Source organism: Schistocerca americana, chromosome 1 (assembly GCF_021461395.2).
Source record: "Schistocerca americana isolate TAMUIC-IGC-003095 chromosome 1, iqSchAmer2.1, whole genome shotgun sequence".
In the NCBI taxonomy this organism is placed as follows: domain Eukaryota; kingdom Metazoa; phylum Arthropoda; class Insecta; order Orthoptera; family Acrididae; genus Schistocerca; species Schistocerca americana.
The window spans coordinates 78,335,074-78,407,162 of record NC_060119.1 but is presented as its reverse complement, the minus strand read 5'-3'; the positions used below and the strand labels follow the sequence as shown (position 1 = coordinate 78,407,162).

Genomic DNA, 72,089 nt, shown 5'->3' with positions numbered 1-72,089 from the left:
TTCTATGATTAAACGACCGGACGAAACATCGCGCCATAAAGTGTATAGAAAGGCCACACATACTCATCCTTATCTGCATAAAGATTAGAACCACCACCCGAGACAAAAAAAAGAGGTTTAATGAAAACCTTGGTAGACAGGGCGTACAAAATTTGTGAAGCTGTTTATTTAAAAGATGAGACTGAACATCTACGGTCAACTATTCTAGCAAGGCTATAGATCGAGCACGCCGCTTTAGTCAGAGAACCAGGAGCAACGGCGAACAACAGTGGCCCAAAGTCAAGGATTTTCTTCCGTTCATTAGTAAGGTCACAGATCGCATTGGGAAAGTTTTAAGCAACTACGGGGTGGTAACTCTTTTCAGACCCACCAGTAAAATAAAAGAATGTTTAAGATCGACAAAAGATGCACGACACCCTTTGGCTACAACGGGGGTATATACAATTCCTTGTAGTTATGGACAGGTTTATATCAGTACCACAAAGAGAAGTGTGAATACCCGTCTTGTTGAACATAAGAGGATTTGCCGCCTGGATCACACCGATAAACGGCCATAACGGAACATGTTTACCAGGAAGGTGTTCATGAAATAAAATTCAGCGAGACGATCGTCATATCTAAAACCTCGCTTTATTATGCGCGCATGTGTAGAGAGGCTATCGAGACTGATAAACACTGTAGTAATTTTAACAAGAAAGACAAAGGTGTTAAACTGGATAAAGATTGGATGTCACCGTTGCACCGCAAGCGTGACGATCGATTACTTTCAATCGAGAATGTTGGCATTATCAGCCGACGCCACGTGATGGACAGTGGTGCCCTCTGTACTGCGTATATAATGAGCGCTTCCTCGAGTTCTCTTCGCAGATCCCTATCAGCCAGCAGTGAAAGCCTACATTGTATGAATTAGCGTCTGGCTGTGAAGGGCGAATGGATCGAAAGTTCCAAGAAAAAAAACAAAAGTTTAAGCATCAGTTAGACGACTGGGTAGTGGATAATGAACAGCAGGTGATACTGTCTGTTAATAAAGGTATCAAGGAAGCGGTACAGAATATAGAGAGTGAAGGCCTTCCATTACCTCGCCAAATAGACCAAGAGTTGAAGGAAGTTCGCGAGCGGATAGGAACCAAGTTCCAAAGATGGAAAGGAGAAGTTACACAGAATTTGCAAATATGCACTCTAAGGATGTAAGAACGGCGGGGGGCGGCTACGGAAGAAAGAAAGGAAATCAACCCAAAGTGGATATCTAAAGGCAGAAATCAGGGCTCTATGTATAATTACGAGGGTGATAAGCTGTACCGAGATACAAGCCCAGACGAACAGATGTATGAAAATATATCACCTATGAGTGATTATACCAGAACTATCAAGGAAGAGAAAATGTTAAAACATAGGCAATTACAAATATTTTTTCCGGAAAAGAAGTCAGTAAATTTTGTCGTATTTATCAGACGATTTAGAGGAATGTTGCCACGAGCTTGATCTGATCGATGGTAATTTGTGGGTGACTGACGTAGTAGAGAAGTGTCACACCTACGAAGAAGTTGAAAGGCATTCCTCAATAGATGTTGGTCAAGAGGCATTCAGCAACCCTTCTCTTACCGAAACGGGAACTTTAGGAGATACCTCGAAAAATATTTGAACAGAGCAAGATATTGGGATCAACCAATAGCTCACAAAAGTGTGATAATTATAATCAAAGCTCAGCTTCCGATGGAGATCAGGGAAAAACTGCTGCTTGTTTCAGAAGATAATCGGCAAGGATTCATGTTTGCAGTAGATTCAGCCGATTTCGTACTGGAGGAACAAAGAAATAATTACAATAAATCCTGTCAAATAGAAAATGGCAGATAGGTTATGACAGTAATAACGGAATAATAAATGGAAGACAAATGGATAATTTTCATCGAACCAATATGGTCAATGGTTACAACAATGGAGCAAACTGTATGGAACAGCAGAATAACGGAAGAAATTATTTGCAGAGCAGAAACAAAGAGGAGCTATTTCATAGGGGGTACAACCCTGTATATAATGAGCGTAGAAATCGAGGTCATAGTAATCGAACCATATACGAGGCGAGGCCAAGTCCTACAAATAATCAAGCCTGCCGAGAACAACCACCGGTCATAGTCGAAGCAACCGATGACAGCAACGGACCGACTATACCGGGCAATTTAAACTGAATCCCACCGGATGAGATGAGGGGCAAGCAGTCACCTGTAAACTGTTTTAGATACAATGATGGAATGAGGATCATTCAGGAGTTAACGGAAGACGTAAATCCTAAGGAATAGGTTTTTAATAAAGTTCCAATATCAGCGATCCGTGCTGAAGTATTAGACATCAGAGTAATCTTGGATACCGGAGCTTCGATAAATGAGATCTCCAACAATTTATTTAAACGGCTATCCCTGGAGCCAGAGTTACTGAAGTTGCCGAATCGAAACTGTAAGATCACTGGAGGCCTAGGTACCCACTCGCAACCAGTCTGGACAGAAACTTTACTAGATGTAAGAACAGGAAATACAGCGATAAGATGCGTGTTCCAAATAACTCAAAAATTTATAGATGATTGTATCATCGGATTAGAGACTATGGGGGATAAGGACTAAAAAACCTCATCTGGTATAGTCAGTTTTCGTGATAATGGGGAAATGGCACAAGTTGATCTGATCAGGAAAGAAAGGAGCATTGGAAATTACTGTCCTGGGCATGGTGTTAAGCTCATTAGAAAGGAGATGTAAGCGTACAAACGAGGTAAAGGAAAGCAAAATACTTGAGATAACATAACAAGTGGAAGAAAAGGCAAAGGAAGCTGATGGATTGGTAAATGAACAAAATGGTCAGTTGGTAGATCTTTTGGAGGAATATATGCAGGTTTTGAAGAGAGGCCATAAATTATTAAGGGATTTACGTGTCATTTGGAGGTGTTCCCTCATGATACGTATTGTAATACATCATATAAAATTCTCAGTCAGTCCATATTTTAGTCCGTGATTAGTTGTACCTACACCAGAGGAACTGATGTTTCAAAAGGAAGAAAAGAATGAGTGTGTGAACAGTCTACCAAAGGTGCCACAAGATAAGCCCACTTGGGAAGAAAAGATTAAGTTGGCTTTTGTGAACATGGCTGAGAAGACCAGAAAGAGAACGGTAAACTATGACAATAGGTTAAAGAAAGTACAAAGGTTTGCTGTAGGGGATAGTGTGTTGTTGTGCACTCATCCACAGGTCTCTTTATTGAAGAAGAGGAACAACCAAATGGCAATTGTTATTTGTTAGATCGTTTGAAATAATAAGGATTCCACATGCTGGTATATATCTATTGGCTTACACAGTGACAGGAAACGTAAAGGGACTCTATCCTCAACATTATGTTAAAAAGTACTAAGCGAAGTGAAAATTAGAATTAGTCCAGTCTCTAGTAAAGATTGCGTATATTAAGGAGATTTAATTTCATCATGTTTTTAGGTGTGGGTAGGTTTAATTAGATCAGTAAGTGTATTGATGTTTGTTTTTAGCAGTACCACACAAGAAGAGCTGATGCTGATTGTGTACTGTTATGTGTATATCATTAACTTTTGTGTTTATTTCCAGAATTAATTTTAATTTCTGTGTATTAATTTTCTCAATTAAGCATAAAGGGTAATGTTGTTTATGAGTGATAGCTGGAAGCAAATATTTTGACAGGAAATGATTGCAAGTAGCTCTGGACAGTGAACTTCACGCACTTGTCTGAGAAGTATGCTAGGGTAAAATAATACTTTTGGGGGATACAAAAAGCAGGGGTGTGCATGTCATCTTGTGGTTGGCTTTACTACAGTTAGTTGGACCTTTCGTATTTAAACACATTTTCAGTGTCATGTAAAAGTAAACTAACAGTGGCTGAGCTGAGTTATGTTAGAATCGGGTGCTAGCGAGAAATTGCCGTTTTATTAGTGGTTAAATGTTTGTATACTTGAGCAAAATGAAATTCCAGCGAAACATGTTAGCATGCCAATTTACTAACAATCTCAGGGCCAAGAATGTGTTTACAGTAGGGGGTCAGAAGGCTTAGACTTTTCATTCTGTTTCATGTCCACCACATCCCATTCCTGATCCTGATACGAGCCTTTAAGTACCTGGTCCACCACGAGAGACAATCGGATCCCAATCCATCGACAATACATCCCGGTAGCAGTCGTGGGGGAGAGAGTCATCATTCGAGACCAGGCCGCCCTGCAGCGCTAAGCTTCACTGCGAGATCGACTTGACGTCACCCAGCTTCTCTGCAATTACTAATTGTGAAAAAAACTGAACGAGAAGATTGTGATTTAAATTTGTGAATTTGAATAACAAGTACCAAAATGCGTAAATGGGATTGGGAAGTCAGGTTGGCTGGCCTCCCTGACGGTTTTCCATGGTTTCCCGTGAATGCTTTGCCCAGATTGGGGGGAGGGGGGGGCGGGGGTGGGGGCGGTTTGATCCCTCCTGGAATAGGGATGGTTGCATGCGGCTGGTGCTAGCTGCTGTAAGCGAGTTGATTGCTTCAACGTCCTACCTATCTAATCGTTATTGGTTTAAAGTTTCTACATATCGTGAAGTGGTGCGTTTCGCCTGCGCGAGCGAAATATTAACTCCGTTGCTCCATGGCGAGCGAAGGAAAGAGAGAAAATTGGAATGTGATTGGACTTTGTTACGAGACAGGATAACGAGAGGACGTGTCTGAAGTATGCGCAATGAAACAGTCATTGTTCGTCGCCATATTGTATAATTTGCGTTTTTTGAGAATAACAAGCGATATGTAATGTTAATGTGGAGTTTAGTAACGGCCCGAATACAGTCTGTTGCATTTCAAGGTAATTGCCCGTATTTAATTTTGATCAAAGGATTCTGTGGTGAACTATTATGTACTACAAGCTTGTGTAAGACTTCGAACATTTGGTGGTCGATGTTTGCTGTAGAACCTGCTTCAATAACGCTGCCAAAAGCATAGAGAAAGTTTTCTCTGCTAAAAGGAACTCATTGCACTCGCAGACAATCTTCAAGTGACCAAATGCGAATGGCAGTGTTCCAATCAGAGAATATGCTATAGACGTTTTCTTACTCTCATATATCAGGAATTTTACATACAACCGTCGGAGTCGGTAGCCGCTTCAACACCACGAGAGTAACGTGTCTACGTGAACGAAATAACGTACGCTGTTGGGAAAGTCTACACCGTTCGGGATATTGTCCTTCACGTAGATGCAAACAGAGACATTACACACACTAGTCCAATAACAATGAGTTTAATATTACCAGCTTGAAAAACATTAATTCTTCTTTCGAGCTGTAATTTTATAAGCTACAACTCGTTAGCATGACATTTTATGTGTTAAAAATGTTATTAAAATACGCAGTTTAGTACAAAAGAGTAACTATACAGTAGAAAGACATTCTTTATTACCATGGACATCTTATCTCCTTAAGTTTTTAAAAGGCTAGGATCAAAGACCGAATACCACTTTTGTCTCTGGTGTGGAAGAATGAGGTCACTTAGCTGTTCTAATGCAGTAAGTATTTTATGTACGTATTTTATGTTGCAATATTTGGTAAAAAGTGAATTTCTCGTGTTCTTATCAAGAACCTCTCCCTCTCTGTGGAAATATTTAAGTGAAAACAATTATTTAAAGTGAGTTGAGTAGAAGTTTGCCAATTTGGTTTTCTTTAGTCGTAACGGCGTAACAGGTGGCCATTACGAGGAATCTTATGAAAATATTAAATGTTGGACTTCACCTTCAGGTTAACATAATACATACTTTGAATAATGATGATAATTTTCAAGCATTAATGTCTGTAAAGTTCATTTCATCAGAATTTTTTCGGAATCGAATCGATAGATTTAACTGCGGTAGGCAACAAGTCTTAGATATGCTTCACGATATCATTGAGTTTTCAACTTAACTTTTTTCTGTCAAAGAAACAGTTAAGCTAAAATAAAGCCAGTATGATATCAATGGAATTGTTTATCGCTAGTACAAATCTTTGCGCTGCACAGGTGGTTATACCGGCTCTCTCTTCGCAACGCATAATTTAACGGGCTATAACAGTAAACGTTTCACGATACTTCTCATTATCTTTGAGCTGGCCGCCAGTTTGGATATCGTAATAAAACAATTACAAGCAATCTATACCAATTTTTTCTTATTTTTGTGCCTGTGTAGCAACCTTAATTATAGTCGGCGTGTATGTGAGCCGGATTTACGTGCGTGCAGAATATAGGCGCGTCGCCAGTGCGTTAATTATCCTTTACCTTTTCCTCAGCGGCCCCGACCACATTTACATTAAAATCGAAACACTTTAATACCGAAGCAGAGAGAGGAACGATATAATCACTTAAAGTTACGAATTATGACAACAGATTTTGGCTTCTCGATAGGAACTATTAAAAGTACGGCGAGTGTTCGTCAGTGACAGGGTTATCGTCAGGATTTTCTGTATTCATAAACGTCCTGACGGACAGGGTGTGAGCAATCTGTGATTGTTTGCTGATGACGCTGTAGTGTACGAGGAAGCGTCGTTGGCGAGTGAATGTAGGGGGATATACGATGACTTACACAACGTTTCTATTACGCGCGATTAACGGCAGCTTATTCTAAAAGCAGAGATATTTATTTAAGTAAATTCAAATAAGAGAGAAATAAAAACCTCTGATGTTCAGTTACAGTACTAATGGTGTGCTGCTTCAAACAGTCACGTCGATTAAATATCTAGGATTAATGTTTGAAAGCGATATGAGATGAAATGAGCAGGTAAGTTTGGTAGTGGGGTACGTGAATGGTCGACGTCGATAAATAGCAAGAATTCGAGGGAAATCATCTATAAAGCATACCCTGTACAGAATCCTGTTGCGGTTCATTCTTAATTACTGGTTGAGTGTTTCGGAAACCCACCAAGTCACATGAAAGAAACATGTAGAAGTAATTCGGAGGCGAGCTGCTGGGTTGGTAACCAGTGGCTCGAACCGACATGAGAATGCTACAGACATTCTGTGTGAATACAAATTGAAGTCCCTGAAGGGATGACAACGTAATTTTCGCGAAACACTATTGAGAAAATTTAGAGACCCAGCAATTTGAAGCGGTCAGTAGAACGATTCTACTGCAGCCAACTTATATTTCGCATAAGAACCGGGAAGACAAGATAAGAGGAACTGGACCTTATACACTTGCCTACATACAGCTCTTTTTCCCGCTCTCCACTTGCGTGTCGAATAGGAAATATAGTTTCTATTAGACGTAGAAGGTACTCCTCCCCCATCCACGCACCATATGGCGCCTTGCGCAGTATGTATGTAGATGTGGACGTAGAAAGTTTCGTAAACGGTTGTTTGCCAAATTCTGTCGCCGTGTGAGTCACATTTATTGGAATTCATCTGTGGGCAAGTGCATTGCTTTCAACCGCAATGTTAGTGTTATGTTTATTGATGGCACGGCATGGAATGAAGCATAGAATAATTTAGTTTTGCGGCTGTAGCTGTACAGGAATGGAAAGTGATTCATCATTTCAATTGAATACTATCAGGCACCTGGATATATCATGCAAAACTAACATGAACACAGAATAATCTAACGTAGAACATACACTGATGCGTCAAAGAAACTGGTATAGACATGCGTATTCAAATTGAAACAGGCAGAATACGACGCTGCGGTTCGAATACGACGCGACGGTTCGCAACGCCTATATAAGACAACAAGTGTTCAAATGGCTCTGAGCACTTTGGGACTTAACGTCTGAGATCATCAGTCCCCTAGAACTTAAAACTACTTCAACCTTACTAACCTAAGGACATCACACACACGCATGCCTGAGGCAGGATTCGAACCTGGGACCGTAGCAGCAGCGTGGTTCCGGACTGAAGCGCCTAGAACCGCTCGGCCACACCGACCGGCACAACATGTGTCTGGCGCAGTTGTCAGACCACTTACTGCTGCTGCAATGGCTGGTTGCCAAAATTTAAGTGAATCTGAAGTTGGTGTTATAGTCAGCGCACGAGCGATGGAACTCGATTAAGATTTCTTGTTGGAGGCGTTCAGCCGTGAAAGGTTATTAAATTACAATAAATGACAATTTGAAGTAGAAACTGACCTCAACCCTTGGTCCTGTCCACGAGCCTGTTACCTGTTATGCCCAGCACGTTTAGGGGGCGTTTCAATAACGTTGCTGTGTACAACTGTGTCTGCTACAAATGAACTAAAAGTTGTTATTACCTGTAGCGACCAATAACTGCCTTAAAAAACTTCCTTCCTAAACAGTACCGCATGTTAGTCCCGGCGAAATCTCTCCGTAAGTACTTTGTACTCGGTTGAGTTAGCTAGAAATTCTACACTCAAAATGCGTATCTTTTGCTAGACGACATAGGCAGTTACTTTGTTTCCTAGGCGTATCGCTCAAATGTGTCGGAATCCATTCAGAAGGCGAGAAAAACTGCAGCTACGAGGCGTGACACTCCTGGTTTAATTATTACGAAGACTCTAGTGTTACGGCGTTGACTCAGAGAGCAACATGACCGTAGCGAGAGGCTGGATACAGCTAGATCAGCATGTACGTCACTACATATGGTGCTTGGAGGCAGTCGATTGTGTGACGACATGAGAAGTCTTCATGAGAAGTCCTACAAGATAACATATGCGTCGGCGAAGACCTGGGGGATCGGCGCCAAAGAGTAGTAACGTTACGTATGAGTATTGTTAAATCCATCCTCGTCGTCAATTATTACGTTTCCCCGCTAGTCGTCAAAAATGGGGCGTCTAGGAAACCTACTTATTCGTACCGCTAAACAACATTCAAACAAATCGTAGTAATGGGTGTTATTACGAAATGGAAAAAGACTATTCTTAACTTTACAATCACATAAGTGAGTCGCAAGCAAAGGGCGACATACAGAATAATGAATCTTCTTTAGTATAATCACAAGTATAATCAGCCACTGTTGCTGGCGTGATTACCTTTTCATTATTCCTTATAATGGCCCCTATATAGTCAGCATAGGCTCTTATAACTGTTTTATTTCCCGCTAATGTTAAGCCTTTTAATCTAGCACGGATGTTGGAGAAAAGGTTCCAGCGAAATGGCGAAGAGCGACATGGACAGAGGACTTCCTTGAGGAACACCTCATTTTATTTGTGTCGGCCTGTATTGTTGACAATTCACCGCTATTTTTGCATTTATCCCAGTTGCTATGTTCTTTATCAACTGTATGACCCTATCGTTCAAACGTCTGGAGAAGATATTCATGATTTACTGTATCGTAAGCTTCATAAAAATCTAAAAAACAATAAAGCGAATTTTTGTTTGTTACAGAAATTATTGCAATGATATCCCTGAATTCTGTTCACTTTGAAAAATAGTTCTGCCTTGCGTGCAGTTCTGATGTTTACTAATAATTTTATCTGTAAGGAATGAAATTTTATTGTTTACTATTCTAGCTACTAATTTATAAACGGAACTGAGCAGTGAAATTGGACGATAATTATTTTAATATTTGTTTCCATTATTTTTTGGCACAAAAATATTTTTACTCTCCTTAAACTCAGCCGGAATGATTATTCCCTGAATAATCTCATTTACAGTGTCCATTACTTTCGCTCCCACTATTGGCCAGCAGCGCATGTAATACTGTGCTGGAAGACCATCCGGTCCTGGGGATTTATTTGGTGGTGAGTCGCACAGGGTCTCATACACATCCTCTTCACTGACTACCTCGAGAAAATTTTCGTTGTCAGCTTCTGTCAAGAAATTCTTCCAAGGATGCATCACTACTTTGATTTGCAGAACATAGCTCGCGATAATAGCGATAAATCTCGCCCATGATATCCTTCTGGGTTCTGAGAATCGAAGGTTTTTTTGTTCGAATCTCATCAATAAAAGTCCTCCCTTCTTCCGTTTTTCGTATACTTCACTAAATGATACAGGGAAGTAGTTTCGTCTTCTGACACCAAATTTGCCTTCGATTTTATTTTCAACCCATTCATTTCATTTCTCTTAATATTAAGTAACTTGGCCTTGACTTTTTTTGAAGTCTGTTATCCGAGGTGAGGAACCTGCTGAGACCCTGATCATATAGATCTTTCAAAACGGAATAATAATATTCTATAGTGCATTTCATTTCTCTTGCGCTCTGGGCACTGTGTCGAATAAGAAACTTCCTCAGCTTTGGCTGCGCCATTTTAACCCACCAGTCGATAGCAGTGGCGTATCTAGAACGAGCACGCAGGCATATTGCCCATGCTTCTTTTATCAGGTGTTCTAAATCGTGATTTACTAACAAGGAAATGTTCAAATTCCATTGATTCTTGATTCGACGTACTGGCTGTCTTATTAGACTGATGCACGCTAAGACACTTGAATGGTCTGAAAAGTACGTGGGAATGGTTTCTACTTTTGTCACAGATGTTTCAAGATTTTTAGAAACATATAATCTATCAATCCTGCTACAAGAGGCTGCCGTTACATAAGTGAACTCAACAATGGGGGTATTTGATTTCCCACATATCCTTTAATTCTAAACCAGTAAATACTTGTTTTCGTTCACCTGAGAAATTAAAATTAGGTAACTGACCTTTTCGATTTAAAACACAATTAAAATGACCTCCGAGTAATAACTGTCTTGGATTTTTCCTTAACAAGTACATCATTTCATTTTTGAAGAAACGTGCCCTGTCAGCTCGGTGAGAACTTTTTGAAGGGGCATACAAGTCGATGACAGTCACATTATAGATATTTAGACATATTCCCCTTTCGGATTACAGTCGTTTCACCTCACTTACTGGAATCGATTCCCTAACCAAAACAGCTGTTCCAACACTTGTTCCGTGAGACACGTTTATGTAATTGACATAACCGGGAATTACTAAATCCGACATTAGAACTTCTTGTAACAAGGCAGTATCAGTCGCAGATTCGTACAGAAATTCCTTAAGTGCCGATAATTTCAAATCGGACGTAATTATATTTATGATTGTAGTGGTGACTGTTGCGCCATTGCGCTGTCACTATGTAGTAGTTTTGGGTTGAGTTAAACTATTAAAAGTTTTCTCAGAAGGCTGAACATGGAATAACACTTCAATTGGTTTATTAGTTGCTGTCCCTGAGGTTTTCTCTTGTTCCGCTAGCAGATTAATTTCCTTGTAAACTTTCTGATTTTTCCTCCAGTGATTCGAGTAGGACCGTTTCGTACCGATCATTCTTTGGGCTTGGGTCGCCCTTTCCGGATTTTCCCTTCCCTTGGTTACGAGCTACATTTACATTTGGTTGCGTTTTTATTTTGCTTCGCGGCTCATCTGGAGTAGCAGCAGACGCTTTCGCAATTTCTGTTGCTAGCGCCTGACCTGCGGTGTTGACAGTGATTTCATTTTGGTCACCACTTCCTTGTTCTTAATAAATACCACTTACATTCTGATCGAGGAAAACAAATGGAGACGGAAGTTTTGCAGCCACTTCCTAAATTTGTAGATAGCTGCTGATCTTTGCAATCAGCTACTTCACCTGTTGCTTCTTGTAAATTAATACTGACTACAACCCCTTCATTTTCTGATACCGTATGTTTATTACCTTTCTGTGCATCAGTTTCGATTCGCATTCTGCCTTCCGGTTCTTCTGCCTCCTTCAGACTGTTTGTGCTTACGAACTGAGGAAGTTGTACAGGACAGCTCATCCTCTGAATAACTATCAGTTGTCTCCAAAGGTCGTTTTTTCGGTTGCATTTCAGTTTCACGAGTATTAGCAGGATTTTCCTCTGTTGTTGACGGGGGAAATTGACTGTCATCGTGAAGGGGGACATCAGCTTGGCCCGCTGCGTTAACATCCTCAACCAGTTGATCCCGGCTATTCTTTGGTAACAGATCATTTAAGATAAGTTTCTGGCGTTGTACCAAATTACTTTCAAGAACAACAATTCGCCGCAGACATTCCTGTCCGAGGTGGCCGGTTTCGTTACAGATATGACATGTAGCTACCTGATCCTTATAAACAATTTGTGCCTTATATCCACAAATAGTTATGTGGTAATGGAGATGACTTGAAGCTGAAGACGCATGCTGGAGACCATATTGGCATATCTGCAGATGAGTGCCAAAAGGTTGAGACCACTGACTGCGATTGGGAACAGTTCAGGACATGATTTCAGTACAGTCCTGAAGAGGAAATATTATATGTCTAAAAAAAGGGTCGAGTCGGTCTGGAGTAATCCCTGGAAATTTACGAAGTGAAATGTTGAGGCAAGCTTATGATCCTGTCATGTCAGGAGGCTGATGAGCTGGAGTTCGACGCATTACGGAAAATTATTGGTGGATATGAGCTCTGGTCCGTGGCTGCAAATCTTGTAACCCCACAGCAACCTCTCTAAACCAACACTTAAGATCACTTGGAGAATGTTGTCAACCAGTTAACCTTCGCGCAGCTCCTTCAAAAGATCGCCGAGATTATCACTGACGCGCGCATTGAGACCTCAGAACAGGAAGTGCTTGTCCATATTAGCCATAATCACCTGACCCTGATACTCTTACCCCACAGCAAGTTCCCTGAAGGCTTGCAGACTGTTGTCCAAGACCTACTGGCACCCCTAAAATTCTTAACACCTGTAGCGGATGAACGACTGTATTACCATATGGACACCGTCACTGACACCCAGAGGGGAGCCAGACTGCAGGTGGTGTAGGGACCAATGAGGTACTTTTGGTAGCAGCAGACAGCATGTACAAAGCAGTGCTGACCCGTCTGGAGCTGTTGCAAACCTGGACTGAGTGGATTATCATCGGCCCCACAAAACTAATACACACATAAAAATTTTTTTTTTGCATCACCTCGATTACGAGAGTTCCGGAACCTGTACAGAAAAGTGGAATAGATATCGACATAAACATATTTTCTATCCTTTTTACTGCTCATGAAAACGACACATTGCATGTTGTACCACCATACAACGAGACCTTCAGAGGTGGAGATCCAGATCGCTGTACACACTGGTACGTCCAATACCCTGTAGGACGTCCTATTGCATTGATGCATGTCTGTATTCGTCGTGGCATGTTATCCTCAAGTTCATCAAGCTCTAGATTGTCCTACCCCTCAATGGCGATTCGGCGTAGATCCCTCGGAGTGGTTGGTAGGTCACTTTCATAAACACCACTTCTCAATCCATCCCAGGCATGTTCGATAGGGTTCATGTTGGCCACTTCTAGTCGAGCGATGTCGTTGTGCTGAAGAAAGTCATTGACAAGGTGTGCACGATGGGGGCGTCCATGAAGAATGCCTCAACAATATGCTGCCGACATCGTTGCTCTGCCGGTTGGAGGATGGCATTCACGTATTTTACAGCCGTTACGGCGGCTTCCATGACCACCAGCGGCGTACGTCGGCCCCACATAATTCCACCCCAAAACAGCAGGGAATCTCCACCTTAATACACTCGCTGGATAGTGTGTCCAGGGCGTTCAGCCCTACCGGGCTGCCTGCAAACGCGTCTGCGACGATTGTCTGGTTGAAGGCATATGCGACACTCATCAGTGAAGAGAACGTGATGCCAATCCTGAGCGGTCCATTCGGAATGTTGTTGTGCCCATCTGTACTGCGCTGCATGGTGTCGTGGTTGCAAAGATGGATCTCGGCATGGATGAAGGGAGTGAGGTTGTGCATCATGCAGCCCATTGCGCACAGTTTGAGTCGTAAAAAAGACAAAAAACATTATTCATCATGGTGGTGTTACTGTCTGGGTTCCTCAGAGCCATAATACATAGGTAGTGGTCATCCACTGCACTAGAAGCACTCGAGAGGCCTGAGCGAGGCATGTAATCGACAGCTCCTGTCCCTCTGTACCTCCTCCATGTCCGAACATCGCTTTGGTTCACTCCGAGACGCTTGGGCACTTCCTTTTTGAGAACCCTTCCTGGCACAAAGTAGCATTTGGACGTGATTGAACCGCGATATTGACCGTCTGGCTCGAGCTGTGTACCTCCTTCCTGGTGGGATGACTGGAAATGATCGGCTTTCGAACACCGTCCGTCTAATAGGCGTTGCTCATCCATGGTTGTTTACATCTTTGGCCGGGTTTAGTGACATCTGTAAACAGTCATAGGGACTGTGTCTGTGACAGTCAACGTCAATCTTCAGTAATTCTGGGAACTGTGGTGATGCAAAATTTTTTTTGATGTGCTTGTATATAGTACCACATTCATGCGAGTTCAACCCGTTACCCGCCGAGAAATCTGTGATGTCCTACGAAGGTATTGGCAAGTAAAACATGCGTTCTTCCCGAAAGGCGGGTCACATTGGCCCATTCCAGTAGCAGATCCATAGTCATCATCTGCACTTCTTACGCCCTCGGTAGTACACAGCGTTTAGAACTGAATCAGCAAGGGATTTAGATCAATGGCACTAATTGCGACTTTTATGGACCTACCTTCGGGTTACTGAACACCATCTGTGAAGCCACAACTCTGAAAGTCACATCCTTGCCGCTACTTTGCTTGCTGACACTTCAGTTCGGATGCTATCTGAAGTTGACGTTGCGGCGAGTGGGTCTGCTCCTGTGATCTGCAAAATAGGCCGAATGAAGGAAGCGAGTACAAGTTGGTGAGGTAAAGCACTTCGGTACTGTCTGTAAAATTAAAGAGGTTTACTAAAGGCAAAAACAAGTTAGTAAATAGTTAGATAACTTTGATATGATGAGCACGTGGGTGCGAAGCCGTATTCTTCTAGGCAGTCGAAGCGATGTTTCGAGACCGTTTGTTCTTGATGAAATGGGCGAAAGTAGAGATGCGCTAGTTGAGCTCTACAGCGTCGGCCAGGGGGCGCTGTGGTCGGCGTAGCTCGTCCGCTCTCGTTGTGCCAACCTTAGAGCGTGCACCTACTCTGTGGCATCGGAACTATCGATAACACAGACTTTTATAGCCTGCCTGAACTACATGCTGACATTCCAGAATGAACATGTATTTTGCAGTATTTGCTTGGACACGTGAAGGATAACGATACCAAAGAGCAGCACAGGATCATTGTGGTAAGAAACCACCACATCTGTCACTATCAACATTTTGATGAGAGCAGGCATAGTTTATTGCCACCACAAGTGCAGAGGTGCCCTGGTCCCATCTTACCACTCTCGAGCCTGCAGGTTCACGCTAACAGTATCAGCACGAGATAAGAAATTATCCTGTCTTTCGGAAACGAACTGAGGCAGTGCAAACCAAGAATCAACAACACAGTGACTGATCCTCAAGAATGTGGAATGCTCTAAAAAGTGTAAATATAAAGCATGCAATAAAGAGTATACACATATGGCAGGTAACTAGAGTTTGTGTTCCACACTTGTGTTTTGATCAGTTGCAAAGTGGAAATTGTAAAGGTAGTAGCACCTGAGTTTCACGTATAATTTATACAGACAGGAATTCAGTGGGTCTAATTACTCCAAGAAGTGAGGAGTTCAGTCATGTAGGTATGAGTCAGTCATCGATGGCAAATTCTGGACGCTTGTCAACACTCGCTATGTCAGCACTTATGCTGTGCCACGGTTTCAGCAACTACAGGCCGGGCACTGGGGGAATAATCAAAGTTTTGGGACGTTTCAGCAGTGTCCGCAGGATGTGTACATGACCTCAGTGTAACATGCCTTGAAACATCCCCTTAGAAAAATTAAAAAATGACAGTGCTGGAAAACCTCTTACATTATTTCATTTTCAAACAGCTGAGCAAAACTCAACGTACTCAAACCGTTTTCTCTTTACTTATTCTGATCATCACTAAACTGACACACAATATTTTTGGCGCAACGCAGTCTGACTTTCAGTAATCCCTACAAAAGAATGGCCCTTACCAACAATAACCTATACCTTTCATGAATCACTTACTTCACAAAAATATTCGTTACTCGAACTACTGCAACACAGCGAGCACCAATACTGCCAACTAAATAAAGGATTTAACTACTGAAGGCACTAACTACTGATAGGCATAGTTAGCAAATGAAAGATTTTGATATAGAACAAACAAATATTTACTTAATAATGTTCAAACGTCATCATATATATCTATCAATTCATGACATCCATCTTTACAAATTTCCTTTTTCTGGCGGACACACGTCCAGGTCGTCCGCTTATGGCAACCTCTCAAAACTCTGGCATCTCTCCCTCCACATCGACCACTGCTAGTGGATCACCTCCAACTACCCAACGCTATGCGCTGTTCATATCCAGCTGCCCTACACTACAATAGTGAAAATTCCAACAATGCCAACCAGCCACACACTGCACACAGCACAGTCAGTGATTTTCATACAGAGCGCTACGTGGCGTTACCAACATAAAAACCTAAACAGCCTACTTACAACCTGCTGACAATCTGGCCAGGCTGTGGGTGTTGCGACTGCTGAGGTTCGAAACGACATCTTCTGTTTGTTGGTTGCGCCTGTAAGGCCACCAAAGTCGTTCCATCATCCAGGAACGACCAATAATCGGGAATCCAGTTGCAGCCTGGAAATGGGTCGAGCTAATGGCCTCTCAACTTGGAGCCACGGGGGTCCGAATGCACCAACCTCTACACTCCAGTCATTAGTCACACGTCCAGACTCAGGACCACCACTGCTACCACTGAGGTTCGTTCCGCTGGTTCGTTCTGACGGCCGTTACGTGAGCAAAGTCGCCGCCCTCCGACGCAGCACAAAGGCAGAATAATACGCTGTTAGCAAGGCGCCACTAAGCATTGTTGACCGAGAGAACTGACACTAGTACACCTTAGTCCGACCACCGCACAATGCATGTACGACTACAAACTCAGAAGTCAATAAAGTAGTGGTCACCACTGGCTGCTTTCATCTTCTGCATCTACTCTCCACCTGTACCACTCGTGTGCACCCGAGAGCACCGTTTCCATTAATACAGATATTATGCCTATATCTCTCAAAGGCTGCAAATAAAGAGTTCGAAATATACTCTGAGTTGACAAAAGTCATGGGATGCCTCCTGACATCATGTCGGAACTCCTTTTGCATAGTATAATGCAGCAACTCGACGGGGCATGGACTCAAGTAGTCGTTCGCTGCAGAAAAATTGATTTCTGCTGCCTCTGTAGCCTCCCATTATTGCGAAATTGTTGCCGGTCCAGGATTCTGCGCACTGACTGAGCTCTCGGTTGCGTCACATAAATGTTCGTGCTGGGCGAACTGGGTGGCCCAAATAGTCACTCAAATTGTCCAGAATGTTTTTCACACCAACTGCGAACAATTTTGGCCTGGTGACATGGCGTATTGTTATCCATAAAAATTCCATCGTGGTTTGGGAACATGACGTTTATAAATGGCTGAAGATGGTCTCCAAGTCATCAAATATCGAGACGAACGAGTCCATTTCCTGTAAACAAAGACCACACAATTATGGAAGACACCTCCTACTTGCACATTGCCTTATTGACAACTTGATTCCATGGCTTCGTGAGGTCTGCCCCAAACTCGAACCCTTAGCAACTGAAATCGGGACTCATCGGAGCAGACCACGGTTTTCCAGTCGTGTATGGTTCAACCGATATGGTCACGAACCCAGGTGAGACGCTACAGGTGATGTCGTGCTGTTGTCAAAGGCGCTTGCGTTGTTTGTCTGCTGCCATAGCCTATTAACGCCAAATTTCGCGGCACTGTCCAAACAGAAACGTTTCTCATACGTCCCACAGTGATTTCTGCGGTTTTAATTTTAATTTTAATTTTAATAATGAACAGCTTCAGTTGCACCGTTTACCTAGAATTTATCTAGGTTTCATTCGGAATAACCCATCCTTCTTCAGAAAAACAGTAACTACCGTTTGTCCATAGTGGACATCGTCAAGCTAAAACTACACATCCATAAATTAACGTCAGACTGTAAAAACTTATCTGGAACTGCCTCGGCCCCACTTCGCGACCACGATGCGGCAGCCACGAGTGCTGTACTGGAACGGACTGTAGCGTCATGAGGACCGCCTAGGCGGACACAATACCTTGCGCCTGCGCATAAACTGTATGATAGTCACTTCTTGGGGCAAGATGTGAACTTAATTCCTGCCCTAGAATTTACTAGTAAAGTGAAATAAAAGGTATAGGTGAGGAAAAGGGCATAGTTGTTAACCTGTACAGAACGTACTTAGATCGACTGTCTTAACAATCATGAAGTATCACGCCTCAGTTCCTGTACAGCACTCGTGGCTGCCGCATCGCGGTCGCGAAGTGGGACCGAGGCAGTTTCAGTTACGTTTTTACAGTCTGACGATAATTTATGGATTTGGAAAAAAATGGCTCTGAGCACTATGGGACTTAACTTCCATGGTCCTCAGTCCCTTAGAACTACTTAAACCTAAGTACATCACACACATCCATTCCCACGGAAGGATTCGAACCTGCGACCGTAGCGGTCGCGCGGTTACAGACCGTAACGCCTAGAACCTCTCGGCCACTATGGCCGGCATGCATTTGTAGTTTTAGCTTGACGATGTCCACTACGGACAAACGATAGATACTGTTAGTTTGAAGACGGCTGGGTTATCCCGACTGAAACCTACGTAAATTCTAGGTAAACGGTGCAACTGAGGCTGTTCATTATTAAAATTAATACAGTTGCTGACAGGGCCGCGAAATGTTGAAGATATTTAATTTCTGCGGTTATTTCACGCAGTGTCGCTTGTCTGTTAGTACAGACAATTCTACGCTAACGCCACGGCTCTCGGTCGTCAAGTGAAAGCCATCGGACACTGTGTTGTCGGTGGTGAGAGGCAATGCCTGAAATTTGACATTCTTGGCACGTTCTTGACAATGTGGATCTCGGAATATTGAATTCTCTAACGATTTCCGAAATGGGAGATCCATGCTTCTCGCTCCAACTACCATTCCGCGTTCATAGTGTGTTAATGCGGCCATAATCATGCCGGATAATGTTTCACATGATTCATCTGAATACAAATGACGGCTCCAACAATGCATTGCCCTTTTATACCTTTCTTTGCGCGATAGTGTCTTCATCTGTATACGTGCACAACGCTATTCCATGATTTTTGCCACCTCAGTATATAAATATTCCTGCATTAATTTTAAGGATTTACTGAATGATCAGCCGCCACTGAACAACAAATTGTTTTACGATTTTATAGCACATTTTTAAATCACATAAGTTAACCTGTTTTATGTCGAACTAATGTTCGGCGGGGTCAGGAATTTTTCCTGTTTCGAGATGACTGGGTGTTGTTGTGTCGTCTTCATCATCATCATTGATTCCCATTACGGTCGGAGGAAGGCAACGGCAAACCTCCTCCATTACGACCTTGCCTAGTAAGGCGGTGCGGGTCTCCCGCATCGTTCCCCTACGCTCTGTAAAGAAGCATGGGACTTCATTTTATTTCAATGTTGTAATACATTAGTGTAGTGCCTGTATTTTACAATATCTGTAAAGTTCAGTGCAATGTTCCTTCAGACATGAATGTATGTCTGAAGGAAACATGCATCGAACTATACCTACACTGTAAAATACAGTCACTATACCAATATATTATATGCAAAGGCGAAGCCAACGTGACGAGAAATCTACTAAAGTTGTCTGAAAAGTAATGCATCGCAGTTTTGTTTTCAACAGTTCTTTATTGAACATAACGAGAATTACACACACACACGAAAGAATGGTGTTTTATGTATACACCATGTTTTTCCCTGTAATCTCTATCCCGTTCTATAGCCTTCATCTAGCGCGAAACCAACCCTTGTCCTGGTGGCGGAGCCAGTGCTTCACTGTGTGAATCACCTCCTCATCGTTCTCAAAAGGTCTTCCACTGTCCAGTCGTAATGAGTATGTCCACGCGAATGACAACATCAGCTTGCTGTAACATGTCATGCGTGACAGCCGGGGATGGTCTCCCCGACCGCTGCAAATCGTGGAGCTCCTCCGCATTTTTATGAAACAGATCTGACGATGGTCATTTTAGACCGAAAACGGTAACGTGTAAACAAAAAGTTTGTGATCATAGACGTAAAGTAAAGAAAACGTATTGCATATACGGGTCACTGTTTTATTCGCGACAGTGTCGCAGCTTGTGAGACTAACTGCTCTTCTGTCGACAGCAGATGCTCCATCGACTTTGCACAAGCGTCTCTGAAAATTTCCTACAGTTTCTTTCTCTGCCGTTAAAAATTCAATCAGGGCACTTTGCTTGTAACCTACATCACCTACAGACGCCATGTTGAAATTGATCTGCAGCTACGCCATCTGTCGGAAATGACGGAAACTTGGAGCGCTCTCAGGAGACTTCAAATAACACTTACGTAACGTTTCGAATTTGTAGCATTGTTTGCGGCTGAGAAAAAAAAATGCGATGCATTCATTTCTTGGTAACCCTCATAAATAGGTGTTTTCCTGTGTGGAAAACAAAACTCATGGAAGCAGCGTGGGATGTGGACACTGGGACATATGGAGTTATGAGTCGGTCACGGAAGAGGCTACGGATAGCCGAAGTGTATAGGGTACCCCCTTGCGATGTTTCGAAAATCTGGGTTCGAGTCCCACTCTGATACTAATTTGCATAGGTTCCTGGCAGACTGTGTATCTGTTGCGTAATCGTATACAAAATTTGCGAATACGTTTCATAATAAAATGTTGCAATAGATAGAAATTAGGAAGTGGCTAGTGCGCATATTCTTAGGTAACTCGTGACAAATTTTTTATCTCTGAGTTACGTATGTACTACCGCCTTTTAATGTAGCAAGTTTCTTTTATTGTAGCTGCTCTTTCAACTCATGGCTTTGGGCTACAGTGTTGTAAAGTGTGTAACTATGTTACGATTGCTTGTTAAACTGTATACATGAAGGTAATGTTTTGTCGTTGTATTAGCTTCGAAATATGTTTACAACTAGGCTTTAATCAGTATTTATAAGAGTTTTGGGTGTTGCATACCATTTCAACTTGTAAACATAAACTACGCCCCTCAGATGCTTTCGGTTGGCGGTCTCCCCTCCCTGGGATTTTGATTTGAGCCCAGACAACTTACCTGGCGATATGACTAACTCGAATCCGGCTGCTGGCTTCGTCTCCAGGATACTGGAAAGTCTGGTGAATTGTGGCTGATACATCGTAACGTGGCGCGCTCCATCAGCTGTTAATGGAATACAGTTCGTCCCCCAGATTTACTAGCTACATTTTCGTGCACAAATTATTTTAGTTCTATTCTTGGTTGGTCTTCGAGCATTGAATTCAATTTTTACTTGTCTTCGTTTTTGATAAACTGTTTACTTTGTTTCATAAGATTCTGTGGATACTGGCGCTTCTGATTCATATACTTTTATTAAGGTTCTATGGGTTCTAGCGTACCTGTTTGTAAATATAAGGCAACCTCCCGACTAACTGAACCCCTTACCCAATGTGGCTTCCGACCCTCCTTCTCTGCTGAAGACCAACTCCTTAACCTCGTTCACCTGCTGTCCCTCCAGCTCAACTCCCGTCGCTCCGCCATTTTTGTCTCCCTTGACATCCAAAATGCGTATGACCGTGTATGGCATCCCGGTCTTCTCTTTAAACTCCAAACCTACGCCGTGCCTATCAATTTTGTCCGTCTGGTCGACTCCTTCCTCTCGCACCATCCTTATTATGTCACCCTCCACAATACGAACTCCTGTATCTTTTGTCTCACTGCTGGCGTCCCCCAAGGCTCTGTCCTCTCCCCTCTCCTTTATCTCTTGTATACAGCTGATATGCCCAAGCCACCCCTACCTGTCCACCTTCTCCAGTATGCTGATGACACCGCCTTCCTGGATATCATACCCTTCAACGGTCACAACGTACCCTCCAAACCCACCGCTTGGTGTAACCAGTGGTTCCCCTCCAAATCCCAGGCAATCACCATAGGTCGCACCACACGCTCCTTTCATCTCTATGATATCTACCCCACCCTTTATGGTCGTCCCATCCAGCTCACCCCCAGCCTGAGATACCTTGGCCACACCCTCGAGCAACACCTCACCTGGACCCCTCACCTCCAGACAATCCAGCAGAAAGCCCATTCCCGCATCTGCCTTCTAAAGCTTCTGTCTGGCTGGACATGGGCATTGCATCCATCTACCATCCTCCACACCTACAAACCCCTCATCTGTCCTATGCTCTGTTATGCCAGTGTTGCCTGGAGCTCTGCTACCACCCAAATTTACAAGGCCCTCCAAATCCTCGAACGCCATGCACTCCGCCTTGCCTTCCGTATCCGCCTTTGTTCCCCCGCATGGCTCCTGTATGAAATCATCCCCTTCCCCCAGCTCCTCCTGTTCCCCCAACATCTCCTCATCCTTTACATTGTCCTCAGGTTTGATCCCTCCACCCTCTGGTTTCCTCCTTCCTCTCCACCCCCTGCCTGTTGCCGCACCTCTATCGCTGTATCCCTCCCTCTCTCCACTTCCACACCCTCCATCTCCTTCATTAGGGCTATTTCCAGCACCCCACCCTCCAGGATGATGAACTTTGCCGTGACATCTACCCTGCCAACTCTAATCTGGTCTTGTTTCCCTCCTCCCCAGAGCCCCCTTTTTCGTCTTCCCTCCTTCTCCCAGAACGGATTTTCCTCCTTCCTCCCCCCCGCCCTGAGACCTTGCACTTCATCCTTGCCTCTTTCCTTCCCCCATCCCTCCCTACCTGGCCCTCTTCAGCGCCCCCCCAACCATCTCTCCCCTCTCGTCCCCTCCCTACCTCCCTTCATCCAGTCTCCCTCATCTCCTTGCACCTGGCAGATCCTCCGTTTTGATCCTCATCAGTCTGCCACGTCAGTGTTGTGTTTAGTGCTGTTCCTCCTGTGCATCAAGAGGTGTGATTTTAATTGTGTGCTGCCTTGAGGTTCGCTGTCAGTGTTTGTTATGTGCTACGCCATCCGTCGCTGCTTTTATGCTCCAGTTATACTGTGCCTTGTGTTCTTTTAATTGTACCAGTGTGTGGTTTTTTGTATCCGCTACTTTTCTACGGTTTTTATCTCCATTTCACAGTCGCCACTTTTTTTGTCTATTGCATTTCATGATGTTCCACCTTTTTTTATATCTATCCTCGCCATATTCTCTCCTTTGAATATTTTTAAAAGTCTTCTATTGTTTGTTCTATGTCTTTCGGCTGAAGAGCAGTGACTCATCGTCGGCGATCACAAATCACTAAGGGTAGAAACTTTATATTTGGAAAAGTTGTTGGTCTCATACTGCAGGCGTCGTTTACGAAGACATTTGCCGAAATATCACCCCTAACGTCATGAAATAGGGGATGAGAAGTTTCTTGAAAAAATGTCGTTATTAAGGTAGTTTTGAAGCTAGACTTTCGAAAACTAGCATCTTGTTTATCGGTCAGAAATAGAGAAATACATGTTTCAGCATTTTTGAAAATGACGGTGAAGTAATGGGGGGAAGTTTGTTTTGTTAAAGAATTACTGAAGTATTTTTGAAGCTACATTATGAGAACAGGTATTTCGCTTCTCAGTTCAAACAAAGGAGATGAAGTGTATTATGAAAATGAAAGAGTTTTAAACCTAAATCTATGAAAATTAGAATCTGACTTCGCAGCTAGAATAAATAGAAGAGATTTTGTAAATTCAACCCATATGGGGGTGAAAGAGTGGATGAAAGATTTTATGGAAGTACTTGAAGCCAAATCTCAGAAAATTTGTATTTGGCATCTCGGCCAGTAATAAAAAAATTATCATGCTACTGATTTTGGAAATTTAACCCCTAAGGGAGTGAATTAGGTGCTCAAATATCTTATGAAGATCTGTAATTGTGAAAGCGTTTAGAAAGCTAAATTTCTGAAAATTATTTTTGGCTCCTCGGTTAGAAATTAAAAAACTGCTGTTTTTGTTAATTCAACTCTTATAGGGGGTGAAATAGGGCCAGACAGATTCATTGACTCATAATTGCCTAGCCTAAACCACTAGAGAGAGAAACTTGAAATTCTGGGAGATGTGGATCTCATACCGTAGGCATCGTTTAAGAAGCGATTGTCCGAAATTCCACACCTAAGGGGGTGAAATAGGAGATGAAAGGCTTTTCGAAAATATAATCTTTATTAAGGCAATTTTCGAGCTGGAACTATGAAAATTGGTATTCGATTTCTCAGTCAGAAACAAAAACAATTGTTTCAGTATTAGTAGAAAATCAACCTTGAAGGGGGTAAAATAGTGGGTGAAATTCTTTGGAAAACAAATCATTGTTAAGGAAACTCTTAAAATATTTTGAAAGCTACAACTGACCTCTCTGTTAGAAAGAAAGAAATTAGTGTTGGGGATGAAAGTTTCTTCGACAATATCTCCACAAGGACACAAAGGACATGATGAATTGGACTCCAGCTACTAGAATCACTTTTTGGTCAGAAGTACATTCGGAAAACACCACGCTTCTATTAAAATTATTTAGCCTGCAAAAGTTTAGAAGGTGCTGCAATGTGCGAACAACAAAAAAAATCGGTTAAAGAAAAGGAAAAAAAAAATCTTTGCAGGCCATACAATCTACCCGACCAAACCAGCGGGCGTTAAGCTAGTTTTGTATATAGACCCGATCAGCTTACTTCACATCGTCAGTCTGTTGATTACTATTTTTCGCATATATTACGTACTATTTGCGAGCTGTTAATATTAATTATTTCAATGAAGGAAGTATTTTGTCCTTCCGAATGCTGAACAGCAGTACATCCATTTTAGAAAACCTGTTACACTTTTCTGATTTGTTTTAACGAACTTTTCGTATTATTTACTGACTCTTCGTAGCATATCTTTATTGTCCGATCCTTATGTGACGTTGGCTTACCTATGATTTAAGTCTGTACAAACTTCTGAAGATGGCAGATTAATCTATGAAACAGGTAACATGTAATTCATAAAACTTTTGTACAGATTACGATTGATTTTGGGTGAAATGAATCTACACTACAGCTGCTGAGAAGTAGCTATGCACAACATCAATAACCATTAATTAGGTTCCACCTAGAAATGTTTACTTCATGATATCTGAAAGACGTTTCTTACCAGTTTGCGAATTCTTAAAAATTTTTTCCTTATTTCACGCGATGTAAGGACTGAGCTGTTCTATCTCTGCACGCATTTGACGTTCTGGTTTAGCTGTGCGTATGTTCTTTATTGAGTCAGATTTACCTGCAAGTACCGTTGTATTTAGCGTAGTAGGCAGTTCTAGGAATGACACCGCAGTAATAATCACATGAACGAACTTATAGCCTAGACGCTTCATAAGTGCGAAAGAAAATGGATATAAACTACGAATGAAATGTGCCATTTGTGAGGAGGTGCCTAGAAACTCCTTCCATCACTAATCTAGTTGAACCTCTTCCTCTTATTTAGGGCCCTGCTTTCATCAGGGTGTCTCGTTCACAAGGCGTTTCTGGTTTTGTTGACAAAACATCAGTTACAGTACAACCATAACGAGTAAACCATGCATTCATTTCCTTTGAATTTTATGAACTGAATGACGTATTTTCATGAGGGCGACATATTCGAGATATTACTTCCATAGTTCTGTATTCCATATTCTCCATTCTGAGCACGACTGTTTTCCCTTTCTTATTATCAGAAACTGGAATGAATTTCCAGTGCTCTCGTTCACTAGTTTCACAGCATTCTGAATCCGTCTTTTCGGTCATTCCGTAAGATTTCCTTCCACTGATTTAATTTGACTACATTCCATTATCCTCGTTTTGCTTTTGTAGATGTTCATCTTATATCCTCCTTTCAAGACACTGCCCATTCCGTTCAGCTGCTCTTCAAAGTCCTTTGCTGTCTCTGACAGAATTACAATGTCATCGGCGAACCTCAAAGTTTTTAGTTCTTCTCCATGGATTTTAATTCATACTCCGAATTTTTCTTTTGTTTCCTTTACTGGTTGCACAATATACCGATTGAATAACATCGTGAATGGGCTACAATCCTGTCTCGCTCCCTTCCCAACCACAGCTCCTTTCATAGCCCTCGCCTCTTATAACTGCCATCTGGTTTCTTTACAAATTGTAAATAGCCTTTCTCTCCCTGTATTTTAAACCTACCACCTTCAGAATTTGAAAGAGGGTATTCCAGTCAGCATTGTTAAAATTTTTCTCTAAGTCTACTAATGAAAGAAACGTAGATTTGCCTTTCCTTAATCTATCTTCTAAGATAAGTCGTACGGTCAGTATTGCCTCAAGTCTTCCAATATTTCTACGGAGTCAAAACTGGTCTTACCCTAGATCGGCTTCTACCAGTTTTTCCATTCGACTGTAAAGAATTCGTGTTAGAATTTTGCAGCCGTGACTTATAAAGCTGATTGTTCGGTAATTTTCACATCTGTCAACACCTGCTTTCTTTGGTATTGGAATTATTATATACTTCTTGAAATCTGAGGGTGTTTCGCGTATCTCATACATCTTGCTCACCAGATGGTAGAGTTTTGTCAGGGCTGGCTCTCCCAAGGTGGAATGTTGTCTACTCCTGGGGCCTTGTTTCGACTTGGGTCCTTCAGCGCCGTGTCAAACTCTTCACACAGTATCATATCTCCCATTTCATCTAGATTTACATCCTCTTCCATTTCCATAATATTGTCCTCAAGTACATGGTCCTTGTATAGATCCTCTATATACTCCTTCCACCTTTCTGATTTCCCTTGTCTGCTTAGAAATGGGTTTCCATCTGAGCTCTTGATATTCATACAAGTGGATTTCCTCCCAAGGTCTCTTTAATTTTCCTGTAGGCCGTATCTATCTTACCCCTAGTGATATACACCTCTACATACTTACATTTGTCCTCTAGCAATCCCTGCCTAACAATTTTGCACTTCCTGTCGATCTCATTTTTGAGACGTTTGTATTCCTTTTTGCCTGCTTCATTTACTGCACTTTTATATTTTCTCCTTTCATCAATTAAATTCAATATATCTTCTGTTACCCAAAGATTTCTGCTAGCCGTCGTCTTTCTACGTAGTTGAACCACTGCTGCCTTCACTATTTCAAAGCTAGCCATTCTTCATCTAGTGTATTTCTTTCCCCCTTCCTTGTTAATCGTTCCCCATGCTCTCCCTGAAACTCTCTACAACCTCTGGTTCTGTAAGTTTAGCCAGGTCCCATCTCCTTAAATTTTCACCTTTTTGCAGTCTCTTTAGTTTTAATCCACAGTTCATAACCAATAGATTGTGGTCAGAGTCCACATCTGCCCTGGAAATGTCTTACAATTTAAAACTTGGTTCCTAAATCTCTATCTGAAACCTTCCAGTATCTCCAGGCCTCTTCCATGTATATAGTCTCCTTTCATGATTCTTGGACCAAGTGTTAGCTATGAATAAGTTATGCTGTGTGGAAAATTCTACCAGGCAGCTTCCTCTTTCATTTCTTACCCCCATATTCACCTACTGCGTTTCCTTCTCTTAATTTTCATACTATCGAATTCCATTCACTCACGACATTTAAATTTCGTCTCCCTTCACTACCTGAATAATTTCTTTTATCTCATCATACATTTCATCAATCCCTTCGTCATCTGCGGAGCTACTTGGCATATAAACTTGTACTACTATGGTAGTCGTGGGCTTCGTGTCTATCTTGGCCACAATAATGCGTTCAGTATGTTGTTCCTTGTAGCAGAACTGCAATCCTATTTTTTTATTCATTATTAAACCTACTCCTGCATAACACCTACTTGATTTGTTCCTCCTGCCACCAATCTTCAACTAGTTCCCACTACATCTAAGTTTAACCTATCCATTTCCCTTTTTAAATTTTCTGAGCTACCCGCCCGATTAAGGGATCTGACTTTCCACGTTGCAATCCTTAGAATGCCAATTTTCTTTCTCCTGAAAACGACGTCCTCCTGATTAGTCCCCGCCCAGAGATCCGAATGGGGGACTATTTTACCTCCGGAATATTTTACACAAGAGGACGCCATCATAATTTAACCATACAGTAAAGCTGCATGCCCTCGGGAAAAATTACGGCTGTAGTTGCCCCTTGCTTTCAGCCGTTCGCAGTACCAGCACAGCAAGGCCGTTTTGGTTAGTGCTACAAGGCCAGATCAATCAATCATCCAGACTGTTGCCCCTGCAACTACTGAAAAGGCTGCTGCCCCTCTTCAGGAACCACACGCTTGTCTGGCCTCTCAACACATACCCCTCTGTTGTGGTTGCACCTACGGTACGGCTATCTGTATCGCTGAGGCACGCAAGCCTCTTCACCAACGGCAAAGTCCATGGTTCATGGGGGGAGGAGACTCATATTATGGATAGTTTATGTTTCCTTAAAGTCTCTTGGTAACTCTAATGTCCAGGGTTTCTTTCGCATGTATTTTCCAGATCCAGATTAGCGGGAATTGAAAAGAAATTCCTTGCTGAACGATGGAATGCGTTTGTTTGTCAGATCTACCAATTATCTCAGCGATTTCACAGTTTTCTGTGCATCATCAAGTTGACGCTTTCGGCTTCCAATCCTGTATCACTGTTTAAGTTATACAACTATACACTGCTTCCCTTGAAATCACTGTAACCTACATCGTGAGCAGTTTGATGTGCGTAACGTAATAGGTCACTATCACACTAATCGGACACCCTGTACAGACCATCCTTGAAACTCGCTAACATCAGTTTTTGTAACAAGTGTGCCATGTCCTCCTATGAGTATCCGTCATTCTTCTTATACACTGCACGGTCATATTGCTGCGGATTTATTCGAAATTTGTTCAATTTTTTTTTCTTATACTGCAGATAATCTTATGTACGTAATTACGTTTCGTATCCGCTCTATGGACCACGATTGTCCTTTACTACGTTGCACTAGAGACGAGAATTGTAGATTCCTGTCTGACAAGGCTGCTGACTACAATGTTCGGCACTTGTTTCAACATCACTTTCACTTGTTAAGCCTGTATCGTCATCATTGTGCTCCTCATGTACATTGTCCTCACAGTCGTGCAAAATACGACACGACGCATTCCACTGACTCATCCGGCAGAAACGCTAGTATTTCATCTTCACTTTTTTCCTGCAGAATTCCTTGGTTTCCTTTCTGAAGAAATGTTATCCATATGTTTGCACTGTTTGCTTTATTTAGCGTTGCCATAGCTCTGCTTTCTATCAACACCACTAGCACTGTAACACTGTTCTGAACTACTTGTCGAGTAAGCAGTTGAACTACGTTCCGTAGCCTCATGCTGTTCTTACCACTGGATACGTCCAACCCTGCCCCCGTTGCATTAGCTCAAATGGTTCAAATGGCTCTGAGCACTATGGGACTTTACTGCTGAGGTCACCAGTCCCCTAGAACTTAGAACTACTTAAACCTAACTAACCTAAGGACATCACACACATCCATGCCCGAGGCAGGATTCGAACCTGTGTCCGTAGCGGTCGCACGGTTCCAGACTGTAGCGCCTAGAACCGCTCGGCCACCCCGGCCGGCGTTGCATTAGCAGCCAATATTGTGGTTACATAGTAGGCAACATTTGGGGCTACCCTTTGTTTGGCAACCCTTTGCTTGAGGATATGTTTTGCTCACGCATTAGTATCGTTTTGTGTATTTGATGTATAGGCACTTAATTCAGCAGCAGTAACGATACGGAAAATGAATTCTCTGTGGTGATACAATGATCAACAAAAACGTAGCTCTGATCATCTGTTTCATTTACATTGCTATGAATCATAGCATGCAGTATCTCCCTACCCAAATTTGGACCTTAGTCCACTGCATGCAACTTTCGGACTACCGTGAACCACAGTGATAACTCTGAAGATGCTCTTCATTAAAACGCATTGTGTTTAGAAACTACGAATAGTTTATGCCGGAATGATCGTACTTGAAAGAGGAAAACAATATTTTGGGATGACTTCCTCGATGGCACTCATCGCATTATGCGACAAATGTTTCGACCTATGGGTCATAAATTGAAATGAGTTACTTTGAGTCTCCATTAGAGCTATTCTTTTGGCAGACAGACGAAGCATAACTAATCTCAACCCATCAACTTCGCGCTTACAATGCTTGGTTTAACAACAATGCTACTAATATACTGACGGGAAAAAAATCAAAACATCAAGAAGGATTAGTGCGACATAAAATAAAGTTGGTAGGCGTGTTTATGCGTCTGAAAGATGATGTCGACTCAAATTTCGCATCAGTTCTATAATAGTGGCGCTAGTTCCACCACTATGAGGATAAAAAAATAGAGTTGCTTTAAATACGCGCTGTAACTGTCGTGAGAGACAGTTGCCTCTGAGACTGGGCGTCTTGATGTTAGTCGAGAATACTTTATGGTGACAAACGCACGGTTATCAACATAACTAAACTAATCTCGGTCCAAACAGGTCTTGGAAGGCATAACGGTACTGACGGGCCGCCGTGTCATCCTCAGACCGCAGGCGTTACTGGATGCGCATATGGAGATGCATGTGGTCAGCACACCGTCTCCCGGCTGTATGTCAGTTTGAGAGACCGGAGCCGCTACTTCTGGATCAAGGGCTGAGTGCATTCCGGTTACCAGCAGCACTCGCCAGACTGGATGGTCACCCATCCCAGCCCGACAGCGCTCAACTGCGGTGATCTGACGGGAACTAGTGTTTCCACTGCGGCACCTATCTGATTTTGAACGAGGTCGTGTAATAGGGCTACGAGAAGCTAGACGTTCCTTCTGCGATACTGCAAATATATTTGGCGGTAATGTAGCCGCTGTTCTTGATTGCTGGCAGCAGTGATCACGGGAATGTACGGTCGGAAAAAGACCGGACTCTGGTTGCGCACGTGGCGTTACCGAGAGGGAAGGCTATCGTGTTCGGCGTATGGCTCTTGCACTTCGTTCAAATGGCTCTGAGCACTATGGGACTTAACATCTATGGTCATCAGTCCCCTAGAACTTAGAACTACTTAAACTTAACTAACCTAAAGACATCACACAACACCCAGCCATCACGAGGCAGAGAAAATCCCTGACCCCGCCGGGAATCGAACCCGGGAACCCGGGCGTGGGAAGCGAGAACGCTACCGCACGACCACGAGATGCGGGCTTTGCACTTCGTACTGCAACTGCAGCAGCAATTTGAGCAGCTGTTGGCGCCACAGTGACTCAACGAACTGCTACAAATCGCTTACTTCAAGGACAGCTCCGATCCAGACACCGTGAAACGTGTATTCTACTGAGCCCGAAGCACCACCATTTGCGCCTTCAGTGGTGTCAAGCGAGAGCTCATTGGAGGGCAGTGGACAGGTCTGTTGTGTTTTTGACATGAAAGCTATTTCTGCCTCGATGCCAATAATGGCCTTGTGTTCGTCAGAAGGAGACCAGTTGGTGTCCTGCAACTAACCTCTGCATGCTAGGCACACTGGCCTAGGATGCGAGTTTGTATGACAGCATGAGCACTCCCGTGGTTTCCCACGTGCCTTGACTCCAAAATTGTACGTCAGTCCGTTGACTCGAACTGTTGATATGCCATTCAAGAAAAGCATTCCAGGGGGTGATTTCCAACAGGATAACGCTCAACCGTATATTGATTTTGTAACTCAACATGCTCTACAGAGTGTTGACGTGTTGCCTTGCCCTGCTCCATCACATAATTTGTCACCAGTCGAGCACATATGGGACCTCACCGGACAAAAAATTCAGTATGACCCGCAAACAACATTAACCATCCTGTATTAACTGACCAAGTGCAATGGGCAGGGAACTCCATCCCACAAACTCATATCCGGCACCTGTACCATACAATGCATGCACGTCTACATACTTTCATTCAACATTCTGGCTGATCCACCGGTTATTAATGGACCAGCATTACACAATTCCCATGGCTTGTCTCACGATAACATTAACCTGTTAATCACTTAAATATTATACCCAAAATTTCGTTAATATAAATTACCTTTTAGTGTTTAGATTTTTTCCCGTCAGTGGATATGCAGTACCACAGCAGCTCAAGTGGAAAACAATACTGCCAATAGAAATTTCCTCATTACACAGTGTGAGCAGTTTGTGCAAAGGGCCACAGTGATTACAAAGTCAAACCGAAAGAAAGCTTTGCGTAACCGTGGCCGCATGCGAACGGCGGTGCGGTCGAAGAAGGAAATGAATGTACTGAACAGGCTGTACTCGACCTGAGGGAGTTCGATCTCTGATCCAGTGTGGCACATTACTCGTCACGCCAATATCTCGAGCTACATGAATGTGAAATTAGGTAGTCTATTGGAATGTAAAGTTTTGGTTCGATTCATATTCCAGGCAAACAGTTTTAACTGCCACAAACATGTCCACTTCACCTTTGGTAAAGCCAATTGAACAGCGTAGGGTTGCACAATGATTCCAAATCATCATCAAACTTGATACGAGTATTCATTCACTACCAACTGGAGCAGAGTCGCTTCAGCATGAGCCATGGCAGAGGAGTGAGTCGGGGAAGTAGAAACTCGGTGACTAATAAGCATTCTTGAGTTAGAAAGACTCGTATGTTTTTGGGTTTGAAATTTTGATGTTGAAAATATTACTGTTGGATTGGGATCCGGGCGCAGAATTCGACATTGACGGCATTTAACCCCTTCGGGATGATACAGTTCCACCATTCCGCTGTTTCCCAGAAATTCCAGTTTCATCAAGATCTCCACGAAATGTACACCAACACGAATTCAGAAAATGTAGTTCTTTATTCACACGAAGTGGTAAGCACTGTTGTCAGGCGATGTGTGATTGATTCTATATTTCTGATTTCCAGAAGGTGTTTGATACCGTACATCGCAAGCGACTTCTAATCAAATTGCGTGCCTACAGACTATTATCTCAGTTGTGCGACCTGTCACACAGGTTACAGTTCGTAGTAACTGGCAAAAAGTAATATCTGATGCTTCCCAAGGAAATGTTATAGGCCGTCTGTTGTTCCTATCTACATCTGAGTAGCACTCTTAGATTATTTGCAGGTGATGCTGTCACATACTGTGTTATAAAGTCATCAGATGATCAAAACAAATTGCAGAACGATTTAGACGAGATGTCCGTATGGTGGGAAAGTGGCAGTTCATTGTAAATAATGAAATGTGTGCAGTCATCCATATGAGTACCAAAAGGAATCCGCTAATTTACGTCACACAAATTTAAAGGCTGTAAATTCAACTAAACACTCAGGGATTACAACTGCAAGTAACTTGAACTGGAATGGGTAACGCAAGCCAGAATCTACGATTTATTAGTAGAACGCTGAAAAAATTCAACAGATGCACTAAAGGGAGTGTCCACGCTACGCTTCTACGTCAGATACAATGGACGGAGGACATCGAAAACGTTCAAAGAAGGGCAGCTCGTTTTGTATTGTCGCAAAATAAGGGAAAGAGCGACTTGGAAATTAGGATAGCAACGTTTTTCGATGCTGTAGGGTCTTCTCACGAAATCTCAACTATCAACTTTCTCCTCAGTTGCGTCCATCTACATAAGGGAGGAATGATCATCATAGTAAAATAAAAATATAAGGACGCACAGAAAGACTGTGTTTGTTTTTCATGCGCGTTATTCGAGAGTGGAACGGTAGAGAAATACCCAGAAGATGGTTCGATGAAGCCTCTGCCAGGTACTTAATTGCGTGTTGCAGAGTAATCACGTCGATGCAGATGTAGGTGTAGATGTAGATGTGTGTCTGGTTTCGAGTCCTCGTCTGTTACAAAAATGTTCATCAGGTCGTATGCAGCTGTAGTATAGGCACTCAAAATTACCGCTGAAAAATTATTACGAATTTTTAACATGTATTGCCAACAATATTGATAGGCGCCGGTTTCAACTCCCAGTGAGACACGGAATTTATTGTCGTGCTTTTTATTCTAGTTCAGACCTGCGCCATCTCGCTACTCGTGAAACCCATATGTACCGTGTATTTGTGGCTAGAAAATAACGGCGCTAGGGCCAGGTTAGAATACCGGTAAATCAATCATGCTCGCCTCGTCATTTTAGTTAAATCATCTGGCTACTGATGAAAAATTTCGATATCGGATGTTTGATTGTGCTTAGTTAACAACATGATTAGGAGCTAGATTCGCATCCCCGTCTAATACAAAATTTTATTTCACGTCGTTGTAAGTTTAAACATGCGCTCACTTTGTTAGTTGTCATATTTACCATTTTTCCTAGTTAGTGTACAAAAATTGTAGTAGATGGTTACGAGTCCAGGGTCTCGACCAAGAAAATATTTTCGTCATGTAGTTTGGAAGGAAGAGTGGAAGTACATATATATCCAGTTTATAAGGCGATGCGTACAGTAAGACTTGACTGGAGAGACAGCCGATTTTCTTTTGAGTATATACAAAAAGCACAGAACTGAACTACATATTTTTGGTGACAAGTAAGAAGCGTACGTCACAATGGCAGTAAGACAGGGTTGCCTTCTTCACATTAGTCATTTAACACGTTCATCGAGGGGCAAATAACATCAATGAAAGAAAAGACCACTGGGATTAAAATTAATCGTATTCATGTCGACGGCATCAGAACATCAGAACTGCTGATGGCGCTGCAATAGTGGCAGACTCAGAGGAAGAATCTGCATAAGTACTCCGCACGTCACCTCATGGCGTTTGATGAACAGTTATTTGTGCACCACTGTCACTTACCCTTTTTCCGTTTCAGTTTTGCATGGTTAGTGGAAAGAATGGTAGATGATACCTTTACTGGCTTTCGCGAGATGTAAGCATAGGATGCAGTATGTTGATTGACACCTCTAGGAAAACACTCTCTTCGAACCTTAACAACAAACTATACTGTGTTTCATGGCGTCTCTCTTGCATCGTCTTCCCCTTTCTTGAGCACGTTAGAAAGGCACCGGTCAGAGACTTCGACACCCACTCAGCTGAGTGGTGCCTCGTGGCTGCTCTAGCACCTGAGCACAGACATTCCTTTTTGTACCACTTAGTTGAGGTTGCATGCCCTCAGGCGCTAGAGCAGCCACGAGGCACCACTCAGCTGAGTGAGTGTCGAAATCTCTGACTGGTGCCTTTCTAACGAGCTCAAGAAAGGTTTGTGGGTCGCACTGAAGATGTTGATAAAACTGGAGATCTTAGAGAGACCCTTAGCCGCTTTATTCACACACATTTCAATGTTGAACTCCTGCTGATCACACCGCAGGTGAGCCAGAGGGCTGCTTCGGATCACTTTCATATTTCGTCGATTGGTTTTTGAACCATCCCTATAGGATCCACCCTGTATGACAGAGCAAAATTTGTAGTGAGATCACGTTCAGTGGGTATGCTGACCCGTGAAGTCGTTAGCGTAGTGTTGAATCGTTTGGAGGATGTCGACATTGTGACAAAACCAAAACAAAAAATAAATATAAAGAAGAAAAAAGTCATGGTTATAGACAAAAAAGTCGGTGAAGTTAAGGACGACATGAAAATAGACAGTGAGCAACTCGAGCAAGAAACCGAATTACAGCCTCTTTGTAGCACTGTGGATAAAACTGATAGATGTCTGAATGAAATCAAGAGTAGAATAACAGGCCTAGAGTGTCATCCAAAATAGGAAGACACTTCAATGAAATAAACACATCAGCGTCCACACCAATTAATGATAGGTAAAGACCTTAAAGTGGAGGTCCTGGAATACAGATGTGAACTCTGGACGTTAGAAAGGCAGAGGAAAGTTGGCCTCGAAGCTGTGTAAATGTGGTTCTGAAGGAATTGCTTGAACTAGCTGGACCGATAGAGAAGGGAGATGTAGTCAACGATGTGAGCCAACACAAAGTAAAACTCATTGGACACATAATTAGACATGGTATTCTTCTAGAAAGCGTTTTCGAAGACAACATCGCAGGGGAGGGAACAGATAGACTATCGAGAACATCCTATTTGAAAGAAATATGATCAGTGATATGGAGTGTCCTTCATACACGGAAATGAAGAGAACTGCTGAAGAGAGGAAGCTGTGGCTACAGAGACAAGGCTTAGCCTTTTGCAATAAAAAGAGGTAATTTTTTTGTGTTTTTTTGAAATGTCACTTCCTCTAATATCTTTGAGTGGACAAACATTAAAATAAGTGCCACGTCCAATGACCTGTCGTGCGACATTTGCTCTATCGGAGTACTAATTTGCATCTGGAGTGACTAAATTACAATGCTGTATTCTCTAGTGATGTGTTGTGGTGACTATTTTATATATTCATATGACTGTATCAAAATGTGACTAAGGACTAACAAGGATGTTACGTTATGCGGGCTGCCCGAAAATCAGGCCGAACGCAGTTCATGGTGATCGGATACTTTTGGACATGATAGAACATAGGCGAATAAAATACGTCACCGAAAAGGCAATAGAAGGGCTTTATTACTATATTTACCATCGTTCAAGTTTATTTTGGAGATGCATGGCTCACTGATGTTAGTAAACAAAATTTTATGTGTGTTTGATATAGTAAGTATAGGTGAAGAATGGCTCAGATCATACACTTTCAAACCCATACGTGTCAGCTCCTTCTGTAGACAGCCCTGCTTGTGGACGTATCAAGTTCTCGCGGTGATACGCACGTTGATGCCTCCGACAGCAGACGCCACAGTTGCCTTGGGATCCATCTGGAGCTTTGCAGGTGTTTTGCTCGTGGCGCTGAAGATAAACTTGGAGACCAATGAAGCGATGCCGAGCTTGGTCTGTATTAGGCCGAAACGCATACCTGCAAAGAGAAAACAAGGGCTGCTCTTGTACGTGGCATTTGTTTTCCTGTAACATGTTACAATCTTAATGCAAACGTGTCTCTGGTTAGTAGGAAACCTTCAGAGGACAAGAAAAATTTATGAAACCTTCTACATACCCTACATTTTACGAATCACTAGAATATATGTGGCAAGGGGTTGTTTCTACTGTGAATATATTGGCGTTTTCACACGTTCCACATGTGTAGGACCAAAAAAATGGCAACTTTGTGTGAGCTTTAGTATACCATTTTCCTTTCTGCGTGGACAATGCGGAGCTGATATGATGAAACTTTAAGATATTCATAACATCTGCCATGAACGACTGTTCTTGAAGTAATCTAGGCCTTGCAACACTTTTTTACACTCTCGCTTGCCACAGAAGCGTTGTTACCGTTCGACGGGCTCCCTTCTTTTTGTACACTTTATGTCTTCTGATACTTCGACCTGATGTGTGTCCCACACGCTTGAGCAATATTCAAGCATCTGCCACATAAAATTTTTGTAAGCAGTCAATTTTGTAGACACAAAGGAACTTTCCCATAACTTTCCGTTTGCTTTAACCACATCCGCGCCTATATGATACTTCAACTTCATCTCTCCACATGTTATTACGCAACAATAATTGATATAACGCACTGCACTAGTGACCAATACATTCAGTGGTTTGATATTAGCACATTAGACTATCAGATGCCCGTGTGGAGAAACAACCAACACAATAAGAGGAAATCTGCATCCAGTCATTCACTTCTCCCCGTTTTCCACCCACCACCTGAATACAGCCTCGAACTTGGCATGAAGGTAGCAAGACAACGCTGAAATTACCTGAGCCCCGAGATGAAAACAGCAGAGGCTGACGTATTCAAAAGAATGGTTCAAATGGCTCTGAGCACTATGGGACTTAAATTCTGAGGTCATCAGTCGCCTAGAACTTAGAACTACTTAAACTTAACTAACCTAAGGACATCACACACATCCATGCCCGAGGCAGTATTCGAACCTGCGACCGTAGCGGCCTCGCGGTTCCAGACTGTAGCGCCGAGAACCGCTCAACCATTCCGGACAACTGGTATACTTCCTAACAGGTTGTAACAACCTGTTAAGATTCCAGCAGCGTGTTCCTGAATTCATTCGATGCCAGCTTTCACGCTCATCTCATCTGGACTCCAAGCACTGGAAGGAGACTCTGCAATTGTTCGTAACCAGCTCCCATCTTGCAGTATACAGCACAGAGGAACCTCACTTCCCTAGCAACATTCCAAGGAACCTTAGTTTTCCTTACACTATACTTATTGCAGTTCTTAGTTTTCACCCATTTCATAGTTGCTAGTTAGCATTAAAATGATAATGAGTGCACTACGCTCCTCCCTCTCCCCCCCCCCCCCTTTCCGCACATGGGTGTACATACAGCACTGTCGAACGTTCTCGTTTTGGTGGTATTATGGCGCAGGGAGGCATAATGTTGCATCTACATCTACATCCATACTCCGCAAGCCACCTTACGGTGAGTGTCGGAGGGTACCTTGAGTATCTCTATCGGTTCTCCCTTCTATTCCAGTCTCGTATTACTCGTAGAAAGAAAGATTGTCGGTATGCCTCTGTGTGGGCTCCTCGTGAGATATACGTAGGAGGGAGCAATAGACTGCTTGGCTCCTCGGTGAAGGTACGTTCTCGAAACTTCAACAAAAGCCCGTACCAAGCTACTGAGCGTCTCTCTTGCAGAGTCTTCCACTTGAGTTTATCTATCATCTTCGTATCGCTTTCATGATTACTGAATGATCCTGTAACAAAGCGCACTGCTCTCCGTTGGATCTTGTCTCTTCTATCAACCCTACCTGGTACGGATCCCACACTGGTGAGCAGTATTCAAGCAGTTGGCGAACAAGTGTACTGTAACCTCCTTCCTTTGTTTTCGAACTGCATTTCCTTAGGATTCTTCCAATGAATCTCAGTCTGGCGTCTGCTTTGCCGACGATTAATTTTATATGGTGATTCCACTTTAAATCACTCCTAATGCCTACTCCCAGATAATTTATGGAATTAACTGCTTCCAGTTGCTGACCTGCTATACTTATCTAAATGATAAAGGATCTTTCTTTCTACGTATTCGCAGCACCTTACACTTGTCTACATTGACATTCAATTGCCATTCCGTGCACCATGCGTCAATTCGTTGCAGAACCTTCTGCATTCCAGTTCAATTTTTCATTCTTACAACCTCTCGATATACTACAGCATCATCCGCAAAAAGCCTCAATGAACTTCCGATGTTATCCACAAGGTCATTTATATATATTGTGAATAGCAACGGTCCTACGACACTCCTCTGCGGCACACCTGAAATCACTCTTACATCGAAAGACTTCTCTCCATTTGAGAATTACATGCTGCGTTCTGTTACGCACGGGCGTATTAATCAACGAATCTTTTAATACGTGCACTCACCGGTCAGCGCCATTGTTACACTGTACTCTGTCCTAACGTGCGCCTTTTCAGTGGTACATTCGGTCCTGACTTTATTTATATGGATGCGAACGTGCGACCGCATCGAATAGAGCAAGTAGAGGAGCTCATGGAACGAGAGAATATTGGGCCATGGACTGTCCTTCCAGTTCCCTAGACTTAAATCCCTTAAAGTAAATGTGGGATGCGTTGGGGAGACGCGATTCAGTCCGTCCACAGGCACCAGCGACCATCCAGCACTTGTCAGTCGCACTGGTGGAGAAATGGAGCGCCTCACCATAATGACTCCTTACCAACCTTGTGGCCAGGTAGGCATCACATTGTAGATACACGCATTGCCATCTGTGGTCATAATATACCCTGCTACATTCCGAATAAAATTATTTTGTGACTGACGTTGCAGCGGGTCTGGTAATAGGGGCCAGAGAATGCACAACAGTAATGCTGTAACGCCTCATGCTCGCCTCTCTGTTTTGAAGTTACGCACAGAACCTTGTGGTTGTGAAGCGTGACTGGCTGCCTGGTGGCAACAGTGCCCCTCCCCACCGCCCTCCTGCGCACTGCACGACAAAGTACTGTGTATGGAACCGAAATAAATAGCGCTGAATTCTGTCTAATTATTGTCCTCGAATAAAAGTGTGATTTCTGTACTGTACTCAACTATACCAGCCCTTTCAAAGCATGCTCCAAGTTTCATCGAAATATGTTACTTGACAGGGACACATCGTACAAAATTACTTCTGTCCTTAAGTTTTGCACTCCAGCGTAGAGAGAGCATTTGCTCAGTCAGTTGTCCTTGGGATACAGTCCACCTTGTTTTTCTTTGCATCGTACATTCACCGCACGGTACTGGATACGATTAGTGGAAAAGTCATCGAGCCGATCGCATTTCTGTGAAGACACACAGGACGATATATTCGAAACTGTCAGTGGACAGTGTGGCACAGTGTCTAACGCTCTCGGAAAGTCACCATCTGCTAGATAATGTATGTAAGGAGATATGTGTTCTGTACGAGTGATTTCCCTTTAATTCTCACTGATGTTTCAAGATGTCTTTCTTTTCCATTACGAGCGTCAGAGTAGTTTACCTCAAAACATGCTCCAAGGTAGTGGAACAGACGAACGTTTTCTACACTCATGCTCATAAATTAAGGATAATTGCTGAATGTGGTGCCACACAACGTGGCACTAAACAAACTTGGCGCTAATAGCATAGGCACAGATCTGTAAGTCCACGGTATTGGTGAAAAGTTGAGAAAACCGTCCCGAAACACACGTGCTACAAAGCGCCACTGTTTCCTGCGCATGTACCCCAACATCAATATGGCATTTGATCGCAATGCACAAGCACACAGGCCGCACAACGGGTTGGCATACTCTGAATCAGGTGGTCGAGCAGCTGCTGGGGCCCAGCCTCCTATTATTGCACCAATGCCTGAAGTGTCATAGGGGTTTGAAAACGTGCAGCGATACATCGACCGAGCGCATCCCAGACGTGCTCCATTGGGTTTAGGTCTGGAGAACAGGCAGGCCATTCACCTGATATCTTCTGTTTCAAGGGACTCTTTCACGATGGCAGCTCGGTCGGGCCGTGCGTTATCATGCATCAGGGGAAAGGTGGGACAGACTGCACCCGTGAAAAGGCGGACATACTGGTGTAAAACGACGTCCCGATACACCTGACCTGTTACAATTCCTCTGTGAAACACATGCAGGGGTGTAGATGCACCGATCATAATCCGACCCCACACCATCAAACCACGACCTCCATACAGGTTCCTTTCAAGGACATTAAGGGTTTGGTACGTGGTTCCTGGTTCACGCCAGATGAAAACCTGGAGAGAATCACTGTTCAGACTATACCTGGACTCGTCCATGAACATAACCTGGCACCACTGTTCCAATGACCATGTACTGTGTTCTTGACACTAGGCTTTATCGGCTCTCCTGTGACCAGGGGTCAGTGGAATGCACCTTGCAGGTCTCCGGGCGAATAAACCATGTCAGTTCAGTCGTCTGTAGACTGTGTGTCAGGCGACAACTGCTCCAGTGGCTGTGGTAAAGTCCCGAGCAAGGCTACCTGCAGTACTCCGTGGTTGTCTGCGGGCACTGATGGTGAGATATCAGTCTTCTTGTGGTGTTGTACACTGTGGATGTTCCATACTGTAGCATCTGGACACGTTTCGGTCTGCTGGAATCGTTGCCATTATCTTGAGATAACACTCTGTGGTACACGGAGGGCCTGTGCTACGACCTGTTGTGTTTAACCAGCCTCCACTCGCCCTGGTATTCTACCCCTCATAACGTCATCAATATGTTTTGTTTGAGCATTTCCAACACACAGTTACCATTAGCACGTCTGAAAACATCTGCACACTTACTCGCTGCACCGTACTCTGACATGTACCAACACACCTCTGCGTATGTGGACTGCTGCCAGCGCCACCATGCGACGACCTCAGGTCAAATGCTCCTCATGGTCATACCCCGATGTGATTGAAACCCGCAAACCGCCCACCAGAGCGTTGTTTCACCATCTATCAGCATCACCTTTAATTTAAGAGCATGTGTGTATATTGGTATATAATTCTGTGAACCACTTCTCTTTTTTGCTCTGTGGAATGAGAAGTGCCCCGCATTCTTTTTAAGATGAAAACAGTAATCGTAAATGAGATGGTGGCTTTGCGGTTGTCTGGAACTGGTGGTAGTCTATTAACAGTAGTAATAGTAGCAGTCTCCTAAGGGAGTCGAAGCTCCCGTCCCGATCTCACATGATGTTGTTAGTCTATTTGAAAACAAAATATTTGGGGCGAATGTACTACAACAGAGAGGCTAATATAAGGGCGTTCAAAAGGAAACGAGCCGCATGCATAATTACAGAAACCAGTACCTGTATGTTAGAAGTTTTGACCCTAGCTGTTGAGACGCTTGTCCCACTGTGACATAAGGTGGTGAATGGCGGTCTCATAAAATTCCCGGGGCTGCGAGGTTAACCATTTCCGCACGTATAGCCGGACATCCGAGGTGAATCGTTTGCCCCTCAAAGAGGGGACTAAAAGTGGCATTATCACAGGAAGAGAGATCCGGACTGTACAGAGGGTGGCCGAGAACCTCCCTTTTGAATTTCTGCAGGAGTGCCACGATTGTGTTGATAATATGGGGCTTTGCAATGTCGTGGATCAGAATGACCCCACAGGTGAGACTGCCTGGTCGTTTTGATTTGATCGCTTGGCGAAGGGTGGTCATGGTGTGCGAGTAACGCTGGGCATTCACTGTTGTTCCATGCTGCAGGAAGTGAATCAGAAGGGAGCCACCTTGGTCAAAGAAGAACGTCAGCATAACTTTTCCCACACTCGTGTGGATGGCCTTGGCTTTCTTTGGTGGTGGTGACCCTGGATGCTTCCACAGGAGGCTATGTCATTTTGAGTCTGGTTCAAAGTGATGACACCATGACTCATCTCCTGCCACCACTCATGCCAGGAACGAATTCCTTCCCGAGCCTAGCGTTGCAAATGAGCAAGACAATGGGCCATTCGACGTGCTTCCAGGTGTGCTTGGAGATTGTGAGGCACCCATTGGGCACACACTTTGCGCATGTGCAGTCGTTCCTTCATGATGGTGTGAACACTACCGATGCTCAATCTGACAACGGCGGCTATGGCTTTCGTACTCGGCAGTCCTGGGTAATGAGTGCATCCACCATCTGGACCATGTCATCGGTAATGGAGAGTGGTGCTGCAGGCCTTGCATCATCGTGCAACGACACCAACACTTTCCTGAAGCGCGTGTGCCACGCCTTGACCCTTGCAAGGGACATGCAGTGTTCGCCGTACACTTGTGACAATCGTCGATGAAAGTCGATGAAAGTCCGTTCCTCCTACTCCTTCCGCTGTCAGAACAACAGCTCTTTGCTCTTCTTTTGACCCCCCCCCCCCCCCTGTCATTGTTTGCAATGCGTCTGGTAGCGTTGGCCGATACATCTACATTTACATCCATATCTACATGATTACTCTGCAATCCACAGGATTCATTGAACCACCCTTAAGCTACCCCTCTATCGTTCCACACTCGAACAGAAAGTGTAAAAAACAAACACTTAAATCTCACCGTGCGAGCTCTGATTAATTATTTTATGATGATGATTTCTCCGTATGTAGGTGGGCGCAATCAAAATATTTTCACACTTTGAGGAGAGAGTTGGTGATTGAAATTTTGTGAAAAGGTCCTTCGGCAGCCAAAAACACCTTTGTTTTAATGATTGCCACCGCAATTCGTGTATCATGCCCGTGGCATAATACAAAAACGTGGTATAATACAAAACGAGCTGCTCGTCTTTGAACTTTTTCGATGTCCTCCATCAATCCTATGTGATACGGATCCCATATGGGACAGCAGCACTCAAACAGAGAACGGACAAGCGTAGTGTACTTGTAGGCAGTGTCTTCTATTAGACCTGCTGGATTTTCTAAGTATTCTTCCAATAACTCGCACTCTTTGGTTGGCTTTCTCCACAACATTATCCATGCCGGCCGGAGCGACCGAGCGGTTCTAGACGCACCGGTCTGGAACCGCGCGAGCACTACGGTCGCAGGTTCGAATTATGCTTCGGGCATGGATGAGTGTGATGTCCTTATGTTAGTTAGGTTTAAGTAGTTCTAAGTTCTTGGGGACTGATGACCTAAGATGTTAGGTCCCATAGTGCTCAGAGCCATTTAAACAATTTTGAACGTTATCCGTGTGATCGTTCCACTTTAAGTTTTTCGTAATTGTAATGCCTAAGTATCTATATTTGCGATATAGTGTAACCGAAATTTAACGGATTCCTTTCAGCACTCATGTGGATAACTTCACACTTTCCATCACTCAGAGTCAACTGCCACTTTTTGTACCATATAGGTACTTTGTCTAAATCATTTTTTCAATGAGTTTTGATGATCTGATGACTCTACAATACGGTAAATGACAACTTAATCTGCACACAATCTAAGAGGGCTGCTCTGATTGCGTAATAAGTCGTTTATGTTGATCAGGAACGCCAAATATAACTTCCGTATTACCTTGCGACTCTCCGCCAGTTATTACGAACTATGGCGTTTCTGACGGAAAATCACGAATTCATTTACACAACTGAGACGATACTCCATAGGCCGCAATTTAATTAGACGTCGCTTGTGAGGAACGGTGTCTAAAGCTTTCTCGAAATTTAAAAATATCGATTCAATTTAGCGTCCCCTGTCAATAGCACTCATTACTTCGTGAGAACGATGTGCTATTTGTGTTTCACAGAATGAATGCGTGTTGGTTGGTTGTTAATAAATCGTTTTATCGAGATAATTTATAGTGTTTGAGCGTAGTATACGTTCTAGAACGCTAACACAAATCGACGTTTGTGAAATGGGTCTGTAATTCATTGGAGTACTCCTATTTCCTTTCTTGGGTATTCGTGTGACTTCTGCAATTTTCCAGTGTTTGGGCAGGGCTCTTTCTACGAGCGAGCCATTGTATACGACTGCTAAGAATGGATCTACTGTATTACCAAACTCTGAAAGGAATCTCACTGGTAAACAACCTGGACCAGAGGCCTTGCCTCTCTTAAGGGTTTTAAGCTGCTTCACTACACCGAGTATATCTTCTTCTAAATAACTTTTATTGGCAGTTCACAAATGTTTTCTCTGCCATTTTGCATTCGCGCCATATGTGCCAAAGAGATTTTAGCATTCCGCTAGTATTCCATTAACTGAAGATGTATGAAGTTGTGTACCAGTATGTTAGATGCTCTGTCGGTCTAGTGGGAAATCTTGTTACACCATCAGTTCTTCTTAGAAATCTCAGTCCAGATCCATGCATAACATTTTATTTTTGTGTCTCTCCAGGTTTCCTTCATATGCCAACGTTGGCACGATTACTGTTTTGTATAAATCGTAATTGTTTCTCTGCGTAGATTTTGGTTTAAGAATTTAAAGACTGTGGCACATGTGGATTGCTAACGTTCGGCGTCTTCCCTCAGCGGTACTGCTTTGGAAATATGAGCTGTCACAACCCTAGTAGCTGAAACATGTAATACACTCCTGGAAATGGAAAAAAGAACACATTGACACCGGTGTGTCAGACCCACCATACTTGCTCCGGACACTGCGAGAGGGCTGTAAAAGCAGTGATCACACGCACGGCACAGCGGACACACCAGGAACCGCGGTGTTGGCCGTCGAATGGCGCTAGCTGCGCAGCATTTGTGCACCGCCGCCGTCAGTGTCAGCCAGTTTGCCGTGGCATACGGAGCTCCATCGCAGTCTTTAACACTGGTAGCATGCCGCGACAGCGTGGACGTGAACCGTATGTGCAGCTGACGGACTTTGAGCAAGGGCGTATAGTGGGCATGCGGGAGGCTGGGTGGACGTACCGCCGAATTGCTCAACACGTGGGGCGTGAGGTCTCCACAGTACATCGATGTTGTCGCCAGTGGTCGGCGGAAGGTGCACGTGCCCGTCGACCTGGGACCGGACCGCAGCGACGCACGGATGCACGCCAAGACCGTAGGATCCTACGCAGTGCCGTAGGGGACCGCACCGCCACGTCCCAGCAAATTACGGACACTGTTGCTCCTGGGGTATCGGCGAGGACCATTCGCAACCGTCTCCATGAAGCTGGGCTACGGTCCCGCACACCGTTAGGCCGTCTTCCGCTCACGCCCCAACATCGTGCAGCCCGCCTCCAGTGGTGTCGCGACAGGCGTGAATGGAGGAGCGAATGGAGACGTGTCGTCTTCAGCGATGAGAGTCGCTTCTGCCTTGGTGCCAATGATGGTCGTATGCGTGTTTGGCGCCGTGCAGGTGAGCGCCACAATCAGGACTGCATACGACCGAGGCACACAGGGCAAACACCCGGCATCATGGTGTGGGGAGCGATCTCCTACACTGGCAGTACACCACTGGTGATCGTCGAGGGGACACTGAATAGTGCACGGTACATCCAAACCGTCATCGAACCCATCGTTCTACCATTCCTAGACCGGCAAGGGAACTTGCTGTTCCAACAGGACAATGCACGTCCGCATGTATCCCGTGCCACCCAACGTGCTCTAGAAGGTGTAAGTCAACTACCCTGGCCATGATCTCCGGATCTGTCCCCCATTGAGCATGTTTGGGACTGGATGAAGCGTCGTCTCACGCGGTCTGCACGTCCAGCACGAACGCTGGTCCAACTGAGGCGCCAGGTGGAAATGGCATGGCAAGCCGTTCCACAGGACTACATCCAGCATCTCTACGATCGTGTCCATGGGAGAATAGCAGCCTGCATTGCTGCGAAAGGTGGATATACACTGTACTAGTGCCGACATTGTGCATGCTCTGTTGCCTGTGTCTATGTGCCTGTGGTTCTGTCAGTGTGATCATGTGATGTATCTGACCCCAGGAATGTGTCAATAAAGTTTCCCCTTCCTGGGACAATGAATTCACGGTGTTCTTATTTCAATTTCCAGGAGTGTATGTTCCATGGTTTTATTCCTCAGTGCGATGTTCGACCGAACCAGACCCTTGGCATAGGATGCCATTTCTTTGTTTTTGCGGTAGAGACCTTGCAGATATGTAACTTTGTAAACAAAGGAGAGCTAGTACAACAATGTTTGGAACTCGTGTTCAGGTTCACCTTGGGTAATTCGGTCATCGATGAAACAGAATGGCTTAGTAGAACAATTGCTATTAATCCTCCTTATCTTTTCAGTTCAGAGTGCTGTTATGTACACCAAAAAAGGATTTTTTGATAAGCTATACCATATTGTCTTAGTGTTAATCACTATTTCTCTCGTTGTAAATTTTTCCGCCTTGCAATTCCATTCTAATACCAACAATAAAGCTTGCAAAACCTGGAATAAGATGAGTACATTCCTCCCTTCTACATCTACATCTACATCTACACGGATACTCTGAAAATCACATTTAAGTGCCTGGCAGGGGGTTCATCTATCCACCTTCACAATTCTCTATTATTCCAATCTCGTATAGCGCGCGGAAAGCACACCTATATATTTTCGTAAAACCTCTGATATCAAGGTCGGTGTCAACAAAATATTTTCTCATTCGGAGGAGAAAGTTGGTGTTCGGAATTTCGTGAGGCGACTCCGTCGCAACGAAAAACGCCTTTCTTTTAATGATTTTAGATTAGACTGATTTATCGTGTAACCGAAGTTTAACGAGCTCCTTTTAGCACTCATGTAGATGACCTCACACTTTTCTTTATTTACGGTAAACTACCACGTTTCGCACCATTCAGATATTTTTCTAAATCGCTTAGCTGTTTGCTTTGATCTATTGATGACTTTATTAGTCAAGAAACGACAGCGTCATCTGCAAACAACCGAAGACGGCTGCTCAAATTGTCTCCCAAATCGTTTATATAGATAAGTAAGACCAATGGAACTCTACCTTGGGGAACGCCTGAAATCACTTCTGTTTTACTCGATGACTTTCCGTCAGTTACTACGAACTGTTGCCTCTCTGACCGGAAATCGCAAATCCAGTCACATAACTGAGACGATATTCCATAAGCACGCAATTTTACTACGAGCCGCTTGTGTGGAACAGTGTCAAATGCCTTCCGGAAATCCAGAAATACGGAATCGATCTGAAACCCCTTGTCAATAGCACTCAACACTTCGTGTGAATAAAGAGCTTTTTTTTTTCACAGGATCGATGTTTTCTAAACCCATGTTGACTGTGTGTTAATAGACCGTTTCCTTCTAGGTAATTCATAATGTTCGAACACAACATAAGTTCTAAAATCCTGCCACATATCGACGTTAAAGATATGGGCCTGCAATTTAGTGGATTACTTCTACTACCTTTCTTGAGTATTGGTGTGACCATTGCAACTTTCCAGTCTTTAGGTACGGATCTTTCCTTGAGCGAACGGTTGTATATGATTGTTAAGTATGGAGCTAATGCATCAGCATACTCCGAAATGAACATACTTGGTATACAGTCTGGATTAGAAGACTTGCTTTATTAAGTGATTGATTTGAGTTGCCTCACTACTCCGAGGATACTTACATCTACGTTACTCATGCTGGCAGCTGTTCTCGATTCGAATTCTAGAATATTTACTTCGTCTTCTTTTGTGAAGGCATTTCGGAAGGCTGTGTTTAGTAAATATGCTTTGGCAGATTTACATTTTGTTGCAAAGTATGACTTTTTTCATAACAGAAGGCTCTTCAGGGACTTGAAATATTACTTGATTGTTTGGTTTTTTTCTATATTCTTTTCAATCAATTCCTGATGCATTACCATATTTTTATACATGTTTATTACAAATGATTGAAGCGATTTGACAGCTCTACAATAACTTTATTATTTGAGATATTTTCACAATGCTTTGCACACACATACAAAGATTCAAAAAGATTTTTTAGGCATTCACAAATGTTCGATATGTGCCCCTTTAGTGATTCGGCAGACATCAAGCCGATAATCAAGTTCCTCCTACACTCGGCGCAGCATGTCCCCATCAATGAGTTCGAAAGCATCGTTGATGCGAGCTCACAGTTCTGGCACGTTTCTTGGTAGAGAAGGTTTAAACGCTGAATCTTTCACATAACCCCACAGAAAGAAATCGCATGGGGTTAAGTCGGGAGTGCGTGGAGGCCATGACATGAATTGCTGATCATGATCTCCACCACGACCGATCCATCGGTTTTTCAATCTCCTGTTTAAGAAATACCGAACATCATGATGGAAGTGCGGTGGAGCACCATCCTGTTGAAAGATGAAGTCGGCGCTGTCGGTCTCCAGTTGTGGCATGAGCCAATTTTCCAGCATGTCCAGATACACGTGTCCCGTAACGTTTTTTTCGGAGAAGAAAAAGGGGCCGTAAACTTTAAACCGTGAGATTGCACAAAACACGTTAACTTTTGGTGAATTGCGAATTTGCTGCACGAATCCGTGAGGATTCTCTACCGCCCAGATTCACACATTGTGTCTGTTCACTTCACCATTAAGAAAAAATGTTGCTTCATCATTGAAAACAAGTTTCGCACTGAACGCATCCTCTTCCATGAGCTGTTGCAACCGCGCCGAAAATTCAAAGCGTTTGATTTTGTCATCGGGTGTCAGGGCTTGTAGCAATTGTAAACGGTAAGGCTTCTGCTTTAGCCTTTTCCGTAAGATTTTCCAAACCGTCGGCTGTGGTACGTTTAGCTCCCTGCTTGCTTTATTCGTCGACTTCCGCGGGCTACGCGTGAAACTTGCCCGCACGCGTTCAAACGTTTCTTCGCTCACTGCAGGCCGACCCGTTGATTTCCCCTTACAGAGGCATCCAGAAGCTTTAAACTGCGCATACCATGGCCGAATGGAGTTAGCAGTTGGTGGATCTTTGTTGAACTTCGTCCTGAAGTGTCGTTGCACTGTTATGACTGACTGATGTGAGTGCATTTCAAGCACGACATACGCTTTCTCGGCTCCTGTCGCCATTTTGGCGGCTTCAGCCGAACAAAACTTTATGAGTTTTTCTACGTATCTGTAGTGTGTCGTGACCATATGTCAATGAATGGAGCTACAGTGAATTTATGAAATCGCATCAATCATTTGTAATAGCCCTGTATTTAAAATTAGGTCCACAACGCGAAGCCCTTACCTATGCAGATACGAGGTCCCTCACCGAAAGGCAGGTAAACAAAATGATGGCGTGACGCCTTTTGCTCTTCCGTAAAGCGTTCCGGGTCGAACTTTTCCGGATCCGGGTAGTACTTGGGGTCGTGGTGGATGGCGTAGACCGGTATGATAAGCTTGGTCCCCTCCTCTATCTTGACATTGCTGCCTGGAATGGTGTACGCCACCGTGCAGATTCTGTCCAACTCCGTCAGAGGAGGGTACTTCCGGAGTGTCTCTGTAAATGAAACAAGAAAATCATACAATTTTAAATCTTATTATTACCACCCATATGCGAAAAATTGAGAAAAAATTAATAATAAGCGTTTTTGTTGTGTCAGCATAAATTCGGAAGTCACGACTTCATCCTCACAGTTAAGGTTTTTATGTAATGTGTATCCGAAAATGCTGATTTGTCTTGTATATGATACCACTATAAAACAGCTCCTAAATGTTCAACATACAAAGCTTCAAAGAATGTGATATATTGCCAATAACAGCCATTTTGGCTACCGTTAAAATATATTGTGTGTTACCTTTCTCAGACTCAAGACTTTGAATAGATCGGTTTTATTAAGATACTTAAGTAAAGGCTTAATCAAAAAGTTACTCACGCCATTCATTCATTCGTTCAGTTCCTCACGTTCTATTAAGATTGTGAAACCTTAAGGATGCAAAACGAGTCAAATAGCAGAAACAAACACGGCAAAGTACTTATGAATTGCAGATAAGCAGTCAGTAATGACTAGCGCTGATCCACATAATCTAATGCTCCTGAAAATTATTTATGGATCTCTTCGTCAGCAGAAATTCAGATACATAAAAAAAGGTAATGTTTCACCTTTCAAATTACTGATCTGCTGCATTTATGTAATACTTCAAATTAAGCATTAATGTAATTTTACACAGAGAAATATTGTCTGTATATACGCTGATGAAGCTAAAGGCCTGTATAGTGTGACCTTTAGTGACAACTGGAATTCACATCTTGGAGTCAAAATATTATGATAAATAGCTATTATAGAAAGAGTGTGTAATAAATCTTCCACTTGAGTTCCGAACAGTGATGGATTTTCATCCCTCTGCTTGATGTCTCACGGCAAGCAACAAACTCTTGCACCAGGATTTGAAACTCTTTTCTAGTGGTTCCGAGATAGACATAGATTATACTGATGAAAGTATCAAGTAGCAACATTAATTATAGAAACACTACACTAGTTTATATTCACATTCACTTATAATTAAAAATGTATTCCCTTCATAATTATCAGTTGGGGTCCGTCTAATTACGGATGAATGCACCGAATTTTCTCGTGTCACACTTGACGGGCTGTTATTCAAAAGACATCTCTATTGACCTGAAATATGACCATATTCGTAAGTTACATTATTTCATCTTAGATATTGTACTTTCTACATTAGTGATATAAAGAGTTCTGTTACTAATAAACAGTATCTCGGTGATTTCTCTCTCTCTCTCTCTCTCTCTCTCTCTCTCTCTCTCTCTCTCTCTGTGTGTGTGTGTGTGTGTGTGTGTGTGTGTGTGTGTGTGTGTGTGTGAGCACGTGGCTGTGTAAGCTTGTATTTCGGCCTAAAATAAATACAAATTCTGTCTCATACGCATTCGTAAAATAATTTTTAAAAAGTGAATAATAATAGTAATAATAAAAGCAGTAAGCTTGCAGACACGTAATTATAGTAAAGCAAATATAATTCAAATAAATTTAAGCACACACAGACATTCACAGAATGCTGATGTCATAAACACGTGTTCTATACCTGGCAATAACATTCAACAGTTGGCTACATTAATCAAAACGTAACATGAAGAAAACGGCTTTATTTCCTCTTACTGTGTTAATGATATTTTGTATGAACACAAACAGAAGAAGAGTAATAAAACCTAAACAATAAGGCGTGTAGGGAAAAACCTATGAAATCTGCAAGTAGAAATTGAAACTATTATGTTGTCATAAAAAATTTCAAAATGTCTGAAGTGTTTATTTATAATTTCAATGTAAAAACTGGGGTATTTTGGAAATCAACCTTATGCAAACACAATTACTTTAAAGTCTGGAAACTCCAGTGTGTCATCTTCTGGGGATTAAATTTTTATTTTCTTAAAGTACAACATCACATTTGTAATAATTTAATTACTGTAGGCCTAAGAAATACAATATTTGCAATTTGCTTCATTTTGTTTGGGCACTGACTTTAAAATTACATCGATAATTGAACTGTATTATTAAACATCTATTTTAGTGCTTGTTTTTGTCGTTTCTTTGGCAGCATGACATCTGCAAACTAGCCATGACAGAAATTACTGCGTATTTGTGGAGAGCTGTTTTGAGATTAGACGTTATGTACGTTTCTGTACTTCCATTTTCCGTCCTGCTTGGTGTACCTAGTTGGTGTCTCAATCAGCTACTTTTTAGTGCATTGCTTTCACCCAGTTCTTCATAAATTCCCGCTCACTACTTCACCTCACATGCACTTGCACAAAATGTGGCGAAATGTGATCTGAGCAGACAGTTCTGGCGATACACTCAGTGAGATGTGTCATGTATCGTCGTTGCTCACTTGTTCATCGTTGGTCTTGTGTGTGTTATGGCGCTGATTTTGAATGTGTGTGTGTGTGTGTGTGTGTGTGTGTGTGTGCGTGTGTGAGAGAGAGAGAGAGAGAGAGAGAGAGAGAGAGAGAGAGAGAGAGAGAGAGAGAGAGAGAGAGGGGATGGATGGAAAGAGAGGTGGGGAGAGAACCAAGAAAACAGAAGTTCTATTTTTTCTGTTGTGTTTCTTGTAGCGAGTCACCTTTGTATAGTTCGCTGAGTGTTCCAAACAGTGTTCTGTTGCACAGCGTTGTATTATCAGCTAGGACTCTCTTTCCCTGTATTATTGCTTTTTGTATTTGATAGTTTTCCTACATTGTGAGTTTTTGATAGAGACTGTTGCTTTCTCTGAGGATCTTAAAATCGGTCTCCATGTTTTTTGGGTGGTGGTTTTATTGTAATTTTGTTGTTCAGTTTGCTAATCATTTGTATGTTGTACCCATTCTCTCTGGGTATTTGGTGTATTGTATTTAGTTCCTGTGTGCAGTTGAGTTTGTCCAGTGGAGTACTGTTGAGTCTGTGTATCATGTGTCTGAAACTTCAAAGTTTATGTGCTTGTGGGTGGTTGGAGTTGATGTGAATGGTTATACTTGTGGCTGTAGGTTTCCTGAATATTCCAAAATTATGTTTTTTGTTGATACTGCGTATGGTAATGTCTAAGAAATTAAGCTTAATTTCCTCCTCTGTATCAATGGTGAATTTAATTTTTGGGTGAACTGTATTTATGTCACTGTGTAATTGTTTTATTCGGATTTGTGTTTCATCAATCAAGAAAATGATGTCATCTACATATCGGTACCATTATGTAAACTTGTAATGTTCTGGATGTATGATTTCATTGAATATTTTGATTTCAAAAAATACCACACAAACTCTCAAGTTTCAGACACATGCTATACAGGCTCAACAGAACTCCACTGGACAAACTCGACTACACACAGGAACTAAATACAATACACCAAATAGCCAGAGAGAATGGGTACAACGCACAAATGACAAACAAACTGAACAACAAAACTAAAAAAACTAATTAAAAGAGGACAAACCATTAACAAATCACCAGCCACAACAGAGAACCAAGAACACAATCTCCTGCAAAACACAGGATACCAGGAACACTCAACAAAGAGTACAGCATGACGTACACTAAAACACAGCAACAAAAACGTATACAGGATTTGAAACAGACTGAAGAAACAAGGGCTAAAAATAGCACTCCGCACAAATAACACAATACACAAGAATCTAAGATCTAAGAACACCTATGCAGACAAATTCTCCAAAGCTCGAATATATCAGTTAACATGCAGTGCATCCCAGTCGGTCTACATAGGCCAAACATGAAGAAACTTCAAAACGAGGTGCTCCAAGCACCTCACAGCCCTAAGCAGTCATAGTATACACTCCACTTTTGTAGACCACGTAATACAAGGAAACTACCACCCAGAAATCATGGAGACCGATCTTAAGCTCTCCAGAGGAAGGAACAGTCTCTATCAAAAACTCACAATAGAGGAGAACTACCAAATACAAAAAGCAATAATACACGGAAAGAGAATTCTGAATGAAAATACAACACTGTGCAACAGAACACTGTTTGGAACACACAATGAACTATACAAAGGTGACTCCCTACAAGAAACATAGCAGAAAAAAGGAACTTCTGTTTTCTTGGTTCTCTCCCCACCTCTCTTTCCATCTCTCTCTCTCTCTTTCTCTTCCACCCCTCTTTCTCCCTCCCTCTTCCCTCTCTCTCTATCTCTCTCTCTGTCTGTCTGTCTGTCTGTCTCTCTTTCTCTCTCTCTCTCTCTCTCTCTCTCTCTCTCTCTCTCTCTCTCACACACACACACACACACACTCACACACACACATATTCAAAATCAGCGCCATAACACACACAAGACCAACGATGAACAAGTGAGCAACGACAATACATGACACATCTCACTGAGTGTATTGCCAGAAGCGTCTGCTCCTCCCACACACAAACACACACACACACACACAAAATAAAGTAAAATAAAACAAAATGAAATAAATCCTTAAACCTACTGTCACCCTCACTCTCTCCCTCTCTCCCTCTATCTCTGTCCCTTTTGACACACACACATTCACAAACACACACACACACACACACACACACACACACACACACACAAGGAAAAAATCGCAGACGCCTCTGAAAGATTCAGAACAACTGCCAGGAACTCTTTCAACTGTTCCACTGTCAGCCATCTTGCTTTTACACCTTCAATTGTTCCACGGCCCATCATGTTTGTTTTTACAGCTGGTAATGCAATGAAACAGTTATAGTGATAGTGACAGTGGCAACTCAATGTATAGTGAAGATGTTTAAATGGAAAATGTAAGTGAAACATTATGTAAATAGTCACTCGCAAATAGAATTAAATAATTTCACGTATAGAAATAACAAGTTTTCAAATCGTAATTTTGGCTTAAACAATTTGTCTACTTTGAAGTATAAGTGGTTGCAGATGACAAATTGTGCAACAAAACGGTCACTGTAGAAAAACAACACATCAGAAAAACCACACCATGTGGTAAACAGGTATGAACTCGTAAATTATGTGTTTTTTTCAAATATCTGTAATTACGATTTGAAAACTAATATCTAAATGTATACAAACAACAAAGAACACTCTTTATCTTTATCAGATGGAAAACAACAGATCACTGAAGACGCTGCAACTGCAGTGAAACATGTTTGAGTTAAAAAACAAAATTGTGTTTTGCTAAAGGCAGACCCTATCCAAAAACATACGTATTTCAAGCTCTTTTTTCGCACTTCTGTGCTCGTGGCTCCTCAGACAGACGAAGCTGCATGAAGGCGGCGGACTACAGGATATTGAGACGAACCCTAGTACAAGCCCCAGGCAAGTGGGCCACTGACATGGTGTAAGACAAAGTTGCACGACAACTGCTACTATCCCTATCACCTGCAGAGAGTGCAAGGGTTATCAGCAGCGGGTCTCCCTCCACAGAAAGGATTTTGTCGATAGCTTTTCCACCAGACCATCATAATTATGAGATTTCTATCATCAGTCCTCTTTACCGACAAAGCCACCTTTACCGTACCTGCAGTTTGTCGGTTTTATTAATTCAAATGGCTCTGAGCACTATGGGACTTAACATCTGAGGTCATCAGTCCCCTAGAACTTAGAATTACTTAAATCTAACTAACCTAAGGACATCACACACATCCATGCCCTGGGCAAGATTCGAACCTGCGAACGTAGAGGTGGCGCGGTTCCAGACTGAAGCGCCCAGAACCGCTCGGGTTTTATTAATGATCACTCTGTTTAACGCAGGGTGGAGTGGATCACCGTGGTAGTTCAATCTGCAAGTCTGTGAATCGATGGAACAATTGAAAGGGAATTTAGGAAAAGTATTAAAAGTACAGCACGGAGGACACACTCGAATACTAAGGTTTGCAGGCGACACAGCACTCCCAGTAGATTCTAAGATAGACTTCGAAGACTCTTTGAATGGGACGGAATGCATACTTAACATGGTACGCAACTGAAAGATAAGCAGCGCAAATACGAATGTGATGGAGGGCGATGGTACGATAATAACGGGTTGCTTACGCGTTGGGGACGATACATTTGCGGAAATTGGGAAGAATTCTCTCATTTAGTGAGCAAAGCTACGATGACTGAAGCAAAGAAGAAATCAGAAACAGATTACTTCCTTCAATAAGGTTCTTCTGGTATCTGATGCCTGTGATGTAAAGCATCAAATATGAAGGCTCAAATCACATGAGATCGGAGAAAATAAGGAATCTCGGCCCTGAAACTGATGAACAGTGGTCTACAATGATAATCTCGAAGATCTGTAGCAAGGCAACCAAAGCAAACCAAGCAAAGAACGATTCCCCAAGAAGTCCAGACCGGTCTCACTTATGTGCCATGTGTTTAAAATTATTCAGAGAATGGTTTTCAATCGAAATTTTGACTCTGTCGGCTGGAAGATTATTAAATGACAGACAGGTTTCATATAATTTCATTCAAATAATGGTTACATCATTTAACCCAGCACATCGAGGAAGGGTGTGAAAGAAAGCTGGTAAGAGGATTTGCTTCTATCGATCTTAGAGCTGCTTATGGTACCATAAATAACAAGATACCAGGAAGCTGTTCACAACTAAGAACTGATACAGTTTAATCAGTTTCTGCTGCAGAACAGACGATTTATTGTCAAACTGAGGGGCAAAAAGAGCCGATGGAGAACGGAGAAGAATGGCGTTCCATAAGGAAATGTGCTGGATCTGATATTTGCAAAACATATGTGGGAACTATCAGCCATTCAACACTGGAGCCCAGTTCTTCATCTACGCAGACGCCACAGCTATCGGTCATAAAGAACCGACAGTTAAAATAGTAGAGTCCAAGCTAACGCGTGCTCTCAAAGGACTTGCTATCCACTATGACGACAACCGCACCAAACCCAACCCGTATTGAACTCATATGCGGCTTCGATCTACGCACCAAGGAGGCAAGAAGAGAGCTGATGTAATTTAAGTCACTGCATTCACCTCCGATACCTGGGGCTGAAAGTGTACCGTGCCCTAACTTATAAGCGACACCCGATAGAAGGTATGCACCAGAAACCGGTATCCTACTCAAACTGACAAACACGACACGGGAAGCGCAGTCCAGCCTCTGCTGCCTACCCGCGCTCGGTCTGTGTTCCTCTACTGTAGAGTACGCCGAGGAACTCTGCTCACGCTAACCACGTGGGCGTGTCTCTCCACGGGACAGGTTACGTAGTCACAGCATGCCTGAGCCGTACTCCAGTCAACACTATAATTCTGCTAAGGGGAACAACGACTCCAGTTGTAACAAGACATGTAGCATGAGAGACTGAAAAGAAGAGACAAGAAACGAATGCGAGTAATCGATTTTTTGGAACTGTTGCTTATCCACAACGATGGAAATCGAGAAAACGTTTCCTCTTTCAGCTTCCGCAATAGCCCGTCGGTATGAGGTGTGGAGAGCAAAGTCCCCTGGTGGATTGTGGACAGCAAAAGAGAAATTGCCATGAGGCTGCGGTCTCCGATGCAGGACTTGGGTGGCTGTCAACAGTTTGAGAACAGGAGTGACGAGCGGAAAGGTTAATCTGAAGGTGTGGGTCGCCAGTGGCGATAAATTTTGTGTATGTGGTTCAAGACACGACTCCGAACTTTTGTTGATTTACGGTAATCTGAGCAAACCCTCTGACATAGTAGATTTGTTTACAGCAAATGCCCTTGCTGCGGAACCTTGGATTCGCGAAGTATGAAATTCTCTGGCTTAACATTAGACTGTAGTCTCGGTATTATGTTGTGTTTGGTGCTTTTTGGACTTGGATTTAAGTAAATAAAGGTAACATCGTATAGAACTGGAAGTCGTACTATCAGTTGCCAGGAGAAGAAGAAACTTGAAGCATTTCAAATGTGACACTAAAAGATGTAATGAAATAAGAAGCAATGGAGTTTCCGCGATCGGTGTGGAAATAAATGTATGGGAGATTGTTACCATAGGGTGGGACACAATAGTGGGCCTTATATTCCGGCACCAGGTTAACCCTGTCGCTGTGAAGACAGGAATATACAAAACAGCTTAAAGAAAACGTTTCTTGTGGCACCTAGACAGAAATGAAAGAAAAAAAACAGCTCAGGGTAGTAAAACATGGAGGACAGCGTCAAACTTGTGATGAGCCTGACTGAGAAATGATCTCATATACGTTCGTAGCACAGAGCTTTGGGACATGATCTTAACTGCCGTCCATCAGTTCCGCTGCAAATGTTGTGTTCCCAAGTATGAAAGAAAAGCTCTCGTGTTTCCAGCCGGTCCGCAGAGTATAGAAACCGCAACATTTCTACAATAGCCATCTTCACCATTTCCTGCGGAAGGGCGGGATAAGTACACTAACAACCATCTGGAGGACCGCGAGCTTTTAATCACTGTTCTCACTTGTCTAGTGTTTACAGGTGTAAACTGTAAGCTTTTCATATTTCCATGAGTGTATTTAATGTCGGTGGTTGAATTCTCCTTACCTGCGACCACCATGTCGAGGTAGGACATCTCGTGCACGGCTTCGTACGTCACCTGCCCTCCATGCTTGCTGAGCACGCTGTCGACTTCATCCCTCAGGCGGTCCTGGATATGCGGGTTGACTGCTAGTTCGTGGATGCAGAAGCTCATTGTGGTCGACGATGTCTCGAAGCCCGCTACGAAGAAGACGAGGCACTGTGCAGCGAGTAGCTCGTCTGTGAGCGCTGCAACACGACACACCAACGTTAGTCTGTACTCTCAGTTGTTTACCTTCATAAAATAGATAACACTCCATGGAACTGAGGAACTATGGCTAAGTCTTTCTGAATACTCCTCATAGAATACTGCGATTACCAAGACAGCTAACCTTAAATGTAACAGGTCAGCAATATAGCAGGTGAGCAACTGGAAGCAGTAAATTCAATAAATTATCTGGGAGTAGCCATTAGGAGTTATTTATAATGGGATGACCATATAAAATTAATTGTCGGTAAAGCAGATGCCAGGCTGAGATTCATTGGAAGAATCCTAAGGAAATACAGTCCGAAAACAAAGGAAGTAGGTTACAGTACACTTGCCGGCCGCGGTGGTCTAGCGGTTCTAGGCGCTCAGTCAGGAACCGCGCGACTGCTACGGTCGCAGGTTCGAATCCTGCCTCGGGCATGGATGTGTGTGATGTCCATAGGTTAGTTAGGTTAAGTAGTTCTAAGTTCTAGGGGACTTATGACCACAGATGTTGAGTCCCATAGTGCTCAGAGCCATTTGAACCATTTTTGTTACAGTACACTTGTTCGCCCACTGCTTGAATACTGCTGACCGGTGTGGGATCCGTACCAGATAGGGTTCATAGAAGAGATAGAAAAGATCCAACGGAGAGCAGCGCGCTTCGATACAGGACCATTTAGTAATCGCGAAAGCGTTACGGATATAGTAGATAAACTCAAGTGGAATACTCTGCAAAAGAGACGCTCAGTACCTCGCTACGGGCTTTTTGTTGAAGTTTCGACAACATACCTTCACTGAAGAGTCACGCAGTAAGTTGCTTCCACCTACGTATGTCTCGCGAAGAGACCATGAGGATAAAATCAGAGAGATTAGAGCCCACACAGAGGCATACCGACAATCTTTCTTTCCACGAACAATACGAGACTGGAATAGAAGGGAGAACCGACAGAGGTACTCAAGGTACCCTCCGCCATACACCGTCAGGTGGCTTGCGGGGTATGGATGTATCGTAAAATGGGCGGTCAGTGAGTGATGCAACATTTCTTTTTATAAATCTGGTTGGCTTTATTCAGGATTTCAACACACTATACTATTCCCCACTCTACAAAACCCTGTTTTTCAGCTTAATCTGCGTGCACAAGACGCTCCTACGCCGCCTTACTGGAAAGGCTTGTATGCCTGCACGGTATATCCCTCTGCTGGTCGACGTCGGAGCCAAGGTTTTGCTGCATCAATGACCTCTTCATAATTAACGTACTGAATTACACGGAGTGGATCCTTCATTGAGCCAAACAGATGGAAGTCGAGGGCACGAGATTAAGGTCGTAGAGTCGAAAACAGTCCAATGGTTTCGTGAACTCCTCTCGGGTGCGCAGAATTGCGTTAGGCTTCGCGTTGTCATAGAAAAGGAGAAGTTTGTTTGCAAGTTTATGGCGACGTACACGCTAAACTCTTTTCTTCAGTTTACTGAGGATTTACTAAACACAGCCTTCCGAAATGCCTTCACAAAAGAAGACGAAGTGAATATTCCAGAATTCGAAGGGAGAGCAGCTGCCGACATGAGTAACGTAGAAGTAAATATCCCCAGAGTAGTGAGGCAACTCTAATCACTTAATAAAATCAAGTGTTCTGGTCGAGACTGTATACCAATTAAGTTCCTTTCGGAGTATGCTGATAAATTAGCTCCATACTTAACAATCGTATACAACCGTTCGCTCGATGACAGATCCGTATCCAAAGACTGGAAAGTTGAACTGGTTACACCAATATTCAAGAAAGGTAGTAGGAGTAATCCACTAAATCACAGGCCCATATCGTTAACGTCGATATGCAGCAGGATTTTAGAAAATATATTATGTTCGAACATTATGAATTACCTCGAAGGAAGCGGTCTATTGACACACAGTCAACATGGGTTTAGAAAACATCGTTCCAGTGAAACACAATTAGCTCTTTATTCACATGAAGTGCTGAGTGCTATTGACAAGGCATTTCAAATCGATTCTCTATTCCTGGATTTCCGGAAGGCTTTTGACACTGCACCACACAAGCGGCTAGTAGTAAAATTGCGTGCTTATGGAAATCGTCTCAGTTATGTGACTGGAGTTGCGATTTCCTGTCAGAGAGGTCACAGTTCGTAGTAATTGACGGAAAGTCATAAAGTAAAACAGAATTGATTTCAGGCGTTCCCCAAGAGTGTTATAGTCAAATTGCTGTTCCTTGTCTATATACACGACAATCTGAGCAGCCTTCTTCGGTTGTTTGCAGATGACGCTGTTGTTTATCGACTAATAAAGTCATCAGAAGATCAAAACAAACTGCAAAACGATTTAGAAAAGATTTCTGAATGGTGCGAAAAGTTGCAGTTGACACTAAATAACGAAAAGTGTGAGGTCATCCACATGAGTGCCAAAAGGAACTTGTTAGACTTTGGTTAAACGAAAATCAGTCTAATCTAAAAGCCGTGAATTCAACTAAATACCTAGGTATTACAATTACGAACAACTTAAATTGGAAAAAATACATAGAAAATGTTGTGGGGAAGGCTAACCAAAGGCTGCGTTTTATTGGCAGAACACTTACAAAATGTAACAGACCTACTAAGGAAACTGCCTACACTACGCTTGTCCGTTCTCTTTTAGAATACTGCTGCGCGGTGTGGGATCCTTACCAGGTAGGACTTACGGAGTACATCAAAAAAGTTCAAAGAAAGGCAGCACGTTTTGTATTATCGCGAAATATGGGAGAGAGTGTCACAGAAATGATACAGAATTTGGGCTGGAAATCGTTAAAAGAAAGGCGTTTTTCGTTGCGACGGAATCTTCTCACGAAATTACAATCACCAACTTTCATCTCCGAATGCGCAAATATTTTGTTGACACCGACCTACATAGGGCGGAACGATCATCACGATAAAATAAGGGAAATCAGAGCTTGTACGGAAAGATATAGGAGTTCATTCTTTTCGCGCGCTGTACGAGATTGGAATAATAGAGAATTGTGAAGGTGGTTCGATGAACCCTCTGCCAGGCACTTAAATGTGATTTGCAGAATATCCACGTAGATGTAGATAACACAATATGCTTCCCAGGTGACGGTTGACATAAAACAGAATGACCCCTTCAGAGTCCGAGAAGACCGTCGCTGTGACTTTCCCAGCGGAGAGTGTGGCTTTGAACTTTTTCTCCGACGGAGAAGTAGTGTAGCGCCACTCAGTGGATTGCCGTTTCGACGATCAGAATCGTAGCGCCCAAACAATTACGCACAGAAGGTCCGTCGTTTCACTTTATGGTCTTCCGTTGGGAGTGAGGAATTCAACTGGCACACACTTTCGACTACACCAAATGGTGGACGAGTGTGTCGGCACTACCAACAAAGTCGTCTAGCTATACAGCGACATATTTGATTGTGATCCGTATATCACCTCAAATGAGAGGGTCCGCGCGTTCCATCATTGCAGAAGCTACAGTTGTGTGCGGCCAGCCGACACGCGATGGATGGGACAGGTTTGTGCGACCTTGTTGCGATAATGACAGGCACCGCGTCCAACGACTAACCACGCTTTTGATCAATTGCAGGTCTCCGCAGACATTCTGCTGGCGCTACGAATATCTTTTATGGTCATGTTTTCGGCTGAAAGAAACACAATGGCAGCTCTCAGGCTTGGAACGCAACTCCTTTACAGATGGCATTTTGAAGGCTACATATAGTGCCACCACACATCGGAACTTAATGAATCTACACTACTGACCATTAAAGTTGCTACACCACGAAGATGATGTGCTACAGACGCGAAATTTAACCGACAGGAAGAAGATACTGTGATACACAAATGATTAGCTTTTCAGAGCATTCACACAACGTTGGCGCCGCTGGCGATACCTACAACGTTGCTGACATGAGGAAAGTTTCCAAACGATTTCTCATACACAAACAGCAGTTGACCGGCGTTGCCTGGTGAAACGTTGTTGTGATGCCTCGTGGAAGGAGGAGAAATGCGTACTATCACGTTTCCGACTTTGATAAAGGTTGGATTGTAGCCTATCGCGATTGCGGTTTGTCGTATCGCGACATTGCTGCTCGCGTTGGTCGAGATCCAATGACTGTTAGCAGAGTATGGAATCGGTTGGTTCAGGAGGGTAATACGGACCGCCTTGCTGGATCCCAAGGGCCTCGTATCACTAGCAGTCGAGATAACAGGGCTCTTATCCGCATGGCTGTAACGGACCGTGCAGCCACGTCTCGATCCCTGAGTCAACAGATGGGGACGTTTGCAAGACAACAACCATCTTTACGAACAGTTCGACGACGTTTGCAGCAGCATGGACTATCAGCTCGGAGACCATGGGTGCGGTTACCCTTGACGCTGCATCACAGACAGGAGCACCTGCGATGGTGTACTCAACGGCGAACCTTGGCGTACGAATGGCAAAACGTCATTTTTTCGGATGAATCCAGGTTCTGTTTACAGCGTCATGATGGTCGCATCCGTGTTTGACAACATCGCGGTGAACGCACATTGGAAGCGTGTATTCGTCATCGCCATACTGGCTTGTCATCCGGTGTGATGGTATGGGGTGCCATTGTTTACACGTCTCGGTCACCTCGTTTTCGCATCGACGGCACTTTGAAGAGTTGACGTTACATTTCAGATGTGTTACGATTCGTGGCTCTACCCTTCATTCGATCCCTGCGAAACCCTACATTTCAGCAGGGTAATGCACGACCGCATGTTGCAGGTCCTGTACGGGCCTTTCTGGATACAGAAAATGTTCGAGTGCTGCCCTGGCCAGCACATTCTCCAGATCTCTCACCAACTGAAAACGTCTGCTCAATGGTGGTCGAGCAACTGGCTCGTCACAATACGCCAGTCACTACTCCTGAAGAACTGTGGTATCGTGTTGAAGCTGCGTGGGCAGCTGTACCTGTACACGCCATCGAAGCTCAGTTTGACTCAATGCCCAGGCGATTCAAGGCCGCTATTACGGCCAGAGGTGGTTGTTCTGGGAACTGATTTCTCAGGATCTATGCACCTAAAATGCGTGGAAATGTAATCACATGTCAGTTCTAGTATAATGTATCGGTCCAATGAATACCCGTTTATCATCTGCATTTCTTATTGGTGTAGCAGTTTTAATGGCCAGTAGTGTACATACACTCAAGCGGAAATATTCCACGTCGCCCACAACAAATTCGGTATTTTTTCATCTGAAAATGGTCAAGAGTGTATTCGAGACTTCTTCTCACCATATGTTTTTACCCTTCACACCTACCACATTTAAGAAATTTAATGTTCCTCGATGCCATAGTTGTATGGTGGTGACCTATCCCTTCACGTTTTGAAGTTGTGCCATGAAACTCTTTCCTTCGAGGTTCAAATCAGTAGATCCTCTTTAGCTACACGATTGTCGTTATAATCTCAAGAATGTTCCTGTGGCGTCGTAGTTGAGTTGAGTATACTCTTAATCATCCGTACTTCTGTGTACTTAAACTGCAGAAAAATACCTTCAGGAAACGCTTCGTAAACCGGATTTATAGTCGACATCAACAGTTTCCCTTCGTTAAGAAAACCGTTCCTTTCTACTCCCAGGCTGCATGGTTATATTTTGTCGCCGTCAGTTGTTTTACGGTCCAAATAGGAAGTCTCATATACTACTTTCAGGGCCTCAATTCCGAATCAAATTCGCCCAGCGTCGCCTGATATATTTTGCTTACACTCCATTACCTAGAATGTACTTTTACTAACATGTGTCTTATGGCTTTTCTTCTGGATAACTACTCATTCCTGTCACCTGAACTCCATTGTCCTTGAGAGTCTCTGCAGGAATTGTAATGTTATAAGCAACACTTAAAATTTTCGTCTCTTCCTCGGTATCTCTCATCCGCTCTCCCAAATTTCTCCTTCGTTATCTTTGTTGTTGGTTTGATGTACTGATTCAATAACAATGGTATAAGCGACTGGTCCGTCGCACTGCCTTTCTTGCCTTTCGAATGTTATCACTACAATCTGTTTTCTAAATCTATGTCTGCAGCTACATCTATACTACCCAAGCCAGTTTATGGTGTGTTTAAGAAAGTACTTCGTGTATCAGTTTCATTCCGCTATTTTCCAGTCTGAACTGTTCGCGGAAAGAGCGATTAATAGTAAGCCTCCATATAAGCTAGAGTCTCTCCAATCTAACGTCCACGATCTTTCTTTGAAATATCCATACGAGGACCGTCAGTTTTGGACGTTTTACAGTAAACCACAACGTGATTCAGAGGGTCTTTGTTGAAGTATCTCCCAGTGGAGTTGGCTGAGCATTCCGTGACGCTTTCGCGTATACTAAACGAACCTGTAACGAAACGTGCTGCTATTCCTTGTGTCTCCTCTATTTCCTGTCTCAGCCCTATCTGGTACGTATCCCAGAATGACGAGCAATATTTAAATACTGGTAGAACGAAGGTTTTATAAGCTACCGCTTTTATGAGTGGGACACATTTTCTATCTATTCTCCCAATGAATCTCAGTATGGCATCTGTCTTACCTGCAATTAGTTTTATGTCATACGCATACTCACAGATATTTTATGGATGTTACTACTTGTAGTAGTGCTGTTGATATAATAACGATTTATCGATATATCGAGACCCCATGTGAAAATATCGCTTTCGTACAAGCGATATTGAACACTGATATATCGATATCCAAATGGCCACGTCGAGTGCCGATGTTTTTATTTTATATTATATTTTTTTCACAATTTCTGGTAAATATCTGAAATTGTTCTTTTGAAACTGTAGTAGAACATAATTTACTTTCAATGTGTGAAGGGGTCTTACTACTTCTTGAGGTTTCACCAAGTGCACTCTATCTCTCTGACTGTGTGAAGGAAGCATATGTCCACTGGAGGGGGAGGGGGGGGGGAAGTGAGGATGTTAAAGGAATAGCACACCTGCTATTTCTTCACATCGGAATTCTTCAAAAACAGTTGTTGAAAATGATGAACAAAAATCTAAATGAGATAATTTATCTGTATGGTAGACGGAGACGTGTGAGAGGAAATTCTGACGTAATCGACACTCGGCGTTACCAACAGAAACTGCAACGTTTAGCTTCGCCAAGCAAGTTTGACTCTCCAGCTGCTAGGTCGCTGGCGTTGGCGGAAATGGAAAAACAGGAAAGTCGACATGAAGTGTTCCAGACAAATCAGATATGTCACGACACCGAAAGAAGGACCCATCGGACACCTTCTATTACGCCACTTACTCGTATATGCAATTACAATTGCTATCAAAGTGATTATTGCCAAGAGCGAACGCGTGTAGTTTTCCTTTCATTTATTGCTCTTGGGAGGATAGGTAGGGTGCTAGCTTGTTGATGTAAAGAATATCTAATAATAAATCAGTGCTTAAATACAGGGTTCTAAACCCGGCAGTATATTTACAATGTGCAGTCGATATTTTTATAGGCAAGCACGTGGGTAGCTTTACCGTCGATATATCGATACATTCCTTCGATACATCTAGGGACGGTAATGAATTTTTTTAAATATCGATTCACCGGAATACCTATATTTTTAAAAATGTTAACAGACCTAGTTTCTGTTGAATGTTCTACAATCTTATATCCATACAATAATTAATCAGCCTTACTGCCTATTTAAGCACAATACTCTACATATGTTTACTTTGAGATGCAGCTGCCAGTCCCTCGACATCTATATCTGAACTCAGCAAGCCACCTTATGGTGTAAGGTACATCGTGCATCATTGTTGCTTCTCCGTTTTCTTGTTTCAGTCGTAAATGGTTCGCGGGAAGAACTGTGAGCTTCGATGCCTCTACTTTTACCTTCAATGCCTTTTCGCGAGATACAGGTAGAAGAAAGGAATTGACTGGTTGACTCTCGCAGAAACGCATTCTCTCAGAACTTTGACAGTAAAGCACAGGGTGATCCAAAACACCTCTCTTACAGCGTCTGTCTCTGGACCTGTAACGAAGCAAGCTGCTCTCCGTTGGATCTTCTCTATCTCTTCTATCAACCTTATCTGGTACAGATCTCACACCGGTGAGCAGCACTCAATGAGTGGGCGAACAAGTGTACTGTAACTACTTCCAAGGAAGTAGTTACAGTACACTTGGATTGCATTTCCACAGGATTCTTCCAATGAATTTCACTCTGGCATCTGCTTTACCGACGATTAATTTTATATGTCATTCCATTTTAAATCACTCCTAATGCCTACTCCCAGATAATTTATGGAATTAACTGCTTCCAGTTGATGACCTGCTATTTTGTAGCTAAATGATAAAGAATCTTTCTTTCTGAGCATTGGCAGCACATTACACTTGTCTACATTGAGATTCAATAGCCATTCCGTGCACCATGCGTCAATTCGTTGCAGATCCTCCTGCATTTCAATACAATTTTCCATTGTTACAACCTCTCGATATACTATAGCATCATCCGCAAAAAGCCTCAGTGAACTTCCGATGTTATCAACAAGGTCATTTATATATATTGTGAACAGCAATGGTCCCACGACACTCCCCTCGGCACACCCGAAATCACTCTTACCTTCCATTGTGAATGACATGCTGCGTTCTGTTATCTAGGAACTCTTCAATCCAACCACACAATTGGTCTGATAGTCCATATGCTCTTACTTTGTTCATCAAACGACTGTGGGGAACTGTATCAAACACCTTGCGGAAGTCAAGAAACACGGTATCTACGTGGGAACCCGTGTCTATGGCCCTCTGAGTCTTGTGGACGAATAGCGCGAGCTGGGTTTCACACGATCGTCATTTTCGAAACCCATGCTGATTCCTACAGAGTAGATTTCTAGTCTCCAGAAAAGTCATTATACTCGAACATAATACGTGTTACAAAATTCTGCAGCTGATCGCCGTTAGAGATATAGGTCTATAGTTCTGCACATCTGTTCGACGTCCCTTCATGAAAACGGGGATGACCTGAGCCCTTTTCCAATCTGATTAACCATTTTCATAGGAAGAAACGTCATCTTCCTGCAGACCGTGCTGCACGTTCTTAGTGGCATGCGTGTACTTACTGAAGTCGGTGTCCGGTGAGTGAGAAACCTCCTTGCCCTTGTCAGGACTGTCGTGATCAGGGTCTACCTGCCCGTTCTGCTGCAGCTGCAGCAGCAGGTTGACGAAGTCGTTCCTGACCACGCCATTCTTCTTCCTGTAGTCCACGGTCTCACGCACAGCGCCCATGAAGAAGCGCTCGTGTTCGGGACTCAGAAATTTTATGCGCAGCAGGTAACCAATACGCACCTGCAACACAGAGTTGAATATTATTACGTCAGACATGTAAGGTACGTTCACTTCTTTCCTTGTCGGAGAACGTAAATGAAATCCACAGAGAAGCATCGAGAAACAGTGAGACGTCTGTAATTAATTATTTTATCCACAATGGCGTGTGAAAACCGCAGGTGTTTCAGAAACCAGTGAATCAGTAATCGGAAATGAGTTACGCTAGTTGCACATGTGTCCAAGACGTCGTACGTAGACTGGCTCATTGTTAATCCTTGATAATTGCAACGAAGGTAGTCTCTATTAATGTAATAAATAAAGAATATCTCTTTCTCAGGATAAATACATATGTAAATATATATGTATTTGTACAAGCAATGCTCGGGACAAGCTTCAGACTAAATATTATTCTTTAAAATGGCGAACATAAACGACTAATAACATCTAACGGAAACTACAGCGTGTTGAGATTTATATCTTATGTAGAGTCTGTATTTCCGACAAAATACGTTTACTATTCTCAACTGCGACTACCATTAGTGCCACAGGGAAAACAATCCACACGAGGAACAGCACGAACAATTAAACCGAGGGGTCTGCAACCATCGATTTCAATCAAGTTCCCCCAGCAGAGTGGGGGACACTCTGGAAAAAAATGAAAGAAGGAAAGCAAGGGAGGTGAAACGTTACGATGCGTCATCCGTTTCGGACCAGTATAAATAGTTGGAAAACTAGATAATAACGATATGTTATTTATACACAGTTGGCAATTATTGAACTCCGCGAAATAAAATAGTCGTTAACTTCTGAACAGTTTGCGTTAGGACGTCCAAACTGTACGGTTGGCCGCGGTGCATGATGGGAGTCAGTATGCGCATGCGCGCTCGCAGGACATTAATATGAATGTGGTCTGGTTTAGCGACGAAGGCCACTTTCATGTGGTTAGGTTCATCAATAAGCTAAGTTGGCGCATTTGGGGAACTGAGAATCCGCATTCAACGGCAAACGAATTGCAAAATGATTTAGATAAGATATCTCTATGGCGCGAGAAGTGGCAATTGACCTTGAATAAAGAAAAGTATGAAGTTATCCACATGAGTACTAAAAGAAATATGCTAAATTTCGATTACGCGATAAGTCACACAAACCTGAAGGCTGTAAATTCAACTGAATACTTAGGGATTAGAATTACAAATAACCTAAATTGTAACTATCACACAGATAATGTTGTGCGTAGAGCAAACCAAAGACTGCGATTCGTTGGCAGAACATTTGAAAGATGCAACAGGTCTACAAACGATACTGCTTACACCACGCTTGTCCGCCCTATTCTGGAGTATTGCTGTGCGTTGTGGGATCCGCATCACGTGGGACTGACGGATGACATCGAAAAAGTTTAAAGAAGGGCGGCTCGTTTTGTATTATCGCGAAATAGGGGAGATAGTGGCACAGACATGATACGTGGAGATGAAGTCATTAAAATCAAGGCGTTTTCCGTTGCTACGGGATCTTCTCATGAAATTTCAATCACCGTTTTTCTCCTCCGAATGCCAAAACATTTTGTTGGCACCTACGTAGATACGGAGAAATGATTATCACGATAAAATAGGAGAATCAGAGCTCGCACAGAAAAATTTAAGTGCTCGTATTCCCAGAGCGCCGATAGATAGTGGAACGGTAGAGAGACAGATTCAAGATGGTCCATTGAACCCTCCGTGAGGCACTTTATTGTGAATATCATAGTAATCACGTAGACGTAGACATGTCTATGTGGTGTACAATCTCCAGTCACGGAATAATGGTAGCGATATTCCTTGATGGCACTGTGACTACCAACCGGTACGTGAAGGTTTTGGATGATGATTTCATCCACATTATCCAAAGTGATCATGATTTCGACAAGATGCGGTTCATGCAAGACGGAGCTCTTCCCCATCGAAATAGCAGAGCGACGTCACGGAGGAGCACTTTGGGGACCGCATTCTGGCTCTGGGGTACCCAGTGGCAATTGGCATAGGTTCAGATGGCTCTGAGCACTATGGGACTTAATATCTGAGGTCATCAGTCCCCTAGAACTTAGAACTACTTAAACCTAACTAACCTAAGGACATCACACACAACCATCTCCAAGGGCAGGATTCGAACTTGCGAGCGTAGCGGTCGCGCGGTTCCAGACTGAAGCGCCTAGAACCGCTCGGCCACACCGACCGGCAACTAGCATAGGCCGCCATATTTTCCGGATCTGAAGATATGCGACTCCTTTTTGTGGGGCTATATTAAAGACAAGGTGTACAGCAATAGCCCCAAAGCCATTGCTCAGCTGAAAACAGGCATTCAGGAGGTCATCCGCGGCATCGATGTTCAGATACTTCCATGGGTCATGCAGATTTGCGCTATTCGTCTGCGCCACATCATAGTCAGTGACGGCAGGCGTATCGAACATGTCATAACTTAAATCCGAATATGTGTAATTTCGTTTACATTTTGAATAAACTGTGTACACGTTGTCGTCTGTAACTAACATAAATTTTTTTCGCATATTTCTACAATTTTGACCCTGTACATTGATGTGTTGGCAGAAGAGCCAACACCGTGTTGCTAGAGGAAGCCGAATTGCACGCGTTTAAGCTCACGCAGACTGGTGTGAGGTCTGGAACAGTTAAAGGAGTTGAGTCTAATAAATAAAGTACGAAGCTCTTGGAATACTTAACTTTAATCCGTAATTGGAGAACATCGCTCTTGATTATACATAATTGCAATCTCAATATAAACTGGTAATGGCGTCTTGCTAGGTCGTAGCAAATGACGTAGCTGAAGGCTATGCTAAGTATCGTCTCGGCAAATGAGAGCGTATTTGTCAGTGATCCATCTCTGGCAAAGTCTGCTGTACAACTGGGCGAGTGCTAGGACGTCTCTCTAGGCCTGCCGTGTGGCGGCGCACGGTCTGCAATCACTGACAGTGGCGACACGCGGGTCCGACGTATAGTACCGGACCGCGGCCGGTTTAAAGGCTACCACCTAGCAAGTGTGGCGCCTGGCGGTGACACTACATTCCTCCCCCGCAAATCGGCGTACGGTTGTGTTATAAGGCTTCCACCCGCCGTGGGGAGGACCCCATGTTGACGTATGCGACGAGGTGGGGAGCCTAACAACAGGCGAGGCTGTGCCTCCCGCAGCCTGCCATTCGGCCCGAGGAGAGCTAGGAAACGCCTGAAAACTTAGTCCAGGGTGCACGCCAACATGCGGTGTATGCGCCCGTAAAGAGACAGGAGGGGCCGAAGATTCGACCTCCATCGGGGCGGGGCAGCCGACGGGCTAAGACGACATATGGTCCGGAGCGGGCACGAGGTCCATGTCGGAGGACAGCTGGTCACGGGAAGCGATCGGCGGCGCGTGACCCAGGGAGGCGCTTGGCGGTTGCGGCGAAGCGTCCACTGCGGGCGTCGCCGGCGGGAGAACAGGCGGCGGCGCTTCGCCATGGGGCAAAATGAAAGGCAGCGTCGGTAACACCTGGGGATGAGGCGAGCCAGTAGATGGGTCCCCAGGGCGCTGACCGGACGGCACCGTCGCTGAAAGCAGACGGGGAGCGGCAGAACCCGTGCGACGAGAGAGGCACAGCTGATTGAGTTGCTGCCGCACCTCACCAGAGGCCCCCAAAACCGGGTACATAGCGCGGCCGAGGCAGCGAAGATTGCCCCTGCGAACCAACGCCGTGAACCTCGATAGTTGCGATAGTATACAACGTCGCCTGGAGCAAAAGCAGGCGTCTGCCGCTGCACGGGAACCTGATGCGGCGGATGTAAGAAAGACATCAAGGTTCGATGAGGACGACCGTGGAGCAACTCAGCCGACGAGCGACCATGTCGGGGCTGAGAGTGATACGAGGACAAGAAGAGCAATAACGCGTCTTCCCGAGATTGCGACTCTTTCAACTTCAATATCTGTGACTTGAAATTCCGGACCAAACGTTCAGCGGCACCTTTTGACGGAGGCGAAAACGGCGCGAACGTCAGATGTTGAATACCATTGGCCTTGCAGAATGACTGAAATTCTGCGGAAATGAATTGTGGGCCATTGTCAGAAACAATAGCCTGTGGAAGACCTTCTATACAAAAGATAGCAGATAACGCTTGGATGGTGGCAGATGACGTCGTGGAAGACATCCGGACAACAAAAGGAAAATTACTGAAGGAATCG

General features: G+C 43.3%; 1 protein-coding gene across 1 annotated transcript; it reads right to left on the bottom strand.

Annotated features, from left to right (window-relative positions):
* Nucleotides 1-36,256: 36,256 nt before the first annotated feature.
* On the bottom strand, nucleotides 36,257-67,897 carry LOC124622022 (probable cytochrome P450 6a13). The gene is made up of 4 exons (XM_047147579.1): nucleotides 67,688-67,897; nucleotides 58,411-58,632; nucleotides 49,730-49,981; nucleotides 36,257-36,621 (listed from the first exon to the last, which is right to left on the bottom strand). The coding sequence occupies exons 1-4, from the start codon at nucleotides 67,851-67,853 to the stop codon at nucleotides 36,455-36,457; spliced, it is 807 nt and encodes a 268-aa protein (XP_047003535.1). The 5' UTR covers nucleotides 67,854-67,897; the 3' UTR covers nucleotides 36,257-36,454.
* Between the last annotated feature and the right edge of the window lie 4,192 nt (nucleotides 67,898-72,089).

What these genes read in the sequence shown, in the direction of transcription:
- LOC124622022 (XM_047147579.1), bottom strand. Translation starts at nt 67,853, where the DNA reads ATGGGCGCTGTGCGTGAGACCGTGGACTACAGGAAGAAGAATGGCGTG. An exon ending in CTCACCGGACACCGACTTCA is followed by an intron (nt 58,633 to 67,687) that starts GTAAGTACACGC and finishes GTCGTGTTGCAG; the next exon opens with CGCTCACAGACGAGCTACTC. An exon ending in GGGACCTCGTATCTGCATAG is followed by an intron (nt 36,622 to 49,729) that starts GTAAGGGCTTCG and finishes TTCTCTTTGCAG; the next exon opens with GTATGCGTTTCGGCCTAATA.